General features: G+C 46.0%; 1 protein-coding gene and 2 long non-coding RNA genes across 7 annotated transcripts; 1 reads left to right on the plus strand and 2 right to left on the minus strand.

Moving 5' to 3' along the window:
* Positions 1–11798: 11798 nt before the first annotated feature.
* On the minus strand, positions 11799–29229 carry LOC127317132 (uncharacterized). Of its 5 annotated transcripts, none has more exons than XR_011748616.1 (4): positions 28652–29229; positions 14416–14616; positions 13384–13767; positions 11799–12425 (listed from the first exon to the last, which is right to left on the minus strand). It is a non-coding gene; the product is annotated as an uncharacterized lncRNA (long non-coding RNA). The 5 variants fall into 5 exon arrangements; XR_011748615.1 differs by having other exon boundaries at positions 14416–14620; XR_011748614.1 differs by lacking the exon at positions 28652–29229 and having other exon boundaries at positions 14416–14968.
* Positions 29230–49374: 20145 nt separating this feature from the next.
* On the plus strand, positions 49375–51419 carry LOC127317131 (indole-2-monooxygenase). The gene is made up of 2 exons (XM_051347654.2): positions 49375–50361; positions 50479–51419. Exons 1-2 carry the CDS (start codon positions 49456–49458, stop codon positions 51091–51093), a joined length of 1521 nt encoding a protein of 506 aa, XP_051203614.1. The 5' UTR covers positions 49375–49455; the 3' UTR covers positions 51094–51419.
* A 977-nt stretch (positions 51420–52396) lies between these two features.
* Positions 52397–53034, minus strand: LOC127313011 (uncharacterized). Its single transcript, XR_011749482.1, has 4 exons — positions 52910–53034; positions 52712–52822; positions 52554–52623; positions 52397–52473 (listed from the first exon to the last, which is right to left on the minus strand). It is a non-coding gene; the product is annotated as an uncharacterized lncRNA (long non-coding RNA).
* Positions 53035–72089: the final 19055 nt, after the last annotated feature.

Consider the following 72089-nt stretch of genomic DNA (forward strand, 5'->3'; position numbering starts at 1 on the left):
GAGGTGGAGCTGCAGCTGGAGCATGCTAAGGCGGATCTGTAGCTGGAGCTTGGCTTCTGGCGGTTGCTCTAAACAATATAAATGAATTTAGTTAATATCATGGAGGAGATTGATATAGAATGACATGGGCATGAATTGCTATCGGTGAGGAAAAGACATTGACTGCTACTCACACCTTTTTTCATGAAATTGCACAACCCGATTGCAAAATTCACATCATCTAATCTAACACAGCAAATTTAAAAAGAACCTAGGTATCGAATTGTTCCACCGCCAAGCTAGGGTTTTTCCTCCCGGCCAAACCCCTCACCAAAAGGATTGATTTTGGCGAAAAGAAGGCTTTGTTGAAGGAGCTTACCCATTGAATTGGCCGCGGTCGTCAGAATCCATGGCCTGCGTCCTCTTGGCAGGTGTGCCGCTGCCACCGGTGATGCCAGGTTGCGTGGAGGCCACCTCAGGCACTCACCGATTCATGTGGAAACCAATCTGGCTCGTAGTATTCTGTCTCCCCCATCCTGCCGCCGGCGCACCGTAGCCCTCACCGCCATCGGTGCTCTCCAGGTGGCCAACTCGTGGGTTCGTTTGGGAGGGAGGTATTGAGAAAATGGGGTTCGAACTAAACTGGCATGTTCGTTTCTAGGTCGAGGATGGGGAGTGTTGGAGTGGGTCGGACCTCCAGCCGGTGGGCCCGGTCATCTAATTGTTGTGTTAAAAAGGGTAATCAAGTTTTCTGTGTTCTTTACAAACAATACGGAAAAACATGGTGTTCTGTGCAAACCAAAGTACAATATGTGGTTCTCTGCAAAAGAGGCACCAACATCTGGTATTATGTGCTATTTCCTCTAGTACTCCCTCCTTCTTAGTTTACTAGTCATTCCTGTATCCCTAGGTCGTCAATTTAATTTATGTAATTTAAATTATATAATACAAAAAATATATTATTAAAAAATAGAACATCTAAACTTTTTAATGATATAATTTTTATAATATATAAGTAATGCTAACTTGATCAAATTTGTGATCTAGAAATACGCGTACGCCTAATAAACTGTGAGGGAGGGGTATTACGAATGACGTTTAAAGGCAGCCAAGGCCTAGGGATTCATTGCATGATTCAGATTATTAGAAACGATGTCTAAAGAAATATAGTAGGTGGAGTCCTCGTCAAGGGATTCACTGCATGATTCAGGATAAAAAGTTGTCTCCCATTGTGCTTTTGGAACAGAGCTTGGGTTCTAGTTTTGTGAGTCAAATTGCAAAAATGTCAATAGATAATCTTAGATGGAAGTAAAACCCACGGTGGCTTGTTGTACTTTGAGCACGTTTGTACAGTACTATTTCTTAGAAACTTCGAGCTCATTTGTAGTAGTGATAAAAAGTGTTAATCACTCACAAATACAAAGAAAGAATATCAATTAGACATGTAAATAATGAGCCCGAGCTGGCTGCCGAATGCAGGAGAGCACTAAGACGATGTTGAATTTGACGTGAACTATTCTGCGGACAAAACAATCTGTACGATCAATGTTAAACGGTCGCTTCGCACTTGACGCTTGTGGTTTACTATCACGATGAAAAGAAACCTGTGACGGAGTTCTTTCATACGTACGTAGAAGTACGATAGAATATAAAACTAAATGCAATAACAAAATACAATACTCAATGCGTACAATACAATGGTTATATCGAGCCACCTGTAGCTCGCTCAGAAAAAGAAAGGTTGGGACTTTGTCATTACAGCGTCGTTGTGGAGCATTTGGCTATCAAGAAAAAGAAAAGTATTTGATGATTTAGAAGTTCCAGTACACTTGGTTGCCAAATAATGCATTGAGACATGCAAGCTTTGGTCGCATAGGGCCAGTAAAGAGGAGAGAGCTGCACTTTTTCTCTGGTTTTCAGAGTGGCATTTTTTTTTTGTTGAGAACACAGTACAACAGACGCTCACAAACACGCGCGTACAAACATCCATATGAACGCACGCACACCCTACATCTATGAGCATCTCCGAGGGACTGAGCCGGTATATCTTGAGGTTGACGAAGTCACCATTGGCGTCTCGTTGTTGACGGGCACGTCACCTACTACTGAAAACATAGATCTCATCACCACTCGTTGTGTTTGTTTTTGTACATTCCCCTAGTTTATTCCTGTGTTCCCCCCATATGTTCTAAAACTTTGAGCTACCTTAGCTCCCTTTAATAAATTTTAGGTAGGGGTTTTCCCCTTCCGAGGTCATCAAAAAAAAAAAGCCACCTGTAGCTCGAGCTCCATATGAAGTTTTCGATTCCGTAACTACTAACTAGATTTACAAGTTTAAAACGTAATAGTAATAAAATGCTGCATGAGCTCAACAATGTAAATTAGCAGCATACGTGTATGACGCTACAGCCCCAGTTTTAACAACTACTTCACCTCCATATTGTGCCATGTTTTAGTTTGATCGAAGTAAGATCCACCCGTGGCATCTTGTACTTTGAGCATCTTAGGGCATCTCCAACGGGGCGATCTCGTGCTCGCGCGTCTGGATGGGTCGAACCGGACAAAAAGTGACCTAACGCGGCGACGCACCGCAAATGCGGATGGCCGCGGCGTCCGGGACGACGCAAACCCGACTCAAATCTGGGCTAGGTTTGCGTGGCCGCGGATGGCACGCGGCATCCGGTCGCGTCCGGGCGCTTGGCGCCTCGTCTCCCTTGGGCCCACCTGTCGGTGACGGGGGAGGCTATTAAATGTGGACTGGAGGGGATCTGTCCCTCCAGTCCAGTCCCCACTCCACTCCCCGAGCGCAACCGCCGCCATGGCCCCGAAGCAACGGTTCGCTCCCGGAGCCAACGGCGAGGAGGCAAGCAGCAGCCGCCGTCCTCCGCCGGCGCTGCGGGCCGGAGGAAACCGAGGCGGCCTCCACATCGGAGAGGCCGCCCGCGGCGGCGCGGCATTGGTGCAACCGCCCGCTGCTGCTCGAGCCGAAGGCCGAGTCCTCGGAGGAGGACCCCGACCTCCGCACCGCTCTGATCATCTCGGCGGCGGAGGAGGACACGAAATGGCCGCACCTTCATGCGGCCATTCGCACCTCCGAGATGGAGGAAGCGGCCCGGCAGGCGGTAGAGGAAGCCGAGGCCTGGGAGTTGTACGCCCAGGCCCGCCAGGCGCGACGGGAGGAGGAGGAAGCGGCGCGGCGGGAGGAGGCCAGGCGCCGCGCGGAGGAGGAGCGGCGCGAGGAGCAGCGGCGGCAGGAGGCCAGGCGCCGCGCGGAGGAGGAGCGGCGCCGAAGGCCGGCGCCGCGCACGGCAGAGAGGGAGCAGCGTCTCAGGGAGGAGGCGCTGCTCCGTGCGCCGCCGCTTCCTCGGGTGGCTCTGGACCCCCACTCCACCTGGGAGGAGGCCATGTGGTCTCTGTGGCCGGAGTCCCCGGCGTGGTCGAGCCACAACAGTGCCTCGCCGCCCGGGGACGTCGTCGACGACGACGCCGACGACGCCCACAGGGGCTAGGCGGCGCACCGGCGGCCACCGCGCCGTCGACCAAACCCTAGTTTAGGGTTTTTTTATTTGTTTTAAATTTTAAAGCCCATATATATGGCTTCTTTTGTTAGTTTTTTTTCCCAAAATAGGGCTATGTACAAATGTGCCCAAAAATAGGGCATATTCTTAATGAAATTTAGTTTGAATTAGCGTTTTAAATTTAGTTTTTGTTTTTTTTGAATTTGCGTTGCGTCCGCGCGTTGAGCGCAGCGTGCGACCCAAACGAACACGCAGACGCGAGGCGTTGTTCGAGTGTCCACGCGACCACCCAAATGACCCAAAACAGACGGCCCAGCACGTCCGTTTGGGTCGCCGGGTTGGAGATGCCCTTACTCCACAGCGAGTGGTCTCACCCGAGGGCGATTTACACAAAAATAACCCTTTGTTGCAACTATAGCACAGACTGACCCTCCGGGCAAATTATTTCACCCATCTAACCCTTTTGTGTGGCGCCCCTCATATCGGCGCCACACATGGCAGTGTGGCGCCCGTCCCTGCGGCGCCACTCTCCTAGCCGACGTGGCGCCCTCGACGCTGAGCTGGTGCGATGATCCGACGTGGCAGGATGTGTGGTGCCGCTCCCATCGGCGCCACACATGCACTTGTAATTGCCCAAAACATACTGTAAGACAAAGCGTCTGGGACTTAGCCGTTTGGCAAGCCTCTATGTGTGGCGCCGATGCCACGGGCGCCACACATAGAGCCTCGCCAAAACGGCTAAGTCCCAGATGTTCGGAGCCCCTGGATGTTTTCGATATATAAACAACTTATGTGGCGCCGATGCCGTGGGCGCCACATAGTGAGGTGCTGCGCCAGCGCGAGGGGCGTCACTTGTTGACTTGTGTTAAAACCATGTAAATTCTTGCCTTAGTTAACCAGTTTTTAACACAACATTTCAACACAACAGTACCAATTTCATACACATAGAACATACACATATTACACATCATAGCTCACATCGTAGCACATAGATTGAAACAACACGTAGCAACAATAGACATGGTTTGAAATGACATATAGTTCACAACACGATACTTATGAAGATAGAGTTCACAACAACACGTAGCAAATCCTAGTTTCGTCCTCGACGTGCCGTCCTCACGGGCTGCTTCCGGACGGCCATCCTTTTCGTCTGCTGCCATGGCTCTTGTTGCTGCTGCTCCTCCTCCTCCTCCTGCTCCTCTTGCTCCCCATGCTCCTCCTCCTCTGAAGATAACGGCTCATCGTTCCTCATCCTCCTCAAAGATGATCTCCGCGGCGGCGCCTCATCCTCCTCAATGACAACCTTCTTTCCTCGGTTGACATAATCTTCCGGAGTGTACCGGTTTGGAGCCTTGCCCCTTGGCTTCAACTGGTAAGCTGACCGTGTGGCTTGCTTCTTGCCGCGACTAATGCTTTGACTCAAAATTTCCTCGTCGTCAGGAATCTTCACAAACATGAACACATGAGATTACAAAAGTTGAAACTAGTAAGCACCTGTTTTGACAGCAACAAAATAGTCCATACCTGCGCTTCTTCAGAAGAGGATGTAGCCGCAATTTCGGTGTCGCAGCAACCTAGCAAGTTGGCTAACCGCCACATCTTTCGTGCAGTGTTCTGCGTCGTGAAAGTCATGGTTACAAAGCCACCCCAGGAACACACTAGATTACATTGAATGTTGGCGACCATACCTTAATGAAATGCCGCATCGGTCCGATAGGCTTCTCATCTGTATGGCTCTGATCCCAAACAACCTTGCACTCCTCAGTTGTTTTCAATCAAGAAACTTCCATCGCATGATTCCGGAAGTTTACCTATGAAGCGCCTGGTCCGTGTCTTGCCACTGAGGTGGGCACTCCTGATACAGCCCAAACTGTCTCATCACTCTGTGCGGCTGGTGGTATTCAACAAGCCACATGCATATGAGTGGGCAGCGCATACGCCAGAACCGCGCCTCCTCCGTGCACTTGTGGTTGAGGTCAGTCATCGCCGCGCCAATACGGTAGTAGGTACCATATGGCTCCCAATCCACCCGCACCATACAAATATTTCAGAATTTAGAACATGCCAATAGAATTTATGAACTCGGATTGCAAAAGAGTGAACGGTTACCTGCTCAGCGGTAAGAGTGTCCAACTCCTCAGTGTAGTGCATGTACATGATCTTTGGATCACTCATCATCTCAGAGACATTGTCCCAAAGGTATGCCCAAGTCGGCTCCCGATCAGGGTTGTTCGGGTGATGAGGCCATGGCCTCTCTGTGAGTACCCTGGGCCGCCCAACTGATAGGCGGTCCCAGCTCCATACGGAAAGTAGGAGCAAGCATCCACCAATACCGCCGCTCCCAGTCCTGCGACAAGCTTCATCCAACTGCGTACATAAGAAATTTGGTTAGAGGTAGATGTAGGCAACCTACTATAGAAGAATAGTACATGCAACAAATCTTCACCTGCCGGTAGAGGTAGGCAAGTGCCGCTGTTCCCCAACTCCACCGGTGCTCCAACATCGTAAGCGCCTTCAGCCAACACCAATGGGCCAACTTCCCACCACTGTCAGGAAAGAGAGTCCTCGAAATCATGTACCACAAGTACACTCGGGTATCCTCGTTGGCCCCTTCCGGGCATTCTCCAAAGTTAACCCTAATCCAAGAGAAAGCTGCGCCGGCGGGAGCTCTCTCCTTTGGATTTGCTGGCGCCGGAGGAGTCATGCCAATAAGCGCCTCCATCTGCTGGCGCCACCCATCAGAAGCTGTGTTCATACACAGTGGCTCGCCCTGAATAGGAAGTCCAAGGATCATGGAAACATCCTGAGGAGTAGGGGTCATCTCGCCGGCCCTCAAGTGGAAGGTGTGCGTCTCCGGCCTCCACCGGTCGACAAGGGCGGTGAGTGCCGCGGCGTTCATGTTCGGCCCCCCACGGCTTACAAGCGATATGAACGGGAGAAGACCGGTAGGCTCGATGAACTCCGTGTACCTCTCGTCATACGCTATATCCACTGTGCCATGGTAACGAATCTTCAAAGGGTGAAGATCCGTTCTCCTCTCCGTCATATGAAAAGCCCGGTGATCCCTGTCATACTCTTGATCTAGGAGCCACACCATCCTACATGTTTACACAAATACACCATATTATGAGCCATTCCTAACAAATATGAGCAACACATACATGAGAATATATCCAAATAAGCCATCATACATACATCACATACATACATATACATACATATCTAGGGATAAAAAAAGCATATTATGAGCCATTCCTAACAAATATGGGTCATTCCATCACAAATATGAGTTATTCCATCACAAATAATGGTCATATGTAACACAAATATGGATACATACATATCTAGGTATCCTACACATACACATTCATGAAATTTGATGTCTAGGGTTCCTCCACAAATCTAGGATACATACATATCTAGGGTTTCTACACATACACATTCAACACATACATAGCCATTTCAACACATACATAGCCATTTCAAATCCAGTTTCCATGTCTAGGGTTCATGTACAAATCTAGCAAGATCTATGAAATTAGTGGATGAATGTGAGGGATTCGAAGGGGATTACCTTGAGGAATGGATGGGGAAGAGATTGTCCGGTCAGATCTGACGAATTTGTGGCCGATTTGTTAGGGGGGGAGGGGGGAGGAGGAGGAACCGCCGGCCGCCTTGGAGTCTTCAAGAAACAGAGAAGAGAGAAGAAGAAGAAGAGGGTCGGACTGGGGGCGGGCGCGGGCGCCACACTTAAGTGGATGTGTGGCGCCCGTGGCATCGGCGCCACACTGTGAAGTGTGGCGCCCGTGGCATCGGCGCCACAGATAGAAGCTCGCCAAACGGCTAAGTCCCAGACGCTTTGTCTTACAGTATATTTTGGGCAATTACAAGTGCATGTGTGGCGCCGATGGGAGCGGCGCCACACATCCTGCCACGTCGGATCGTCGCACCAGCTCAGCGTCGAGGGCGCCACGTCGGCTAGGAGAGTGGTGCCGCATGGACGGGCGCCACACTGCCATGTGTGGCGCCGATGTGAGGGGCTCCACACAAAAGGGTTCACTAGTGGAAAACGGGGCTATAGGCCCGGTCCATTTGGGCCTTCAGTGGAAACCGGGACCAATTAGGCGGGACTAAAGGGTCCCCCCTTTAGTCCCGGTTCAAAGTTGCACCGGGCCTAAAGGCGGCGCCACGTGGTGCGGCCAGGGAGCTCGCGGTGGATGGCCTTTGGTCCCGGTTCGTGGTACGAACCGGGCCTGTGGTTCTCTGCCGCGGCAGAGAATTGCTATTTCTCTACCGCGGCACAGGTTTAGGCTGTAGCAGCGTTTCTCTGCCACGGCAGAGAAACAGGGAGTTTCTCTGCCGCGGCAGAGTTTCAGCAATGCATATATATCATTCAAGAAACCACAAAATATCATCGGAATATATATAGACATCGTCAACAGTACACGTAATGCATGCATATTTACAATATAGAGTCAGATCTCTTTACTAAATCTATTAGCTTCTACGAAGTTGCTCAACATCTAGCTACGACCTTCACATAGTGCTCTCCACCTGGGGTAATGACCTCGGTAAGAAAGAATCCCGCGATTTCCTCTTGAATTGCTCGTATTTGATCATCTGTTATGAGAGTGTCCCGCAGGCGTTTCATCTATATTTAAAAAAGGAGATCAATATATGAATGGAACTCAATACAATAGATGGTACTAATTAAGATAATTGTGAGAATTTGTTATCATACACGAGTGTGGTGTATACGGGCATCCCCACCCTTGGGACAGGCCATGTCACGAATGAAGGTGCAGACGTAGTATCCACATAAGTTATTCCCGGGTTCCTGCCTCATACACTTTACGAAAAAATAGTTCGATCAAACTAATAATCAAGCATCGTATTGAAAGTAAATATCATATATAGAGTTTCACGGACATAGATATATAGTACTACTTACAGGGTAATCTTGAAATGTAAGCTCCGGTTTTCATGTACCCGGAACAGTAGTGATGAACCGTTTCCAAGCCCTGTCCGGCAAAAAATAATGAGTAAATGAGTTATTGATTAGTTGATGATATCGTCGAATTAGAACAGATGAAGATGTCAATACGAAATTGATTGAAATTACCTCTGGAGGATGGCAGCCATGTTCGCCCATTCCGCATATTCTTTACGTTTCGAGTCCATGACATTTACGACTCCTTTGTGAAGATCAATGATTACGAGAATAAAGTGGAATCTGCACAAGCATAGCTCAATGATTACGGGAATAAAGTGGAAGGTGCACAAGCATAATGTATGTTATATATAACACTCACTTGAAGTTGTAGGGAAAGAATATATCCTCTTTGTTTGCTTGCTTCACTAAAAACATTACCATGTTGTCCTCTGTGTCCTTGGTGAAGTCTCGAACCGTAACTTCATGAACTGTGTCTGGGTCTATGAACCCCAGCGGTAGGAGCTTGCCTCTTTTGCATTCGAGCTTCTTCATTCTGCATAATTAAATGTATAGCGTACACAAAGAATATAGTGAGGATAATTGTTAGTGCAAATGAATGAGCGCTGAGCTACAAACTTAATTACATAAATAAATCACTTACAGGCAGTAGCAACTGATGACAGCTTTGTCGAGGGCGTCTTGATTGAATAACTGAAACAGTTCTTCTAACTCAAGGTTTATCTTCTCGACCCCCCGGAAGTAATGCTCATCTCTAAGATACACCGTGAGGTAGCGATCACCTCTTCGACAGGCTTTCAGGTACCAGTCATGCAACCTTCGCATCTGAGTCCCTAGACGCGCGAGCTCGCCAGGTTTGACGAGATTAGATCCGTATCTATATTTGTTTACCACTTGAGCCGTTGGATAGTAATCTTCGTACTCAACTGATGCTCCCTGAGCTCTAGCCTCCCGTTCGATCATCGATGTCGTCTCTGGATCATCATAGGGCTGCACGATGAAGTGGGGTATGGCCTGAATGTCCTGCTGTCCAAGCTGGGCGACTTTTTTTGCTTCTTTGCTCGCTCTAGAGGACTGTCCAAGAGAGCGGTCATAATCAGCTCTCAGCTCAGGTCTCTTCATTCTCGTCTCGGCAAAGTGCTTCACTGTATGCGATGGAATAAACATCTTCTTCGGCGCAAGAAACGCCTTTTGCTCTTCAGTCTGCTGATGTGGTAACAACTCTGGAGTCTGTGCCCTCATCGGAGTTGATGATCTCTTCGGAGCTGTAGGAGGTGTCGCAGTTAGCTTCCTCTTTTGCTTAGGTGGAGGCGGCGGAGTCTCCTGACGAGGAGGAGGAGGCGGCGGAGTATTCTCACGTGGAGGAGACTGCTCATGCACAGGGGAATCATCATCGCACAGAGGAGAATCATCACGCAGAGGAGACTGCGCAGGTGGTGGAGGAGGCGGACGAGGTGGCCTGCTTGGTGGCTTCTCACCTGGAAACACAATGTTCTCCTTCCGCCATTGCACGGTGGTTCTACGGGCTTCTCCCAGTTCTTTGATTTCCCCATCTTCACCTGCAGGGTGCTCAAGCACCAACCCCTCATAATCTGTCAACACTTCATCCACCATCACAACAGCAAAGTCGTCTTGGACCGGACGGCAATGGTAAGACCTTGTAGGTAAGAGGATGCCGACCGCCGCCTTGAAGGATAGGTTGAAAACTTTAACATACAGCTCACAAGGACGGCTCTCAGTGAGATCATCCACGGGGGGGTAGCGAGGAGGTTCGACCACCTGGTCATCATCATCATTATCCACCTGCTGACTGAAAGCCACGCTGCTTTTCCGGTGTTGTTGAGATTGCAGCGGGACGAGGGCATTGAGCAATGCAGGATCTACAGCCTGCCCCTGAGCCATCTGGGATGTAAGTACTTGGGTTACCATGGTTAATTGGGCTTTCATGGTGCTCATGCCCTCCTCTAAGGACGCTATGCGGTCTGTTTCCCTTGCCTTTCTCCTCTCATGGCTTTTATCAGGAAATCTCTTCCTTTCCACAGGAAAGCCATACTTCCACGGAACGGAGCCTTCTATGCCTCGTGTTCGTCCGCCGTGTTCTTTGTTCCCAAGGGCGCGTGTCAGCTCATCATTCTCTCTTTCGGTCTGGAACCTCCCCTCCTCCACGTCCTTATGTGCTTGTTCCAGGGCTTCAATGGGAAACTTCAGATGAGCTTTCTTATAGAAGCACTTCCCTGTTTCTGGATGCAACGTTCCCCCAATCCCGTAGAACCACTCCTTACACCATTCGATCCAACCGTGTGTCCCTAATCTGATCCCTTTCCTAGTTAGTTCCGCCTCAGCTGCCTGCCACTTAGGACGGTTAGCCCTGTATCCACCTGGACCCAGAATTTGGTGATATAGCTTCAACGCAGCATTTGCCTTATTTGTTTCCGACCTTTTCAGAAATTCTTCTGACTCCGTGCTGTACTTCACGAATTCGTCCCAGTGATTTTTTACCTTCTCACTGTCCGGAGTCTTCTTTTTCTTGATAAGGACGCGCAATCTTTTCTTGTGGCTCTTGAATAGTTCGGCCATCTTCTTCTTGGCAAAGTCGCGGAGGGCCTGCTCCATCTTGGCCTTTTCAGCGGCATCCCCCTCTGGAGGTACTAGGTTGAAATGTGACATGAGCTTGGTCAGAATGCTGTCTTTGGCTACATCATCGATATAAAGACCTTGAGCTTCTTCCTCTGCATACAACACTAGTCTCTTCGGCTTGTTCCATTCTCGAACGGTGATCGGGACGTGGTCCCTAACAAGCACTCCGCATTGAGCTATAAATGACTTTGCACTTTTCTCTGGAGCAATCGGTTTACCATCCTTAGCGATATGGGTGATGTCGTGCCTAACACCGTCGTCCAACTTTTTGGCCGGGCCTCGCTTCTTCGACTTTACAGAAAAAGTGCTCGATCCGGAGGGCTAAAAAAGAAATAATTCATAGTCAGTACAATTTAATTAGTTACTAGTAAAAATGCCCGTGCGTTGCTACGGGATTAAAAAAACAATGAAACATATAAAAAAAATTCTTGTATAACATCATGCGCCACATCCAAAATATTTACAGGACGTCTCATTCATATACCCTTTCCTTGAGCAAAACATTGAAGTGTCGACATTGGTTTTTAGTCTTTATCGGTATAATCTTTCATGTGCTGTTGTGCAAATGTCTTCTCAGCAAGATCCCTCCAACATCTCATATATAAGTAAAACAACATCCATCAATAGAAAGTTGCAACGCCAGCATTCTATATTAGGATCAGATTCAAAATCCTAGAGAAGAAACAAAATCAATATCAACAGGTGCAAAGTTCATGACACATGAATTCATAAATTTGAACATATCTCAATCAATTTCGCGAAAGATATTCCAATGTCCTGCTATACATATATATAGTAGGCGCGGTGGCTCAACATTACCTAACTCCAGTCACTCTAGCGTTATCCCAAATTTAAAAAGAAATATATATACCAGCTTTGCCTCCATTTCTATTCGCTCCTCCTTTGTGTGCCACTCACCTCAACCTTCAACTCCAGCACTGCACCTTCATTGCTAATCTGTGTGCAGAACTCGACTGACGACCATAAAACTATAGAAGATGGTACCATTGTCGATGGAGGTAATGGTAGTGCACATAACAAACCTAATGATCCATTTACATTGGGATGTCACCATAAGTAAAAGAGCAGAATTTTAATGTATCAACCACAAACCTTGATCCTTAAGTATTGCATGATAGTGAAATCAATCTCCAGAGGTTTGCACTTGACAACACACACACATCTTGTGTTTATAATTGAGATTGAAGTAGATACTGAGTATTGTCTCCTTAACTTTTTTCTTCAGAGAATCTCACTCGAGTTCATAAAGTTCTGAAGAACTGAAGAGTATAGTACACCAACACTTGGTAATCAATCAAAATATGTACTACTGCACCCTGTAAATAAATAAATAGCTGAGCAAGCATACTGACCAAAATATTTTTAAATTATCTAACAGCCAAGAGTAGGCAACGGCCAAAAGGACGGAGACAACAATGTATTTTAGCATAAGTGCAACAATTGAATGTTAGGTCATCTAGCACCGATGTTTATACAAAGTATGAACACTAAACTGAGATAAATAGAATTCATCCAGAAATGATATGATGTAATCACACTATGAATGGAAACCTAAGCAAATACAGTGATGTTTATGACCCACCCAATGAAAAACATTCTTAACTAATGTGATGCAAACAAATATTGGTAAATGCTTACGAGCATACACACTAAAAGCAGATGTACATGTAATTATAGCTTTTATTATTCCTGAGATAAATGGCAATGTTGTCGTAATAGTTGGTACAAAAATCCGCAAGAGCATGGCATAGCGCGGGGCGCACAATCTCCACGCGGCGTAGTCTCTCGACCAACCAAGCTTAGACCATTAGCCTTACTGGAGTAGAGCATTAATACTTATGTTTAATTAGTAGACGATTGCTGTACCTCCGGATGTTGTTGGAAGTAATCCATGAGGCTGGCCCTCTTAACCCTGAATACCAGTTTCTCCTTTGTTCTTGGATTTCTCACAAATGCATTAACCAGAAGAATCATCTGGTCTCATGCAGCAAATCATATAGTCATGTAGAAGCCTTTTTCTATCACACACATTTTAATTTCAGATGTCCTGTCAAAAGACGCTTCCTGTCAAGTGCTGCATGGTGGTGTAAACATTCATGTAGAGCTTTTCATGTAGTTAATGAACTCATAGAGGATCAGATACCTAATAAAAAACAAAACCATGTTGTCATTCAGAGAGCACGAATCATATAATCCAAGCTTACATGTCTTACAAAGATAATCTAACATAAATTATACTCGACACCACGTATACAATGAGATAAAACATCTTACATGTATGCATCCGTTCATGCAACGCTGCCACCATATTCCGATTTGTGCAGGTTAGATTGATTGAGTGGCAGCCACTACAGATAAGGAGGCGAATCGGAAAGGTAGGGCTGCGAGCCCGCACCGTCACGCTCCTTCTATGCCTCCATCCTCGCCGCCGCGTGGGACGAAAAATATTGCATGCACTCGGTGAATGGTTAACCAAATAAACATGTACATATAACATGCAATGCCAATATTATATGTAGTACTGAAAAATTCCAAGAAAATCAACCCTATTTCTAAACATAAAGGGAGCTCATACCTTGTTGGGCGGAGCACATGGGGCGAGGACGGATGGCTACTGTGTGTCTGTAGAAACTGGAATTCAATCCTTGATCTTCGCAACTGAAAAACCGAATTAAGAAAATAGAGTTAAATCTTCACGACTGAAATACAACAAATCAAAACAATTACTCTTCAAGTAATTTTTAATAAAAGCTATCCCAAGAGTATAAACAATGACAAGAGATATAAAGCAAGAACATAAGTAATTGTGTCTTACTCAAGATAATGAACAATCATATTTCTAGAAAGACAATGACGCTAGCTTTGCTTCTGAATAATAATTATTCGACAGCATGATTCGCTCTACTCGTAATCCAAGGCAAATGTAGCTCATGTACTTGTATGTCAGCTTACTGTCCAACAACACAAGGCGCCATGAAGAAAATGCTAACCCATGTATTGCTAACCTCTAGCTTCTGCCTTGGAAGGACCTCCTTCAATAACACTTGAGAATGGTGACGACATATGATCCACAACAACACAACTAACAGTGCTGCAAGCATGGTCTGGTTGTCTTCTTATTCACTTAGTCTTTTAAATAGCCAAGCAAATTATAATCACATCCGATGCAAACTAAATGCCCGGACTCTTCACGTTTTTTCAGTTGACCATAGATCTTAAAATCAATAGTGTATAAGATGAGTACATAGAAAAGCTATTTTACAAACATTCTATGAGATTCCTAAGGACGTGGACTGTGTTACACACCTATGTGGAAACTGTAGCATCGTTTCCAATGAACAAATCTGTGCTGATAGCTTACACCTGACAGTCATCGCTTCATCATGCATCGTCAAAGCCAAAGGGCACTCTGCCATCGTACGTGCACAAAGCTCAAACTCACGCTCGCATATGAAGTGCACAAAGCTCTTCGATGTTCACATATGCCTCCCCAAAGTGCATGCCAGCCTTGCTAACAAGATAAATCAGAGAACATCAGTAACTTGAAAAATCTGCAACAATTCGTAACAGTAAACCTGGCTGATCTCCAGGTAAATACACTAACTAATGAAAACCCTAAATCTCAAATAAATCTACACTATTAAATTCATTTAGCAGTTCTGTTTTCCGCATAAGTTAGGCTTTTACCATATTACCAGAAGCTAGCAGAACCAAAGCATTTATATAATGTGACCAAACAGATTTATTTTGACAATGAAAGTGGACTCCAAAACCAAGAAGCATCTGCACAATTAAGCACTCGCCCAATAGCAGATATAAGACGGACTGGATCCAGCTAGTAACTTCCAGTCCAATCATCCATGATTCTATTTCCTTTGAAGGGAAATTTAAGAACCTATCAGCCAACATATGATGCATTTCTGAATTAATCTAGTCAGCGACATAAAACGTAAGTTCAAAATGCAAAAAATGCATGTTCTAGTGAGACTAAGCATCACAAACAACTAAATTAATTATCAGTACATAGTCTGGAGGTACAGGCGGCGACGAGGAGACTGACGGCAGCCAGGTACTCATAAAATTATAAATATATATATCAGTTTCTGAACTTCATTAATCAACAGCAAAGCAGAGCAGATACTCATCAAAGACTGAATTGGAGCATAAAATAAATTTCAGCATGTCATGCTAGTAGTTAATCAAGAACATCTAATATTCATTTGGATTGCATTCCTGTGAGATAGATATAAGTAAGCTACTTGCACAACTATGTACACGATACATGTAGCTTATTTTTCGCATGGGCAATGGGCAACAAAATGAAATCTTGCAATAGCTAGACTTTTTTTTTCGAAATGGGGAGTGAAACCCCGGCTTCTGCATCATGATGATGCACACGGCCTTTTATTAAATAAAATCTGTGAGTACAAAATTTAATACATCTCAGGCATCGCCAAGCGTTGATACAAAAATCAACCAGCGAAAGAAAACAAATAAAAACGGACTACACCTCATTGTATTCGTCTATTGTGACGCCAGCCAGCTTGGCACAAGATATCCTGAGCGACCATCTGGAGCCGTGTGCATCCAGTATCCATAGCATCCCGCTGTTCCTCTGGTGACAGAAGAGCCCACAACTGGACCCAATGTGACACCATATGGATAACCTGCAAAAAATGAAAAGAAGGTTTTTTGTTAAAAATAATATCATTCCTCACCCTCCATATAGACCTACATAAGGCAGAAACCCCAATACGGATAAAAGCCTTAGATAGTCTATCTACTCCATTTAACCAATTACCAAACATATTCGTAATATTGGTTGGAGGAGGAAGATCGAAGGTAAAATTAATCGTACGCCATAGTATTTTAGCTAAAGGGCAAGTGATAAACAAGTGTTCAATAGTTTCCTGCTCTCCACAAAAAACACATTTTGTACACCCGTTCCAACGTCTTTTAGCTAAATTATCTTTAGTAAGCAGCACCTTATTACTCAAGAACCACATAAATTTTTTTATCTTAAGGGGGATTTTAACTTTCCATAGGTATTTTCTCAAATAAGGTGTATGGTCATTCATAAGATCCTCATACATAGATTTCACTGTAAATAGACCATTTGTTGTCAAATTCCACACAAATTTATCATTCACGTCAGATAAAGTAATCCTCATAAGCTTTCGGCATAACTGTAACCATAGAGTCCATTTGTTTCCCACCAACAACCTTCTAAAACTGATATTTAGAGGAGTTTGGGCTAACACATGAGCTACCGTTACATTTTTGTGATGCACAATATTATATAAGGAAGGGTATTGTTGGGCTAGTGAAGTTTTCCCCAACCAAACATCTTCCCAAAAACGAGTATTAACTCCATTTCCTATTTTGAAGGAGCCTCTTGTAAAAAAATCATCCTTAACCCCCATCAACCCCTTCCAAAAAGGGGAGTCTGTGGGTTTAGCTTTTACCTCAGATAGGGTTTTTTGTCTTAGGTATTTATTATGTAGCAATTCTTGCCACACCCTGATGACCCACAAGTATAGGGGGTGTATCGTAGTATCTTCGATAAGTAAGAATGTCGATCCCAACGAGGAGCAGAAGGTGTTGACAAGCTGTTTCGATGAAGAATTCACTGTAAATGCTCACAGACAAGTATTCAGGGGGTTTTGATGTAACAGATGAATAAAGCACGAGTAAGTAAAGTGCGAGAATAATAATTGCAGCGAGTGGCCCAATCCTTTTTAGCACAAAGGACAAGCCGGTTTGTTTACTTATATTAACCAAACGTTCTCGAGGACACACGGGATTTTAGTCTAGTGCTTTCGCTACATACGGCTAATTAATCTTCATTGTTTTGATAAGTGTTGTGTGGGTGAACCTATGCTAATGTACCGCCCTTCCTAGGACTAATACATACTTGTGATTATACCCCTTGCAAGCATCCGCAACTACAAGAAAGTAATTAAGATAAATCTAACCACAGCCTTAAACTCTGAGATCCTGCTATCCCTCCTGCATCGATATACCAACGGGGGCTCAGGTTTCTGTCACTCCGGCAACCCCGCAATTGGCAAACGAGTACAAGATGCATTCCCCTAGGCCCATAAAGATGAAGTGTCGTGTAGTCGACGTTCACACGACACCACTAGAACAATAACACCACAACTTAAATATCATAACATTGAATATTACTCAACCATACTTGACTACTAACATTTAGACTTCACCCATGTCCTCAAGAACTAAACGAACTACTCACGAGACATCATATGGAACATGATCAGAGGTGATATGATGATGAATAACAATCTGAACATAAACCTTGGTTCAACGATTTCAGTCAATAGCATCAATAACAAGTAGAAATCAACACCGGGAGAGTTTCCCCTATCAAACAAACAAGATCAAACCCAAATTGTTACAGCGGTGACGAGGTGCAGCGGTGGAGATGGCGGTGATGATGATGATGATGATGATGATGGTGATGATGATGGAGATGACGTCCAGCTCGATGACGGTGACGATGGCGTCGATTTCCCCCTCCGGGAGGGAATTTTCCCGGCGGATCTCAGCCTGCCGGAGAGCTCTTTTTCTCTCTGGTGTTCTCCGCCCCGCAGAGGCGGCTGTGGCTCTTCGCGATGTACCCCTGGAGCTTAGGTTTTCGGGACGAAGGCGTACACGAAGAAAAGGAGGCGAGAGGGGGCTGTGGGCCCCCTCCTCACAGGGCGGCGCGGCCAGGGCAGGGCCCGCGTCGGCCTATGAGGGGGGGCCCATGGTGGCCCTCCTCGGCTCCCCCTTTTGGCTCACTTCGTCATCTGGAAAAATAGGATTTTTCATATAATTTCCGTCAACTGTTGATCTTCCGAAATACTGCATTCTGACAGTGCTTTTTCCAGCAGAATCCTGGCTCCGGTGCGCGATCCTCCAATAATCATGAAACATGCAAAATAGATGAAATAACATAAGTATCATCTCCAAATATGAAATATATCAATGAATAACAGCAAATTATGATATAAAATAGTGATGCAAATTGGACTTATCAACTCCCCCCAAGCTTAGACTTCGCTTGTCCCCAAGCGAAACTGAACTCGATAAACAGGACCACATGTTTATGTAGTGAAGAGTCGATAAATCAAATACGGACAAGAAGCATCATATTCATTCACACAAGACATTCCTCATATAATTCAACTTGAAGCAAGTATAAGGTAATCACAAATAAAGGTGCATAAGGAATCATAATTGGTGATGGCAAACTTTGTTCTTGGTCAGGGAACAGTTAACAGATTATACTTATCTATTGAGCAGCGCTTTCATATTAAAGCTTATGTGGCCCATCCTGCATACTCAATCATAATGATCATTGATAACTTTCAAAGCTATATTCATTCAGATAAAACTTGTACTAAACAAGGAAGAGTAAAAGACATGATGAAGCAAATCACAATATAATGGTTTGATCACAACAACTCAAATGCTTGCTTGAGATGGAGGGAAATAGGTTTACTGACTCAACATAAAGTAAAAGACAGGCCCTTCGCAGAGGGAAGCAGGGATTAAATCATGTGCTAGAGCTTTTTCAGTTTTGAAATCATATAAAGAGAATAAAAGTAATATTTTAAGAGGTGTTTGTTGTTGTCAACGAATGGTAGCGGGTACTCTAACCCCCTTGCCAAACAGACCTCCAAAGAGCGGCTCCCATGAAGGACGTTATCTCTACCAGCAAGGTAGATCATCCCTCTTCTCTTTTGTTTACACATGTACTTTAGTTTATTTAAGGATGACACTACCCCCAACCTTTTCTTACACAAGCCATGGCTAACCGAATCCTCGGGTGCCTTCCAACAATCTCATACCATGGAGGAGTGTCTATTGCAAAATTAAGTTGCTTACTGATGAATCAGAGCAAAAACATGTGAAGAGAATTATTAATGAGAGTTGATTAATTGGGGCTGGGAACCCCGTTGCCAGCTCTTTTTGCAAAATTAAAGGATAACTGGATGAAGCCACTAGTCCATTAGTGGAAGCTGCCTAACAAGACTGAAAGATAAAACACCACATACTTCCTCATGAGCTATAAAACATTGACACAAATAAGAAGTAATAAATTTTGAATTGTTTAAAGGTAGCACATGAAGTATTTACTTGGAATGGCAGGGAAATACCATGTAGTAGGTAGATATGGTGGACACAAATGGCATAGGTTTGGGTTGAGGTTTGGATGCACGAGAAGCATTCCCTCTCAGTACAGGTCTTTGGCTAGCAAGGTTAATTAGCAAGCATAAGAGTTGAGGGAAACAAGCAAATATACATGTGATAGACATAATCATGTATCTTTCTTGTAAGCACAAACAATTTTAACTTCAGAATAATAAGCTATGAGCTAACAAGAAAGGAAGACAATGAAACAACTATATATATATTTCTCTTTTCTACTTAAACCCTCAAGGTGTTGTTGCCATTGACCAATGCTAAGTTTGCCAAAACCAAATAGATTTACTCAATGCTCCCAAAGTGGTACCAATACTAAAATCAAGATCAATCATATAATAGAAATTGCAAACTAAAATAAGGTGTGCAATATGTAAATGATAAGACTTCTCATTAATATTTCATAACGATAACTCACACCAAGGGATACATAGACAACCAACTAAAGGAGAGATACTTCCATACTGCAACCCATCTTATATGATAACTTCCCTACTCATGATATGACACTACTTGATAGTAAAAAGTAAAAGGTAGTGATGATGTGATACCGCGGCACTCCCCCAAGCTTGGAACAAACCAAGGGGATGCCAATATCGATGATGAGTTACTCCTTTGGCGATGGTGGTGATGAATTCCCAACAAGCTTCTCCACAAGCTCCTGAAGCTCATCAATCTCGTACATGAGGTTGCGGATCATCTCGGAATTGTGCTCGACGCGATTAAGAAGTATGTCCGACGGCGAGTCCCAATTCTTGGAGTTATTCCCCCACCCTTCAGCTTCAGGCTTCGTCCTTCGTGCAGTGTTAGAACGATCTATATCCCAATTGCTAGGCAATGCTGCCTTGGGAGTCCTTTCAATTTGATTATTGTAGATCAGATTGCGGAAGGGATGGTAAGTGCTTGAAAAAGATGTCTTTGGAGCTAGGTAATGACGTGGAACTCTTCCTCCAGTGCTAATCTGTGCGCTCTTCTTGGCGTTGAACGGGTTTGACACCACTCCGATGCTTGCAATGGTGGTGCGCGGGCGTACTCGCGGAACTTCTTCGACTTCCTCTTCATCCTCCTTGACTTCTTCCTTCAACTCGGGGTCTTGAATACCTTCCTCCGAAGGCTCCTTGTCCTTGTTGTTGGAGACCATGGTGCTTCTAGATCAAAGACAGATCCTGGCAGAAACAACTCGAAACAAAACACGTCGAGAAAACGATATACGGACCTCCAGGGGTCCGGGGGATTATATAGCAAAAAATTTCACAACAAACGGAAAGTACCAGGTCGAACCAGAGTCGGAGAGGGGCGACGAGGCGGCCAGCTCATAGGGCGGCGCGGGCCAAGGCCTGGCCGCGCCGGCCTATGGGGGCACGCCCTCGTGCGTCTCCTCCACTCCGTTTCGATCTCGTAATTTTTCATATTTTCCAAAAACAGCAAAAACATTGTTCGGAAAGTAAATCACGAACTTTTTATTACCTGTACTGTTACCTATTCAAAGTCGAGTTCTGGCGGACTGTCAATTTGACCTTTGATGAAAGCCTCCGGTGTTTCCACTCGAATAACATCAACATCTACATTATAAGAATCACCTGAGATATAGTGCTTGAGTCTTTGTCCATTCACCACTTGCGTGGCATTGCCTTGGAGAGAACTAATTTTAATTGCTCCTGAACGATACACCTCCTCAACAACATATGGTCCTTCCCATTTCGAGAGTAATTTCCCTGCAAAGAATCTGAGACGAGACCGATACAATAGGACTTTATCCCCAATATTAAACTCTCTTTTGATAATCCTTCTATCATGCCATTTCTTAACTTTCTCTTTAAAGAGTTTAGCATTTTCATAAGCTTCACTTCTCCATTCATCTAGAGAACTTAATTGCAGCAACCTCTTATTACCGGCTAGTTTAGGATCTTTATTTAGTTCTCTAACAGCCCAATAAGCTTTGTGCTCTAGTTCTAAAGGTAAATGACAAGCTTTTCCATAAACCATTTTATAAGGTGACATTCCCATGGGGTTTTTATAAGCAGTTCTATAAGCCCATAGTGCTTCCTTCAATTTACTAGCCCAATTCTTTCTAGTTTTAGTAACAGTCTTTTGCAAGATAGATTTAATTTCTTTATTTGATAGTTCTACTTGCCCACTAGTTTGAGGATGATAAGCGGAAGCAATTCTATGATTAATACCATATTTAGCAAGAATTTTTCTAAAACCACCATGAATAAAATGAGAACCTCCATCTGTCATAATATATCTAGGAACTCCAAATCTAGGAAAAATAATGTCTAAAAGCATTCTTAAAGAGGTCTCACCATCAGCACTTTTTGTAGGTATGGCTTCCACCCATTTAGTAACATAATCAACAGCAACAAGTATATGAGTGTTACCTTCTGAAGAGGGAAAAGGTCCCATGAAGTCAAATCCCCAACAATCAAACGGTTCAATAACAAGAGTATAATTCATAGGCATTTCATTGCGTCTGGAGATATTACCAACCCTTTGACATTCATCACAAGATAAAACAAACTTCCTTGCATCTTTGAAGAGAGTTGGCCAATAAAAACTTGATTGTAGAACCTTTTGCGCGGTTCTATCTCCGGCGTGATGTCCTCCATAAGCACTACCATGACATTTACTCAATATCTCTTGTTGTTCATATTCGGGAACACACCTTCACAGAATACCATCCACTCCTTCTTTATATAAGTGTGGGTCATCCCAAAAATAATGCCTCAAGTCATAAAAGAATTTCCTCCTTTGCTGAGCTGAAAAGGTTGGAGGCAAGTACTTGGAAACAATAAAGTTAGCATAATCAGCATACCAAGGACTGTCTCGCGAGCTCACCTTTATTACAGCCAATTGTTCATTTGCAAAACTATCATTAACAGGAACAGGATCATAAGCAATATTTTCCAATCTAGACAAATTATCAGCAACAGGATTATCAGCACCTTTCCTATCTACAATATGTAAATCAAATTCTTGCAAAAGAAGTACCCATCTAATAAGCCTCGGCTTAGCATCTTTCTTTGTCATAAGGTATCTAATTGCAGCATGATCAGTATGAATCGTAACTTTTGAATCAACAATATAAGATCTAAATTTATCACAAGCAAAGACTACAACTAATAATTCTTTTTCAGTAGTAGCATAATTTCTTTGAGCAGCATCAAGAGTTTTACTAGCATAATGAATAACATTCAGTTTTTTATCTACTCGCTGTCCAAGAACAGCGCCTACAGCAAAATCACTTGCATCACACATAATTTCAAATGGTAAGTTCCAATCAGGAGGTTCAACTATAGGAGCAGTTGTTAAGGCTTTCTTTAGAGTTTCAAAAGCTTCCTTACAATCATCATCAAAAACAAAAGGTACATCTTTTTGAAGAAGATTAGTAAGAGGCTTTGAAATCTTAGAAAAATCTTTAATAAATCTCCTATAAAACCCAGCATGACCAAGAACACTACGAATACCTTTAACATCCCTAGGATAGGGCATCTTCTCAATTGCTTCAACTTTAGCTCTATCAACTTCAATACCTCTCTCGGAAATTTTATGTCCCAATACAATTCCTTCATTAACCATAAAGTGGCATTTCTCCCAATTAAGAACAAGGTTAGTTTCTTCACATCTCTGCAAAACTTTATCAAGGTTTCGCAAGCAATTATCAAAAGAATTCCCATAGACAGAAAAATCATCCATGAATACCTCTACAATACTCTCACAAAAGCCATGAAAAATAGCAGACATGCATCTTTGAAAAGTAGCAGGAGCATTACATAAACCAAAAGGCATACGCCTATAAGCATAAGTTCCATAAGGACAAGTGAAAGTGGTTTTCTCTTGATCTTTAGTTTTAACAGCAATTTGTGAAAATCCAGAATAACCATCAAGAAAGCAAAAATGAGTATTTTTAGACAACCTTTCTAACATTTGATCAATAAATGGTAAAGGGTAATGATCTTTCTTAGTAACCTTATTAACTTTTCGATAATCAATGCACATTCTATACCCTACAACTACTCTTTGAGGGATGAGCTCATCATTATCATTAGGCACAACAGTCATTCCTCCTTTCTTAGGAACACAATGCACAGGACTAACCCATCTACTATCAGCAATAGGATATATAATACCAGCTTCAAGGAGTCTTAATACCTCATTTCTTACCACATCCTTCATCTTAGGAATTAGACGACGCTGAGGTTCAACAACAGGCTTCGCATCATCTTCCATATTAATGGCGTGTTGGCAAATAGAGGGAGAAATCCCCTTCAAGTCATCAAGAGTGTAGCCAATAGCACCTCGGTGTTTCTTCAGTATTTCCAATAACCTTTCTTCTTCAAACTCTGAAAGCTTAGAACTAATAATAACAGGATATATTTTCTTATCATCAATATGAGCATATTTAAGATTATCAGGCAATGGTTTTAAATCAAAGACAGGATCTTCCTTTGGTGGTGGTGTTGTACCCAAATCTTCCACCGGTAAATCATGCTTAAGAATAGGTTGAGGAAGGAAAATTTCATCAAGCTCATTTCTTTCTTCCCTAAAAACTTCACTCTCACTATTCTCCAAATGTTGCTGCAAAGGATTACTAGGAGCAAGAGCAATAGATGCACACTGTTCAACTTTAAAATCACTATTAGGCGAATCAATTTTATAAGGAGTTTTGGTAAATTTAGAGAAGTTAAACTCATAAGATTCACCAGCAAATTTAGTCAAAATTTTCTCTTTCTTGCAATCTATAATAGCTCCACAAGTATTTAGAAAAGGTCTACCAAAAATGATAGGACAATATTTACTAGCAGCAGAACCAAGTACCAAAAAGTCAGCAGGATATTTAATCTTACCACATAGAACTTCCACATCTCGAACAATACCAATTGGAGAGATAGTTTCTCTATTAGCCAGCCGAATAACCACATCAATATCTTCAAGTTCACAAGAACCAATTTCGTGCATAATCTCCGTGTAAAGCTCATAAGGAATAGCACTAATACTTGCACCAATATCACATAAACCATAATAACAATGATCACCAATTCTAACAGATAGCATAGGAACACTAGCTTTCCTAGACTTATTAGGATGCGAAACAATATTAGAGGCATCTTCACAGAAAATAATATGACCATCATCCACATTTTCAGTCACAAGATCTTTAATAATTGCAACAGCAGGTTCAACTTTTATTTGTTCTTCAGGTTCTATAGGTTTCTTTTCACTTTTATGAACCGCACTATTTATAACAGAGTACTCCTTCATTTTAGCAGGGAAAGGAGTTTTTTCAATATAAGCTTCAGGAATAACATGATCAACAGTTTCAACTACAACACATTTATTTATAGATGAATCAATTTTATCTTTATACGGTTCATGATACTTATCAAAGTTCTTCTTAGGCAATTCATAATGAGAAGCAAAAGCTTTATAAAGATTTGCAGCAACTTGAGAATCAAGACCATAAGTAGCACTCATATTACGAAATTTATCAATATCCATAAAAGCTTCAATGCATTTATAATCATAATTTATACCTGATTCTCTATCCTTGTCGTTCTCCCATCCTTCAGTATTTTCTTGGATCCGATTAAGAAGGTCCCTTTTAAACTCTTCATTGTTGCGTGTAAATGATCCAGAACAAGAAGTATCCAGCAAGGTCTTGTCTTGAAAAGAAAGTCTTGCATAGAAATTATCAATAATAATATTACCAGGAAGCTCATGAATGGGGCATTTGAGCATTAAAGACTTCAATCTCCCCCACGCTTGGGCAATACTCTCTCCTTCATGAGGCCAAAAATTATATATGCGATTCCGGTCTTTGTGAATCTCACTTGGAGGATAGAACTTAGAATAAAACCGGGGCACAATATCATTCCATTCAAGAGAATCCCCATTATCCAGTAATTTATACCAATGCGCCGCTTTACCAGACAGCGATACAGAGAATAGTTTCTTCCTCACTTCATCCATAGCAATACCTGCACACTTGAATAAACCGCATAATTCGTGTAAGAACAGTAAATGATCTCCAGGGTGGACGGTTCCATCCCCTGTATAACGGTTATCCACTACATGTTCAATAATCTTCATAGGTATTTTGTATGGTATTCCTTCCTTACCTGGCGCCTCATCCACTACATTTGCAGTAGTAGTAGATTTCCCAAATAAACACTCAAGAGAAGATCTCTCCATAATAAATTATAGCAGCAGGCAGAAATAAAATCAGCACAAACAGTAGAAATTTCCCTTACCAATTCCACTTACCAATAGCGCTTCACTCCCCGGCAACGGCGCCACAAAATAGTCTTGACGACCCACAAGTATAGGGGGTGTATCGTAGTATCTTCGATAAGTAAGAATGTCGATCCCAACGAGGAGCAGAAGGTGTTGACAAGCAGTTTCGATGAAGGATTCACTATAAATGCTCACAGACAAGTATTCAGGGGGTTTTGATGTAACAGATGAATAAAGCACGAGTAAGTAAAGTGCGAGAATAATAATTGCAGCGAGTGGCCCAATCCTTTTTAGCCCAAAGGACAAGCCGGTTTGTTTACTTATATTAACCAAACGTTCTCGAGGACACACGGGATTTTAGTCTAGTGCTTTCGCTACATACGGCTAATTAATCTTCATTGTTTTGATAAGTGTTGTGTGGGTGAACCTATGCTAATGTACCGCCCTTCCTAGGACTAATACATACTTGTGATTATACCCCTTGCAAGCATCCGCAACTACAAGAAAGTAATTAAGATAAATCTAACCACAGCCTTAAACTCTGAGATCCTGCTATCCCTCCTGCATCGATATACCAACGGGGGCTCAGGTTTCTGTCACTCCGGCAACCCCGCAATTGGCAAACGAGTACAAGATGCATTCCCCTAGGCCCATAAAGGTGAAGTGTCGTGTAGTCGACGTTCACACGACACCACTAGAACAATAACACCACAACTTAAATATCATAACATTGAATATTACTCAACCATACTTCACTACTAACATTTAGACTTCACCCATGTCCTCAAGAACTAAACGAACTACTCACGAGACATCATATGGAACATGATCAGAGGTGATATGATGATGAATAACAATCTGAACATAAACCTTGGTTCAACGATTTCAGTCAATAGCATCAATAACAAGTAGAAATCAACACCGGGAGAGTTTCCCCTATCAAACAAACAAGATCAAACCCAAATTGTTACAGCGGTGACGAGGTGCAGCGGTGGAGATGGCGGTGATGATGATGATGATGATGATGGTGATGATGATGGAGATGATGTCCAGCTCAATGACGGTGACGATGGCGTCGATTTCCCCCTCCGGGAGGGAATTTCCCCGGCGGATCTCAGCCTGCCGAAGAGCTCTTTTTCTCTCTGGTGTTCTCCGCCCCGCAGAGGCGGCTGTGGCTCTTCGCGATGTACCCCTGGAGCTTAGGTTTTCGAGACGAATGCGTACGCGAAGAAAAGGAGGCGAGAGGGGGCTGTGGGCCCCCTCCTCACAGGGCGGCGCGGCCAGGGCAGGGCCCGCGCCGGCCTATGAGGGGGCCCATGGCGGCCCTCCTCGGCTCCCCCTTTTGGCTCCCTTCGTCATCTGGAAAAATAGGATTTTTCATATAATTTCCGTCAACTGTTGATCTTCCGAAATACTGCATTCTGACGGTGCTTTTTCCAGCAGAATCCTGGCTCCGGTGCGCGATCCTCCAATAATCATGAAACATGCAAAATAGATGAAATAACATAAGTATCATCTCCAAATATGAAATATATCAATGAATAACAGCAAATTATGATATAAAATAGTGATGCAAATTGGACGTATCACACCCCTTCCTCATTCATAAGTTTATCAAGCCACTTACTCAATAAACATCTATTTTTGAGTTCAAGGACCTCAATACCTAGACCCCCTTGATCCTTGGGTCGGCAGACAATATTCCACTTTGTAAGTCTATATTTTCTTTTATTCTTCTCAGATTGCCAAAATAATCTTGATCTATAGAAATCCAATCTTTTCCTTACCCCAGTAGGTATCTCTAGGAAAGATAACATGAACATCGGTAAGCTTGTTAAAACTGAGTTGATAAGAACAAGTCTATCACCATAGGATAGTAATTTGCCTTTCTAGCAACCCAGTTTGGTTTCAACCGGGTCTCCACTGGGTACCAATCAGAATTTCAAAGCTTTCTATAGTGGATAGGTATACCTAAATATTTAAAAGGTAATGCACCGGCATCACATCCAAATATCTGTTTATACCGCTCAACCTCATCCTTAGCCTTTCCAAAACAAAATATTCCCCTCTTATGAAAATTAATTTTGAGGCCAGATAGTTCTTCAAAGAGACATAAAATTATTTTCATATTCACAGCTTTCTGGAGGTCATGTTCCAAGAAAAGGATAGTTTCATCGGCATATTGTAAAATAGAGATTCCCCCCTCAACAAGATGAGGAATAAGACCCCTACTTGATTATCATTTTTTGCTCTCAGTTATGATAGCCAACATATCCACCACAATATTAAAAAGGATAGGAGATAAGGGATCACCCTGTCGCAAACCCTTTCTTGTCTGGAAATAATGACCAATATCATCATTTACCTTTACCCCGACACTTCCCCCTTGGACATATTGTTGGATCATCCTACACCATTCTGGGTCGAAATCTTTCATTCTCAAAGTCTGTTGTAAAAAGGACCATTTCACTTTATCATACGTTTTTTCAAAGTCAATTTTAAATAGAACCCCATCCAGCTTCTTGTTGTGTAACTCATGAATAGTCTCATGAAGAATGACCACCCCCTCTAAGATATTCCTCCCCGGCATAAAGGCTGATTGTGTTGGTTTGATAATTCTTGGGGCAATCCCAGTTATACGATTAGTACCTGCTTTAGTAAATATTTTGAAACACACATTCAATAAACATATTGGTCTATATTGTTGTATTTGCACCGCATCCTCTTTCTTTGGTAATAAAGTAATGACACCAAAATTCAGTTTGTAAAGAGGCAAGACTTATGAATGAAAACTAATACACTCCAATTACAGATGATTTTGATAAAATCTGGATACTTGGTATTAAAAGTTCAAGCATCGTATATGGAGATAATCTGAAATTTAGTGTCATAGATATTCCAAAGAAACAACGTGCATCATCAAATTCCTCTCAATAGGAATCACCAAATAAAAATAATACGTTGGCTAAGATCTCCAACAGTTGATCCGTTGGCTAACATCTGCAATTTGCTTGCTGTTGTATTACGTGAGAAGCTGCCTGCTAGTTTAGGCCTGTATGCAAAAATAAGAGGTGGGGATTGTGTAAGTCGTGCGTACCTGAAAAAGGCGACCGCTTCGAGCGGCCTGAGATCCAGATTGTACAGCTGCACCCGCCGCCAGACATGGCTCACCGGAGATGTGGCCGGGGACTCGAAGGAACTCCTTCCGACCGTCCCGCTGCTCATCACGTCTGCTATGGAGGATGGTGATGCTCCATGTAGCCATCCGCTGCTGAACCTTCGCTCATGTAGATTCCGACGTACGATGGCTGCGATCGAAGGCATCTCCTCATCTTGGGTAGAGGCGGCTAGGGTTAGCAGCAGAATAGCGAGGCGGCAGTACTGGGCGGCGGCGACAGCGAGAACGAGAGAGGGAGTAGATGGGGAATAAGCGTAGTCCGGCTGCTCCATGGCGGCGCCAATCGGCGGCGAAGACGACCGGGTACTGGCGGTGGCGGTGATGCTGAAAGAGAGGAGACGAGGAGCGAACAGATGGCTTCTAATCAGCGGCGGAGATGGCCCAAGACGATGGAGAATATACTACCATGACATGCCGCGCTCGCACGGTAGCACCATCCATGGCGCTCTCGCCCGGCGCGGCGGCGGCGGACGCTGGGGGAGGCGGCGTTGCGGATGAGCGAGGTCATGCGTATGGTGCGCGGTGTACATGGACTGCGAGCCGATTCCTCAAATCTGTTGGGCTTGGCCCATTTGCGCGCGTGGGGGACGAAGGGAGGGGAGGTGGACGACCAAAGGACGACCAAACTGGGGAACGTATTGTGGATGGCAGAATAAGGAACCACTTTAGTCTTTTTAAGTAGTAGAGAATGCATCTAGTCGATCAACAGCGGCTTAATTAATTTATATACCTGGGTGATAACTACGGTTCCAGAGCCATTATGATGATCTTCTTCCTCACCGGCGCCATTAGGATCTTCTTCCTCAATATTCTCCGCTCCCTCACCGGAGTCATTCAAAAAAGTTGCGGTGACATCGTCACCGCCATCATCTGGAATAACATCGTCGTCGCGATCATCCAGAGTACTGTGGGCTATGAGGTCAGCCATGAAATTTTCCTGAGTTTCATCTCTCTCCATGCTTTCTACAACGACCTGCAAGCTATATATAGGAACCATCATATGATCAAATTAAGGATAATGCAGAAAACTGAAAATGGAGTTACATATGTAGTTCTTAACTAAGGATCGATAATATAGTGCTGAAAGCAGATAGTGCAGTTACATGCATACATAGATCGGGTTCATGTTTATTTAACCCTAATACATCAATCAATACTACAACCTCTCAACCGCGCCGACCGGGTCCTATAACGCGCCGACCGGGACCTGAGCCGCGCCGGTTGAACCCCCAAAGCCACGGAACAGTCACGGGAGCATAGCTAACATGAGATCCCTGCATAACGCTCCATCCGGTCCTATACATGTTGTCTAACGCATACGTGTAACGGCGAACGTGCTCGTCCTCCGCCGCAATGCACTGAGCTACCTCCTCCGGCGGGGCCGGCTCCCTCTGAAACGACCGTGGCCCATAAGACCTCCACCAAAGAATATCCGGGTCGACGACGGACCCGGATTCCGCACCAAGGTGCGCGACCCGGAAGCTAAGACCTCACAGTGCCACCCCGGCGGAGCCCAGTCCCGGACCTCCCCCAGCTGCTGCATCTCCTCTAGAAGAGTCAGACCACGGCGCGGCGGCTGTCGCGGCATCGTAGCTACGAAAACAAATCATATATATATATATATACCAACGTTAACATAAATTAAAAAATAACTTCACTACTTTTATGTTAGTCGGCGCCGGCACTACCGTTTTGGGGGCACCGGCACTACATACTCTATTTTGGGGCGCCGGCAGGGGCGTCGGCACTACCCGTATTTTGGGGGCGTCGGCAGGGCGCCGGCAGGGGCGCCGACAGTACCGTATTTTGGGGGCGCCGGCACTACCGGAGATGGTGGCGGTCGGCCGGTGGCGGCCGGCCGATGGCAGCGACACTAACTTTTTTCTAACTATTTGCACTACTACTAAATTCACTACACTAATCTAACAAAAAAATTCTAACTTTTTTCTAACTATTTGCACTACTACTAAATTCACTACACTAACAATATACTAACTATATACTAACATATATACTAACTATATACTAACATATACTAACATTTTAACCACACTAATCTAACATTTTAACTACACTAATCTAACTACTAAATTCACTACACTAACAAAAAAAAAGGGTGGCCGCCGGCCGGAGGAGGGAGAGGGAGGGCGCCATACCTGCGGGCGTCGGCGGCGGGCGTCGGCGGCGGCGGAGGGCGTCGGCGGCGGGCGTCGGGCGGCGGGCGTCGGGCGGCGGCGGAGGACGGCGTCGCCGCGGCGGGACGCGCGGCCGTGTGACGCGCGCGCGGCGGTGGCGGTGACGCGAGCGGCGGGCGGTGGCGCGCGGCGGCGGCGCGAGCGCGGGCGGCGGCGCGGCAGACGGCGACGGCGACGGCTACGACGCGCGCGGCGATTGGGCGGCCTGGCGGCGTTCTGTGCGTCGTCTCCGCGGGATTGATCTCCGCGGAGACGAGGCGGCAGCAGTTATAGGGGAGAACCCTTTGGGCCCGGTTCGTATTACAAACCGGGTCCAAAGGCCCCCCTTTGGTCCCGGTTTGTAATACAAATCGGGCCTAAAGGCCTATTTTTGCTGCGATTTTCGCTGCGCGCGCAAAATAGGCCTTTAGGCCCGGTTTGTATTACAAACCGGGACCAAAGGCCAATTTTTTTTTAAAATTTCATTCCCGCCTTATTTCAAATCAAAAAAAACATGTACTGGCCACCGCCATGCCATACGTGTCCACCGCCGCCGCCATGTACTGGCCACCGCCGCCACCGCCGTGTACTGGCCACCACCTTCACCGCCATGTACTGGCCACCGCCGCCACCGCCGTGTACTGGCCACCGCCGCCACCGCCACCGCCGTGTACTGGCCACCGCCACCACCGTCACCGCCGTGTACTGGCCACCACCTTCACCGCCATGTACTGGCCACCGCCGCCACCGCCACCGCCGTGTACTGGCCACCGCCACCACCGTCACCGCAGTGTACTGGCCACCACCGTCACCGCCATGTACTGGCCACCGCCGCCGTGCCACACGTGTCCCTTTCCCGTGCCACGTGTCGCCGCCGCTTCCCCGCGCCACCTGTCGCCGCAGCTTCCACGTGCCTCGCCCCACCGTCGTCGGCGTGCGACGTGTAGATGCCGCTTCCACGTTCCACGCCCCACCGCTTCCCCGCGCTACCTGTCGCCAAACTTGCCGCGTCGCTGTGCTATAAAGCGCGGCGTGCGCGCGGAACCACACGTCACCGTCGCCGCCGTTCATTCGTCGCCGGGATGCCGTCGCGGCTCGTCCGGCTTCCGTGGCGTCCGAGCACGTCCAAACGGTAGGTTCTACACCGAGATGCGCGCCGGTGGCTTCCGGCTCACCCTCGGCACGTACAACACCCCGGAGCTGGCGGCGCGCACTTACGACGCGGCCGCATGGCGATTTCGGCGGCCACGGCGCGACATGAACTTCCCAGACGTCGAATCGCTAGAGGAGGCGGAGTTCCTCGTGCCGACGCCGTGTCTCGTCGACGACGAGGACCGTCACCGCCACCGCCAGGTGCAGCGCCGGATCGCCATCGCCGAGCACGACGAGGAGTTGATGCGCCAGTGGAGGGCGCAGTTCCCCAACGACGTCGACAACACCGACGCGTTCTTCGCTGACCTCAGGGCACATCGCAAGTCCAACAGGCGCCACCGTCGGGCCGACGCCGTGTTCGAGCTCGACAACCCGAATACAACTTGGGCCGACAACGACCCTCGGTGGGACGACATTTGGACCGAGACAACCTCCGACAACGAGTAGATCGACTAGACTAGTTGTTTATCTATTTTAATTATATTTTCAATAAAGTCGTTGTGGCAGACGCTGATGATGAGAAAAGTTTCCCGCCACATACATGGAATTAAAGTACAGAGCTCAACTGAAAATTAATTAAGATACATCGCCAGATTCGACTGTTCGAGTCATTCAGTCATACTCGTGCCTAGCCCTATAGTACTCGCCACTGTAGTCGTCGTAGTCGCCGTCATCATCGTCGCTGGCATCGGGGTCGCGGTAGTCGAACCTCGACGGGAGAGCACGCGTGGGCTGGGACTGAGGGTAGTGATACGTCTCAAACGTATCTATAATTTCTTATGTTCCATGCTACTTTCATGATGATACTCACATGTTTTATACACACTTTACATCATTTATATGCGTTTTCCGAAACTAACCTATTGACGAGATGCCGAAGTGCCAGTTCCTGTCTTCTCCTGTTTTTGGTTTCAGAAATCCTAGTAAGGAAATATTCTCGGAATTGGACAAAATCAACGCCCAGCACCTTATAATTCCACGTAGCTTCCAGTACACCGGAGAGGGGCCAGAGGAGAGCCACAGGGCCACCAGACAGTAGGGCGGCGCGGCCCAAGGGGGCGCCCCCCTATTGTGTGGCGCCCCTGTAACCCTTCCGACTCCGCCTCTTCGCCTATTTAAAGGTCCCTGACCTAAATCTTCGATACGGAAAAGCCACAGTACGAGAAACCTTCCAGAGCCGCCGCCATCGCGAAGCCAAGATCTGGGGGACATGAGTCTCTGTTCCGGCACGCCGCCGGGACGGGGAAGTGCCCCCGGAAGGCATCTCCATCGACACCACCGCCATCTTCATCACCGCTGCTGTCTCCCATGAGGAGGGAGTAGTTCTCCATCGAGGCTAAGGTCTGTACCGGTAGCTATGTGGTTAATCTCTCTCCTATGTACTTCAATACAATGATCTCATGAGCTGCCTTACATGATTGAGATCCATATGATGAGTTTGTAATCTAGATGTCGTTATGCTATTCAAGTGGATTTTACTTATGTGATCTCCGGAGACTCCTTGTCCCACGTGTGTAAAGGTGACAGTGTGTGCACCGTGTGGGTCTCTTAGGCTATATTTCACAGAATACTTATTCACTGAGTAATGATTTGAGTTGGATGTCTCTATGAAATTGTGGTGTGTTAGTACATCCTATGAATGCTCAAAGTGACAGCGTGGGGTGTTCATTAGTACTTGGGATTACATCTTTAAGGTTTGCCTACATGATGAATTAGAGTTCGTTATCTTGCCAGAGAGTAATTCGGGATAGCATAGTGAAGTGCTTATATTTATATTCCTTTATGATTGCAATGTTGAGAGTGTCCACTAGTGAAAGTATGATCCCTAGGCTTTGTTTCCAAACACTGAAACTCCGTTTATTTACTGTTCTGTTGCATGCTTACTCGCTGCCATATTTTATTCAGATTGCTATTACCACTCATATACATCCATACTACTTGTATTTCACTATCTCTTCGCCGAACTAGTGCACCTATACATCTGACAAGTGTATAAGGTGTGTTGGGGACACAAGAGACTTCTTGTATCGTGATTGCAGGGTTGCTTGAGAGGGATATCATCTTTGTCCTCTTCCTCCCTGAGTTCGATAAACCTTGGGTGATCCACTTAAGGGAAACTTGCTGCTGTTCTACAAACCTCTGCTCTTGGAGGCCCAACACTGTCTACAAGAATAGAAGCACCCGTAGACATCAAGCACTTTTCTGGCGCCGTTGCCGGGCAGGAAAGGTAAAAGGCACTCATACTCCGGTCCCAGGTAACTAAGTACTTTTCTGTTGCCGTTGTGTGTGTGTTCGAAGCTATTTCCTTTAGATCCTGCAATTGCATCTTTTTGTTTCTTGTTTACACTAGTAAGGCATAATGGAAAACAACAAAAATATGAGAGATCTTTATGAACTTTATCTTGAATTAGGACATGATGTGTTTGAAGAGAGAATTAAAAAACCCATGGAACTTTATATGCATGCTAATGGGAATGTTATTACTATGAATGCTTTGAACACCATTGTTGCTAATGCTATGGAAAATTCTAAGTTTGGGGAAGCTGGTTTTGATGAGCATGATATTTTTAGTCCCCCAAGTTTTGAGGAGAAAATTTACTTTGATGATACTTTGCCTCCCATTTATGATGATTATAATGATAGTGGTCTTTTGGTGCCGCCTACTATGGAGGATAAAGCTTATTATGATTATACTATGCCTCCTATATTTGATGATGAGAATAATAATGATAGCTACTTTGTTGAATTTGCTCCCACTACAATTAATAAGAATGACTATGCTTATGTTGGGAGTAGTAATTATTTTATGCATGTGAATAAGAATGCTTTATGTGATAGTTACATTGTTAAATTTGTTCATGATGCCACTAAAAGTTATTATGAGAGACGGAAACATGGTTATATGCATCTTAATAATATTAAGTTTCCCCTCTTTATGTTGAAAATTTTGAAGTTACCCTTGTTTTATCTTCTTATGCTTGTCACTTTGTTCTTCATGAATTTATTTGTGTACAAGATTCCTATGCATAGGAAGTGGGTTAGACTTAAATGTGTTTTTAATTTGCTTCTTGATGCTCCTTTTTGCTTCATTCTCTATTTTTCATGTGAGCATCATTAAAACTGCTGAGCCCATCTTAATGGCTATAAAGAAAGCACTTCTTGGGAGATAACCCATGTTTTTATTTTACTACAGTACTTTTGTTTTATATTTGTGTCTTGGAAGTTGTTAATACTGTAGCAACCTCTCCTTATCTTTATTTTATTGCATTGTTGTGCCAAGTAAAGTCTTTGATAGTAATGTTGATACTAGATTTGGATTACTGCGCAGAAACAGATTTCTTGCTGTCACGAATTTGAGTATGATTCTCTGTAGGTAACTCAGAAAAATCTGCCAATTTACGTGCGTGATCCTCAGATACGTACGCAACTTTCATTCAATTTGGGCATTTTCATCTGAGCAAGTCTGGTGCCTCAAAAAAATTCGTCTTTACGGACTGTTCTGTTTTTACAGATTCTGCCTTTTATTTCGCATTGCCTCTTTTGCTGTGTTGGATGGATTTCTTTGTTCCATTAACTTCCAGTAGCTTTGAGCAATGTCCAGAAGTGTTAAGAATGATTGTGTCACCTCTGAACATGTGAATTTTTGATTATGCACTAACCCTCTAATGAGTTTGTTTTGAGTTCGGTGTGGAGGAAGTTTTCAAGGGTCAAGAGAGGAGGATGATATACTATGATCAAGAAGAGTGAAAAGTCTAAGCTTGGGGATGCCCCGGTGGTTCATCCCTGCATATTTCAAGAAGACTCAAGCATCTAAGCTTGGGGATGCCCAAGACATCCCCTTCTTCATCGACAACTTATCAGGTCACCTCTAGTGAAACTATATTTTTATTCGGTCACATCTTATGTACTTTACTTGGAGCGTCTGTGTGCTTTTATTTTTGTTTTGTTATTTTCATTCTCTGAATAAATACATGCTTGTGTGGGAGAGAGACACGCTCCGCTGTTGCATATGAACACATGTGTTCTTAGTTCTATCTTTAATGTTCATGGCGAAGGGTGAAACTGCTTCGTTCATTGTTATATGGTTAGAAACAGAAAATGCTTCATGTGGTAATTGGTATAATGTCTTGAATAATTTGATACTTGGCAATTGTTGTGCTCATATAGATCATGTTTAAGCTCTTGCATCATGTACTTTGCACCTATTAATGAAGAACTACATAGAGCTTGTTAAAATTTTGTTTGCATGATTGGTCTCTAGAGTCTAGATATTTTCTGGTTAAGGTGTTTGAACAACAAGGAGACGATGTAAAGTCTTATAATACTTACAATATGTTCATATGTGAGCTTTGCTGCAGCATTTTATACTTGAGTTTGCTTCAAACAACCTTGCTAGCCTAGCCTTGTATTGAGAGGAATTCTTCTCGTGCATCCAAATCCTTGAGCCAAAAACTATGCCATTTGTGTCCACCATACCTACCTACTACATGGTATTTCTCTTCCATTCCAAAGTACATTACTTGAGTGCTACCTTTAAAATTCTATTCTTTGTCTTTGCAATATATAGCTCATGGGAAAATAGCCTTAAAAACTATTGTGGTGAAGAATATGTACTTATGTGTATTATTTCTTAATAAGTTGCTTGTTGAGCGGTAACCATGCTTCTGGGGACGCCATCAACTTTTACCTTTGTTGAATATCATGTGAGTTGCTATGCATGTTCATCTTGTCTAAAGTAAGGGCGATTTTCATGATCAAATGGTTTGAGTATGCATATTGTTAGAGAAGAACATTGGGCCGCTAACTAAAGCCTTGATTCATGGTGGAAGTTTCAGTTTGGACAACTAATCCTCAATCTCTTATGAGAATATTATCTGTTGTTAAATGCTTATGCATTAAAGAGGAGTCCATTATGTGTTGTCTATGTTGTCCCGGTGTGGATGTCTAAGTTGAGAATAATCGAAAGCGAGAAATCCAATGCGAGCTTTCTCCTTAGACCTTTGTACAGGCGGCATAGAGGTACCCCTTTGTGACACTTGGTTGAAACATATGCTATGCAATGATAATCCATGTTAATCCAAGCTAATTAGGACAAGGTGCGAGCACTATTGGTATACTATGCATGAGGCTTGCAACTTATAAGATGTCTTATACATAACACATATGCTTTATTACTACCGTTGACAAAATTGTTTCTTGTTTTCAAAATGAAAAGCTCTAGCACAAATATAGTAATCCATGCTTCCCTCTGCGAAGGGCCTATCTTCTACTTTATTGTTGAGTCAGTTTACCTACTTCTTTCTATCTTAGAAGCAAACACTTGTGTGAACTGTGTGCATTGATTCTTACATGTTTACCTATTGCACTTGTTATATTGCTTTATGTTGACAACTATCCATGAGATATACATGTTACAAGTTGAAAGCAATTGCTGAAACTTAATCATCCTTTGTGTTGCTTCAATGCCTTCTACTTTGAATCTATTGCTTTATGAGTAACTCTTATGCAAGTCTTATTGATGCTTGTCTTGAAAGTACTATTCATGAAAAGTCTTTGCTATATGATTCAGTTGTTTACTCATTGTCTTTACCATTGCTTTGAATCACTTCATTCATCCCATATGTTTTACAATAGTATTGATCAAGATTATGATAGCATGTCACTTCAGAAATTATCCTTGTTATCGTTTACCTACTCGAGGGCGAGTAGGAACTAAGCTTGGGGATGCTTGATACGTCTCAAATGAATCTATAATTTCTTATGTTCCATGCTACTTTCATGATGATACTCACATGTTTTATACACACTTTACATCATTTATATGCGTTTTCCGGAACTAACCTATTGACGAGATGCCGAAGTGCCAGTTCCTGTTTTCTGCTGTTTTTGGTTTCAGAAATCCTAGTAAGGAAATATTCTCGGAATTGGACGAAATCAACGCCCAGCACCTTATAATTCCACCAAGCTTCCAGAACACCGGAGAGGGGCCAGAGGAGAGCCACAGGGCCACCAGACAGTAGGGCAGCGCGGCCCAAGGGGGGGCGCGCCCCCCTATTGTGTGGCGCCCCCGTAACCCTTCCGACTCCGCCTCTTCGCCTATTTAAAGGTCCCTGACCTAAATCTTCGATACGGAAAAGCCACGGTACGAGAAGCCTTCCAGATCCGCCGCCATCGCGAAGCCAAGATCTGGGGGACAGGAGTCTCTGTTCCGGCACGCCGCCGGGACGGTGAAGTGCCCCCGGAAGGCATCTCCATCGACACCACCGCCATCTTCATCACCGCTGATGTCTCCCATGAGGAGGGAGTAGTTCTCCATCGAGGCTAAGGGCTATACCGGTAGCTATGTGGTTAATCTCTCTCCTATGTACTTCAATACAATGATCTCATGAGCTGCCTTACATGATTGAGATCCATATGATGAGTTTGTAATCTAGATGTCGTTATGCTATTCAAGTGGATTTTACTTATGTGATCTCCGGAGACTCCTTGTACCACGTGTGTAAAGGTGACAGTGTGTGCACCGTGTGGGTCTCTTAGGCTATATTTCACAGAATACTTATTCACTGAGTTATGATTTGAGTTGGATGTCTCTATGAAATTGTGGTGTGTTAGTACATCCTATGAATGCTCAAAGTGACAGCGTGGGGTGTTCATTAGTACTTGGGAATACATCTTTAAGGTTTGCCTACATGATGAATTAGAGTTCGTTATCTTGCCAGAGAGTAATTCGGGATAGCATAGTGAAGTGCTTATATTTATATTCCTTTATGATGGCAATGTTGAGAGTGTCCACTAGTGAAAGTATGATCCCTAGGCCTTGTTTCCAAACACTGAAACTCCGTTTATTTACTGTTCTGTTGCATGCTTACTCGCTGCCATATTTTATTCAGATTGCTATTACCACTCATATACATCCATACTACTTGTATTTCACTATCTCTTCGCCGAACTAGTGCACCTATACATCTGACAAGTGTATTAGGTGTGTTGGGGACACAAGAGACTTCTTGTATCGTGATTGCAGGGTTGCTTGAGAGGGATATCTTTGTCCTCTTCCTCCCTGAGTTCGATAAACCTTGGGTGATCCACTTAAGGGAAACTTGCTGCTGTTCTACAAACCTCTGCTCTTGGAGGCCCAACACTGTCTACAAGAATAGAAGCACCCGTAGACATCAGGTAGCGCAGGCGGGGGCCACGGTAGGCCATGACGCCCTGGAGAGTCCGGCCGCGCCACCATAACCGACGGCCGGCCTCGTTGAAGTTCGAAGGAGGCGGGCCGCCCTCCTCGTGCCTGGCAAGCGCCCTCTCACGCCGATTGATGAAGAAGCTTTCCCAAGTCGGGAAGTAGTCGGGATGCCACTGGGGATTCCTCCGCTGCTCTGGCGTGAGCTCGAAGTAGTAGTGGTTCGTGATGGCCATCTCGCGCGCCACACCTAGAGGGACAGGAGGGACCGGTACGCCTCCGACGCTCAGCAACCAGCCGGTCGGGACGCGGTAGCCCGGCGGGCAGGGGTAGTTCACCGCGCAAAGCGCCTCCGCCTCCCGGAGGGTTAGAGATACGATGGAAGCCATGGGACAGAGTGATGAGGTTTGCAGATATGAGTCTAGATGTGATATGTAAATGGAGGCCAAGCCTACATATATATAGTGAAAAAATGGCGGGAGGACAGAGGCGGGAAGCAGTGGAAAGCGCGGGAAGAAAAATAGGCGGGAACGCAATGGCGCCGAAAACATTAGTCCCGGCTGGTGGGTACAACCGGGACTAAAGATCATTTTTTTTCATCTAACAAAACTGTCGGTGGGATAAAGACGTGTGGGTAACCTTTAGTCCCGGCTGGTGGGTACAACCGGGACGAAAGATCCTTTTTTTTTGTCATCTAACAAAACTGTCGGTGGGATAAGGACGTGTGGGTAACCTTTAGTCCCGGCTGGTGGGTACAACCGGGACTAAAGATGTCGGCAGGATAAGAACGCATGGCTGGACGCACTGCTCGATGAGATAAAGCATGTAGCGCACGACGCCCTGTCGAAGGAACAAGACAAAGTAGAAGAGGTGCCGTGCCTATAAAAGGAGCATCGATATGCCTTGCCAAGCAGATCAACAAGCCAAGCAGAGCTTCATTCCCATGGATAAAGGGAAGGGTTGGGAAATCTCCCGTGGCGCAGCTTCTCGAAGATGTCGTTGGTGCACACGCCCTACGGCATCTTCGGAAGCTGCTCCTCGGAATTTTTCCCTGCAAGCCCCTGAACGACTACATCTCCTCTAATAGTGTTGGGGAAAGGGTTGGGAAATCTCCCGTGACGCAGTTTCTCGAAGATGTCGTTGGTGCACACGCCCTACGGCATCTTCAGAAACTGCGCCTTGGAATTTTTCCCTGCAAGCCCCTGAACGACTACATCTCCTCTAACAGTGTTGGGGAAAGGGTTGGGAAATCTCCCGTGGCGCATCTCCACTTTTCATATCTTACATACATTTAAATGATTACACAAAAATAAATGGGAAATTGATTGCCATGTTGAGATACTCATTTGTGCCATGAACATTCTTCAATTAACTTGATGATGGAGCATCTTCATCATTTAATCTTCTTCGGCCTTAACCATGGAACATCTTCATCATTTAATTTGATGCTTGGATCAATGTTCACTCTGAAGGGTGGGATTTCATCAAACTTATTATAATCTTCTGACATGTCTGTCTTGTCCTCCACTCCCACGATGTTTCTTTTTCCAGAAAGAACTATGTGGCGCTTTGGCTCATCGTTTGATGTATTTGTTTCCTTATGTTTCCTTTTTCTTGGTTTGGTAGACATATCCTTCACATAGAAAACCTGGGCCACATCCTTGGCTAGGACGAATGGTTTGTCTCTATACCCAAGATTGTTGAGATCCACTGTTGTCATTCCATACAACTTGTCTACCTGAACCCCGCCTCCTGTTTTGTTGACCCATTTGCACCTAAACAAAGGGACCTTAAAAGAAGGTCCATAGTCAAGTTCCCATATATCCTCTATGTAACCATAATATGTGTCATTTGGGCCTTCATTCATTATTGCATCAAATCGGACACCACTGTTTTGGTTGGTGCTCTTTTTATCTTGGGCGATCGTGTAAAATGTATTCCCATTTATCTCGTACCCTTGGAAAGTCACTACAGTCGAAGATGGTGTTTGGGCCAGCAAGTACAGCTGGTCTTCAATATCTTTGTTATTCAGGAGATGTTTTTGCAACCAACCGCCGAAAGTCGACATGTGTTCACGTCTAATCCAATCGTTCGACTGCCCCGGGTTCTGGGAGCGTAGAAAGTTCTTGTGGTCACCGATATACGGAGCCACCAAGGTGGAACTTTGTAGAACTGTGTAGTGTGCTTGAGTCAAAGAAATCCCGTCCCTACATATCATTGATTTCCTTCCTAGTGTGCCTTTTCCACTTAGTCTCCCTTCATGCCGCGATTCAGGAACACCAATCGGCTTAAGGTCAGGAATAAAGTCAACACAGAATTCAATGACCTCCTCTGTTCCATAGCCCTTGGAGATGCTTCCTTCTGGCCTAGCACGGTTATGAACATATTTCTTTAAGACTCCCATGAACCTCTCGAAGGGAAACATATTGTGTAGAAACACAGGACCGAGAATGGAAATCTCATCGACCAGGTGAACGAGGAGATGTGTCATAATATTGAAGAAGGATGGTGGGAACACCAGCTCAAAACTAACGAGACATTGGACCACATCATTCTGCAACCTCGGTAGAATTTCTGGATTTATTACCTTCTGAGAAATTGCATTGAGGAATGCACATAGCTTCACAATGGGCAGTCGAACATTTTCCGGTAGAAGCCCCTTCAATGCAATCGGAAGAAACTGTGTCATTATCACGTGACAGTCATGAGACTTCAGGTTCTGGAATATTTTCTTCTCCATATTTATTATTCCCTTTATATTGGAGGAGAAGCCAGACGGGACCTTGATACTGCTCAGACATTCAAAAAATATTTCCTTCTCTGCTTTTGTAAGAGCGTAGCTGGAGTAATGACGTCCTTTAACTCTCTCATGCAGTTTTTTTGGGGTCTTTCCTACGTTGCTGGTCCTCCCGTGCTTCTGGTGTATCTTTTGTCTTCCCTTACACGCCCAGAAAGCCTAGCAGGTTCACGCAAAGATTCTTCATCACGTGCATCACATCGATTGAAGAGCGGACCTCTAAGACTTCCCAATAGGGTAGATCCCAAAATATAGATTTCTTCTTCCACATGGGCGCGTGTCCGGCATCGTCATTCGGAACAGACCGTCCGCCAGGACCCTTTCCAAATATTACATCTAGATCCTTGACCATACCAAATATATCAACACCATCACGATGGGGAGGCTTCCTCCGGTGATCAGCCTCACCGTTGTAATGCTTGCCTTTCTTTCTTACGGGATGGGTAGTCCTAAGAAATCGACGATGCCCCAGGTACATGACCTTCTTACATTTTTCCAAATAATCACCTTCGAGCTCATGTAAACAGTGCTTGCATGCATTGTATCCCTTGTTTGACTGTCCTGAAATGTTACCAAGAGCAGGCCAGTCATTGATGGTTACGAAAAGCAGCGCTCTTAGGTCAAATTCCTCCTGCTTGTGCTCGTCCCACACACGTACACCTGTTGACCACAGCTGTAGAAGTTCTTCGACTAATGGCTTCAGGTACACATCAATGTCGTTTCCGGGTTGCTTCGGGCCTTGTATGAGCACTGGCATCATAATGAACTTCCGCTTCATGCACAACCAAGGAGGAAGGTTATATATACAAAGAGTCACATGCCAGGTCCTATGGCTGCAGCTCTGCTCTCCAAAAGGATTCATGCCATCTGTACTTAGACCAAACCTTAAGTTCCTTGCATCCTGTGCAAAGTTTGGGAAGTCTCTATCGATTTTTCTCCATTGGGATCCATCAGCAGGGTGCCTCAACATCACGTCTTTCTGACGGTCTTCTTTGTGCCATCGCAACAACCTAGCGTGCTCTTTATTTCTGAACAAGCGTTTCAGCCGTGGTATTATAGGAGCATACCACATAACCTTGGCAGGAACCCTCTTCCTGGGGCGCTCGCCCTCAACATCACCAGGGTCATCTCGTCTGATCTTATACCGCAGTGCAGTGCACACCGGACATGCATCCAAATTCTCGTACTCACCGCGGTAGAGGATGCAGTCATTAATGCCATGCATGTATCTTTTGCACATCTAATCCTAGAGGGCAGGCAATCTTCTTCGCTTCGTACGTACTGGCGGGCAATTCGTTACCCCTTGGAAGCTTCCTCTTAATTATTGTCAGCAACTTTCCAAATCCTGAGTCAGTGACACCGTTCTCTGCCTTCCATTGCAACAATTCCAAAGGTGTCGCCTAACTTTTTATGGCCATCTTCGCAAGTTGGGTATAACAATTTGTTGTGATCTTCTATCATCTTGTCGAAGACCAACCTTTCCTTTTCAGTTTCACATTCTCTCCTTGCATCAGCAATGGCCCGACCAAGATCATCATCAGCAGGCTCATCTGGTGCCTCTTGATCTTCTACTTCATTGTCTTCATTGCCTTCTGCAGTATCATCGTATTCAGGGAAATTGGGATAACCGTCATCATCCTCTTCCTCTTCTTCATTGTCTTCCATCATAACCCCTCTTTCTCCGCGCTTGGTCCAACAATAGTAACTGGGCATGAAACCGGATCGCAGAAGGTGGCTGTGAATGAGACTCGAGTGAGCGTAATTTACGGTATTCTTGCAGTTGACACATGGACAATACATGAAGCCACCATGTTTGTTTGCCTCCGCCACGGCCATAAAATTATCCAGGCCCGAAGTGAACTCGTCAAACCGTCGGTCAATGTACATCCATTGCCGATTCATCTGCATGATATAATTTAGCTGATCAAAACCATTACAGAACATCACGATGTATATATACACATGCATTTTATCAATTACAGATGAAAAGAATAAAGTAGTTAACCTCGATGAAGAAGAAAAAAGCAAGTTAAGTGTGGCTTGATTTGTGTAAACTCAAGTGGCAAATCCTCTTAAGCATTTCATCGAACACCTCTTGTGCATGTGAAGAAGAGAGGAGAGCAATACACCCCTCTTGTGAAGAAAGTGAAAAAATGGCCAAGTGTGGCTCACACTTGGGCAGGGCAAGGTAATATAGCCAGATTGGGGACCTTGTCCCGGTTTGTAATACAAACCGGGTCCAGAGGGGGGGCCTTTGGACCCGATTTGTATTACAAACCGGGACTAAAGGTTTCCCACGCCTGACACGGCCTGCCGCGCCCTGCCGTGGACCCTTTAGTCCCGTTTGTAGTGGACCCTTTAGTCCCGGTTTGTAGGCCACTACCGGACAGGCTCTGAGCTAGTGGGGTCGCCCTGGGCAAAACGAACCGGGAACAATGCCCCCATTGGTCCCGGTTTGGTTCTGCACTGGGACATTTGCTTGGGACCAAAGGCCTCTTCTCCACTAGTGATTAGATGGGTGAAAGAGTTTGCCCGAAGGGTCAATCTGTGCTATAGTTGCAACAAAGGGTTATTTTTGTGTAAATCGCCTCACCCGAGTGCATTAGCTTTTGACAGACAGCAGGTAGACATGCACACGTGGCCACTTTACTTGGATCTACCAATAACTTGCATGGCTAGATCTAGACCAAATAATATTGTGTAAGCTCCGCACCTATCACGAGGCCTCGTGCTGATTCAGTCATGATTGCTGAGATAGCCGGTGGGATGCAGCAACTTGTACGAGTAGATGGATATCCATTGACCACTAATTTCGTGGGAGTTGTTGCTAGGGAGACGGTAGGTATGTCAAACGTCAATGCGAAACATTACTTCTCGATGTAAAATCAATGGTCCCAGATGAGCCAACGGATTGATGTTTGGGCCCCTGTGGCAGATTCGTGTATACTCCGTATTTAATATTATTGAGCGATATGCATGCAAAAATTAAGGAAATAATTATAAGGAGAGAACATGCTGATACTCCAATTTATTACTACCTTCGATTTAAGGAATAAGGCGTCCTTATTTTACGTGCTTTTCGTTTGACTAGGTATTAGTTTAAATATATAAAGATTATTTGTATGAAATTAACATCATTGGAAAGTGATTTTCAATACGAATCCAACGATATTAATTACATATAATATAACCAAGTTTTTATTGCTTAATTTTTATGGTCAAAGTTCGTCTTGAAATACGCGTGCGCCTTAAGGTAGTAGCAAAAGCTGGATAGCAACTACCGTCAAAACAAGAAAAAAGTAAGTTACCACATAGCAACCCCAAAGGTTCTCCCATAACCTGTAAATACCAGCACAAGGTACTATTTGATTGGCATCTATTGTTAATATTACGTTGAAGAATACACACTGCAGGTTAAAGAAAATTACGTTGCCTGTCAAAAATATTTATGTTGGTCGAGTAGTGGGATGTCCGCTTTGTTGATATTTTAAAATAAAATACATGTTGCGACCGCCACTTTTGTTAATATTGGAAATGGAGAAAAGGCGAAGTTTTGGAGCTCTCCTTGGCTTGGCGGACTTTGCCCATGTGATTTGGGGCCTTTGATCTTTAAATTGTATAAGAAGAAGAATTGCAATGTCCGAAAGGCTCTCCATGACAACTTTTGGATCAATTAAATCAAGATCCCTCATGAGTTTGGGGTGCCTCACATTGAAGAATTTGTCAAGCTTTGAGGTCTCCTTCAAGACGTGCACCTCCTCCATGATGTTCCGGACACCATTACTTGGAAGTTCACAAATGATGGAAAATATTCCGCCTCCTCGACCTACAAGATGCAATTCGAAGGACTAGTTTCAACATCCCTAAACTCCACGGTTTGAAAAGTTTGGTCACCTCCAAAAATGCAAATTCTTTGCTTGGTTGATTATGTAAAATAGAGTATGGACGGCGGATAGGCTTCAACGTAGAGGTTGGGAAAATTGTGGAAAGTGTCCTCTATGCAACCAAGTCCAAGAGACGGCGGACCACCTCGTGTATAAATGTCGCTTTACCTTGCGAGTTTGGAAAGAGATTCTAGCTTGGTGTGGTATTCATGATAAACCCCCGGAGTCATGGATCAATGAGCCTAACGTCGATATGTGGTGGACAAATATTGCCTTAGGAAGAGGTCAACATAGGAAAGCTTTGGCATCCTTGCTTATGCTCATCTCTTGGGAAGTTTGAAAGGAGCGAAACGCTAGAGTCTTCCGCCACCACCATTCCGCCACAAATGCTATCATCGTCAAGATCAAAGATGAGGCTCGGGCTTGGTGCTTGGCCGGTGCTAAGGAACTGTGCAATGAAATACCGGGAGAGTAGGATTTTGATAAAGTCCTAGGCATTTGTAATAAAAATCTAAACTTCTTCTCTATTAATGAAAATGGCAAATATTTTACCTTCGTTTAAAAAAATGCCAGCGGTCACTCGGTCATCGAAGAGGCAGAATTACCTGATTCAGTATAGACACCTCATCATTCAACTATTGGATATACGCTGGCCAACATATTTTATCAAAAAAGTAAGGGCGACCCTAGGCGTCGGTCGGCCGACAGGACAACCCAAAATCAGTTGTATTCCCTCCGTCGGATCAAGATCCAACGTTTGAAATCAGCCTAAGCATGCTTTTACATTCTCCACCTCCGTTTCTATGAAAATCAACCCGCAGTGCCGAGTTTCTCTACTGAAACGAAAGGGTATATCACTTAGGTTCTCAACTTTCCCATATTTACAATAAATATGCCACAGCGATCATTTACGCGTAAGGTAGAGAGTATTACAATAAAAAAATATTACCATGTGTACAAAAATATATATATACTATTACAACAAAAGTATCGCAAAATTTAACAAAAAAATAAAATTACAATAAATTGGTGAAACCAACATTTTTTTGCTGCAAATTAATTTACAACAAAGTCGCCAATGAATTTACCAAAAACATACACTATTGCAACAAAAAACAATTAATTTTCTATACATTAAATTACAACAAAAATCACTAACTATTTTTACAAAAGTCACAAACGGATTACAACAAAATATTCACTTGAACATTAGCAACAAGAAATCTAATAAAAATGTTGTTTGTTTACAACAATAAAAAACAACAAAATCCAACAAAAATATTATCTATTTATTACAATAGTTCAACAAATTTTTGCTAATCCGTACATGGAAGCTAGCTAGCAGTTGCACTAGCTGCTGATAGAATGTGCATGTACATCCAAACGCGCGACATGCTGCTCCAGAAGACCCTCGTGGATGCTGCCGGGGCTGGCTGCCCCCTCTGTCGATGCCACCCTTGAGACCGCCAGCCACATGGTGCTCCACTGCCCCGTTGCTGCCCGCTTCTGGATGACGATCGGCGTCGCTGTGCCGCGCAATGCTGACGTCAGGGACCTCCATCTCTTGCCCATGCCGCCAACGATCGCCATAGAGACGGCGCCATCCTTTGCCCTGCACTGTTGCTGGCAACTCTGGAAGCAGCGGAACGCCGCCGTGTTTAGGGGGGTGACACCTTCTCTCCCTCTTCTCCTTAAGTTGTGTCGGGATGATGCGGCCGTGTGGCGTGGACGGTTCCCTGCTCCACAACGCCCCAGGGTTGATGCCTGGCATGTGTGCCTAGGCGGTGCCTAAGAACTCCCCCCTCTCCTAATATAACTCTCTCCTTCTGGCTCTCTATCTCTCTGTTGTAAACTACCTGGGGGTGTGCCCCCCCCCCCCCCCCCCCCCCGGTGAACATTCGGAAAAAAATGGAGAAAAATACTAACGAAGTGCATGCATGTGTTAATCCAGCCTCTGGGGTCGGTTGGAGGTTGTGTGCATCACGTGGGTGGCGCCCGCGTGGGAGGAGGCCAGGCCCACGACCAATTTTTCTGCTACAATTGGCCAACTAAAATCAAGCGTTTAAAAGTAAGTCTCAAGGTCATCTTCAGCGGGAAACCCAAATCTATCTCAAATGTCCGTGTGTTCAGTTGGGTAAAAACAGCACTCAACGTACTGACCCAAACTAAAAACAGATGGATTGGATCTCGCCTGGCCAAGTTTGGTTGGGTAAAAAACAACACTCAACTCCTCTGCCCCCTCTGTGGTGCTTTATGCCATGGATACCTCCGCCGCTCCATGTTGGATTGGATCTCGCCTGGCCAAGTTTCGCCATCATCCTCGCCTGGAGGCCCTCGACGTTGCCGCCTCCTTTTTTTTATCCCTACTGGAAGTCGTCGGAGCCAAAATGGCCATGGTGCCGTCCGACTTGACGTTGACGATCCCACCACGGCCGAGCCACGCCCGCGCCGCCCTAGCCGTGCCTCGCGGTGGCCTTACCTCGGCGCACTGCGCCGCCCTAGCTGTGCCTTGCGGCGGCCTCGCCGCGTTCCTGGCCGTGCCTCGTGGGGGAGCTCACCGCGCCGCCGTAGTCGTGCCTCTCGGTGTCCGCACCTCGCCACGCGAGCACGGGCGCGAGCACGGGCGCGAGCACGTCGGCCGCGAGCATGGGCACGTGCGCGTCGGCCGCAAGTCACCACCCTCGACGTCGGCCACCTCCATCTGGCCGCGCCTCGCCACACCGTCGGCCACGCACGCGCCTCGCCATGACGCCGACGAAGCAGCTCACCAATTTGGATCATGGCTGCGCGTTGGGAATAAAAATAGGGGCGGGACATCCGTGCGACATTTGTGTGTCTGTTGGACGCTTAAACGAATAAAATACCACATTCATTTGGGTCTTAGGGCATATACAATGGTAGAGAATGCATGCTTTCCCTTCTCCCTCCATATCATCTAGAGAAGACAATTGGTATAAGTCCTACAATGTGTTATTTCTTATAGCCATCCCAAGCAATTAATGATAATCAATTAAATTTGGTAGGAAACTATGGTTCTAAGGGAAGACATGTCGTACAATGAAGAAAATAGTCTTCCCTTATTTTCTAAAAAGTGATATCTTAGCCAAGGGAAGACAATCTTCTCTTCCTTCGTTCCTCTTCTCCAACTACGCAAAAATCCGACGTAACACCTCTAACAAAAGGCTAATACCACCTCATTATACGTCTCCTTAGGTTTTAGCGTTGGAGATGCCCTAATATCTCGTCGTGACTAAAGCAAACAACGAGAGCTTATCGTCTAGTAAATGATGATAACTTTCTCAGAACTACATAAATGCTTTGAATCTTTTGGTTGAGAAAGGAAAAATGACGCACGGTAGTGGATGGACCCACGCCGGAAGAAACAAGACAACAATTCACACATGGCTGGCCACACAAGTAGCACTCTGATGATATATATATATGTGCATTGCGTTTTTCCCCAGTGAATCGATTGTGAGCAGCACGTACATACAATTGCAACCAATAGTGGTAGGTTGAGCATCTGAATAGCCATGAATCTAGAGCTAGCGCTCCTCCATGAATATGCATCTCCACAGGCTCTAGTGGTCGCCGTTGTCCTCGTCCTCGTCGCCACCGTGCACCTGGTGAGGTCAACGTCGCGAGCGGAAAGGCTGCGCAGGAAGCTCCCTTGCCCGCGGTTCATGCTGCCGGTCATCGGGCACCTCCACCTGATCGGCTCGCTCCCCCACGTCGGCCTCCGCGACCTCGCGAGGAAGCACGGCCCCGACGTGATGCTCCTCCGCCTCGGCGCCGTACCCACACTGATCGTGTCGTCCCCTAGCGCCGCCAAGGCCGTCCTGCGCACCCACGACCACGTATTCGCGTCCCGGCCCGACACGGTGGTGGGCGACATCCTGTTCGTCGGCTCCACCAACGTCGGCCACTCCCCGTACGGCGAGTACTGGCGGCAGGTGAGGAAGATCATCACCACCCACGTCCTCACCGCCAAGAAGATCCGCGCCAACCTCCCCTACCGCGAGCAGGAGGCGCGGCTTGCCCTGGCCAGTGTCAGGGAGGCGGCCGCCGCGGGCACGGCGGTGGATCTCACCCACCTCTTCAGCCACTTCGCGCACGATATGGTGTCGCAGGCGGTGGCGGGCAGGATCCACAGGGAGGATCGTTGGGGCAAGCTCTTCCACGACCTGTTCGTGGGGAACGGGCAGCTCCTTGGGGGATTTAACCTGGATGACTGTTTCCCGATCTTGGCAAGGCTGGGCATCGGGTCCGCCAACATCGCCAAGCAGAGGAAAAGATGGGACGATCTGCTGGACGAGGTCATCGACAGGCACACAAGCACACCCATGGAGAAAGGTGACGAGCCGGACTTCATCGACGTCATGCTATCCGTCCAAGATGAGTACAAGCTAACCAGAAACAACATCAAGTCAATACTCATGGTATGTATATACATAGAGTTTCATTTCTACCAACATATATATATATATATATATCTTTGGCATGTTTTTATTCGACTTTTACCAACACTCACATATATATATGTGTATACTTCCTAGGACATGTTTCAAGCCGGGACGGACACAACATTCATTTGGCTAGACTATGCCATGGCCGAGCTGGCCCGGGCACCTCAAGTAATGGCCAAGCTGCAAGCCGAGGTGAGAAGGGGCGGCACAACCAACCAATTGCTCACACAGGAAGACCTGAGCGGCATGAGCTACCTCAAGGCCGTGATGAAGGAGACGATGCGGTTGCACCCACCAGGGCCTCTCCTGCTGCCCCACGCATCCATCGCCGACTGCGAAGTAGAGGGCTATGTCGTCCCCGCCGGGACGCGGGTAATCATCAACGTGTGGGCTATAGGCAGGCACGCCAGCAGCTGGGAGAGAGCGGAGGAGTTCGTGCCTGAGCGTTTCTTGGAAGGATCCGTGGATGCCAATTCAGACTTCTACGGCAACGACTTCCGTTTGCTGCCGTTCGGGTCTGGACGAAGGATGTGCCCAGGTATAAACTTCGCCACGCTCACTTTCGAGATCATCCTGGCCAACCTCATATACCACTTCGACTGGGAACTGCCGGAAGGGTCGCAAGGCGTAGATATGACGGAGGCGTTCGGGATGGACGTGCACCGGAAGGAGAACCTCCTCCTTGTCCCACGCGTCGCTAATTAAAATCGTCTAGATATATTCTAGTGATCGTCTAAGTGCTACTCCGTATTTTGAAACTTTGTATTGCTGCAACCATTTTCCAATTCTTTTGCTATGAAATTATTAAATCCAGCGCTAAGTGTGATCGATGGAAATAACCAAACTATGTCCGTTTCCTATTTGAGAACGGTTGGTTCTTTCCTCTTCAAAGTCCAGTCGTGCGTGTCTAGGCTAAGTAATTTTTGAGTCGGTTTGTTACCTATCCAGCAGCTGCTCTGCTGCTATAAATAAGAGTCTTCTCTATAAATAAAGGGCGTGGCTAGCTCTAAATCTCAGCCCATTGTGTTGTATCGTACTACTACCTTTTATTGTACTACGTACTGACATTGAACTCTTTGGACACGACTAGGGAGCACTCAGGTGCTAGTTAATCCAACCCTGCCACATCGTCAAAGCCTCCGTGCCCCTAGGCCAGATCCCCATCACATGCTTACATGCCATATGCCACTACCGTACAAAGCACTCACTAGTAGAAAAACGGTCATCTATACCGGTTCCAGAGGGCCATTCGTACCGGTTTTGCAACCGGTACAAATTATTCGGCACTAAAGCCCCCCCCCCTTTCGTACCGGTTGCTTACGAACCGGTATAAAACGGGCCTCCACGTGGGCCACCAGGAGAGCTCAGGGCTGAGGATCTTTCGTACCGGTTGGTAATACGAACCGGTACCAAAGGTTCCCCCCGCGGCAGGGAATTTTCCCAAATCTCTGCCGCGGCAGAGAATTGGCTTTTTAGGGTTTTGGAGAGGTTTAGGGATATCGGTTTGATTCATATCGCGTCGATGCACCAGAAACGCGTTTGGGTTTAGGTAGTACATGAAGATCAAGATGATGCATAGCAAGTTGGTGCATATAATATAACACACATGTTATTGCATGAGATCGCAAATTAAGTAGCACTATGCATGAAGATCGATCTTCATGCATAGTGGTGCTCTCCGAGGCGTACTCTATATATGTCTATTACATGTAGCATAGTGGTACTCTTCGAGTCAACGATATATGTAACATGTACATCTTCATTCATTGTGGTGCTCTGCGAGTGGTGGTATGACGTCCCGAAGGAAAAATCCCGCCAATTCCTCGCCTATTGCTATGAAGCGGTCATCGATTGAGAGCTTGTTCCGCTTTCTTGCCAACTATAAAAGAATAAGATACAAATGAATACATGAAACAACTATTACTGAAACTCGGCACAACTTATGATAACAAAACAAATTTGTGAAGATTGTTTTTGTACCTCTTTATTTCTCTCATTATTCGTTCTCTCGTTGACAATTCTGCGGATGAACTAGCAAACGAAGAATCCACAGAGATCGGTCCCCGGAGGTTGTTGCGGGCATTTCTTTACAAGAATATAATTCAATCAAACAATAGTCAAGTATGATAATTGAAAGGTGTGTGGACCTAGGTAGTACTACTTACTTTCGCACGCCATCGCAGCTTCGGTGGCCATTCACGGGACGTATCTTCCTTGATGAAAGTTTGCCATACGCTGCTCGACAAAAGAAAATGCATAAAAGAGTCATCAATTAGTTCAAAGCAGGAAATTAACGAAACAAACCGATAAGAATTCAAATTACCTTCTGAGCATTAAAAAACAAGACACGTATAGATCCTTTTCTTTGGTTAGTGAGTCCAAGACTTCAACTTCTCCAATTTCCAAATTGATGACGAGAAGAATAAAGTGAAACCTACGCACGTTTCAATATGTAGTCATTAGTTAAAATTTTGACATACGGTGAGCAAAATATAATGTGTTATAAGACAGTAAGACTCACTCGAAGTTGTAAGGCCAAAGTATTAGCTTTTTGTCACGTTGTCGCTTCAAAAACCTTAGCAAAGTCTGCGGTGTATCCTTGTTATAGAGGGGATCATCTATGGTTTTGACATGCATTGTGTTCGGGTCAATGAACCCAATGTACTGTGATATCGTCCCTTTTGCATTCGAGCATCTTCGATCTGCATAATATAGCGCACAAAAGATTATAATCTGCAGACAATGAACGACTTCTCAAATTAAATAAATAAATCACTTACAGACAATAGCAACTGATGATTGATTTGTCGAGGGCCCGGAGATTGTATAAGCTGAAAGAGTTCGGCGAAGTCAACGTTCACACGGTACTCCTGGAAGTAGTGCTCTTCCCTAACTCGCACCATGATAGTCTCGATCCCTTCCTTTGAGGCCTTAAGGTACCACGAATGCAAGTTACGCATACATGTTGGTACCTTCCTGAGATTCTCGACCAAATCTTTCCCTTGAACAAACAGATATGCTCGTTCAGCTAAGGCGTAATCAGTTGCGTCTTGTCGAGAACTTTGAACGGTCTTCCCGTCAAACACCTTGAGAGGGGCGACCGATTGAACGGGTTGTTGTCCGAGCTGGTAGACACTGTGTATCCCTTTTATCTCCCTGATACCCGATTTAACGGGTTTTGTCGCCTCGATCATCTTGTCATACGACCTTTCAATAGAACGCGCATAGTCAGATGGCGGCGATGGTACAGGGTCATATAGATTGTCAACGGTACGCACAACTTTCTCCCGATCTAGTGTCTTCTCGAAAGGTATCTCTGGCACTTTCGGTGCAAAAAATTTCTTCACCTCGGCCTTAACGGCCTCCGCGTTTTCCTCTCGGAGTTTTTTCCCAAGGTAACTTCTCGGGAGGCGGCAGTTGTTTCTCCTTTCTAGCTTTCTTCCTAGGCGGCGTGCCGTTCCGCTTAACGGACGCTGTCTTACGCGGAGGATCTCGAGATGGTGGACTCACGCTGGGGTCCCTCTCAGGTAGGTGTGGACTTGGCTGCTCACCAGGACTGCCACCGGGAGGAGTCGATGGCATTTGCTGCTCATGTGTAGGAGTCGGTGGCCTTTGCAAAAGGACGACGTACTTCTTCGGCCATAGGGCGAAACCGTGCTTGACATCGCCCAGTGTCCTCTCATCTTCACCTCTAGGAATATCAAGCTCCACTTTTTCAAACCCCGAAACAACTTCATCCACCCCGACACGAACACAACCAGGTGGAATGGGCATATGATGGTGCATTGCTCCATCTTCACTTGGGTACACATAGCCGACCGCCACCTTAACGAGACGCGGTCCTGATTAACATATGTAGCTCGCAATCTGTCTTCTCCGTGACATAATCCACGGGGTAGCTTCCTCCACATCCGTCAAGATGCGAGGAACCGACACTGCTTCTTCGCTGAGATGGGGCAGCATCGGCTTGTGGATCCTGTAGAAACAGCGGCTGATCAGGTGCCCTCTGATTTCTCTCAAGAGCCTCCACCCTAGATAACAACTCCGTTACAATGTCGGCGTCCTTCTTCTTCTTTCGCGAACGGCTTCTATAAGTGTCAGCGCTGTCCGGCCACGCTTCCTTCATGGTGAGACCTGGGCGAGCTCGTACCCGTCCAACATGTTCAGGGTTCCCCAGAGCGAGTGTCAGCTCGTCATTCTCTCGATCGGGAATGTACTCTCCCTTTCTGACCTTTTCAATTGCATCTACAAGCTTCGGTACAATTGCCTCAATTTTTTCCTTCCATTTTCCCTTCGCAACGATCAACCCTGTCTTTGGGTCCAACCCTGCCCCATGAGCGAACAACCAGAACTTGGACCGTTCGGGCCAGTCCCATGTCGTGGAGTGATTCCATGATCCATCGCTTTATTCTCAAACGCTGTCCACTTCGGAATGGCACTCTTGTAGCCACGACCCCAAATGATGCGGAAGTTTCTTCTTTGCAGCATTTTCGGTATTTTTCTTCGATCGGGACACAAACTTAGACGATTTCTTATACTCCTTAAATGCGGCCCAGTGATCTTTTATCTTCACTAGATTATCATCGAATACTGGATCTTCATTCTTATATTTGTCCCATAAATTTTTCTTGAAGCTCTGGAATTGTATGGCCATCTTCTTCCATGTCCATTCCTTGACTTTATCCTTCTGGCCTTCCGTCATGTCTTCCGGTAGGCTGAACTTTGTCAGTAGCGTTTCCCAAAGAAATTTTTTCATGCTGTCGTTGACATAAGTAGCACCACTCTCCGGGTTCTTCGGCTTATGCCACTCTTGAATGCTGATCGGTACATGGTCCCTAACAATAACTCCGGATTGACTTGTAAATTTGCGGCAAAACTCCTTGGGCTCCACTGGTTCACCATTAGCCTTGAATGCCGTGAGGGCTAACCTGCCCTCGCCCTTTAGCACCCGCGTCGGGCCTCGTTTTGTTCTAACAGACTTGCTCGATGATCCAGAAGGCTAAAAGAAAAAATTATTCGTTAATAAGTGCAATACAAATAAATGAATGCATCTAGGGATGAACACAGACTAATTGATACATAGATATACACCTCGCCGGAGTTTGTGATGGACACTTCATTGTCTTTTCTAACTTGTTCAGACTCAAGTCCCTCGCCAAAATCATTCAGAAAGTCGGCGTACTCGTTGTCATCTCCATCGTCGGGTTCCGGACCACGGGCACTCTCATAGATCAATCGCTGCACCGCTTCTTCCCCCTCCTCATCTCGGACGAAGGTGCCGTCCTCCATACCTCAATGTCACTGCAAAATTAAGAAAGCAATTGTATTTCATTCATCATGTAATGATCATATAACAGATTGCTAGATGGATAACAATTGAAATGAAGAAAGCAAAAAAACCCTAACGGACCGCCACGGCCACGGACACGGTGTTCCCCCTCCTCCTCTCGCTCTTCTCTCTATGTCGCGGCGGCACCGCCACGGACTCGGCACCGCTACAGACCCTAACCCTAACACTCGGCGCTCGTCCTCTCGCTCTTCTCTCTATGTCGCGGCGGCACCACCACAGACTCGGCACCGCTACGGACCCTAACCCTAACACTCGGCGCTCGTCCTCTCGCTCTTCTCTCTATGTAAACCGATTAATAGCGAAACCATAGAGTGCCGGAACACCTAGTGATAATGCAATGGCATCATATTGCTAATCGTTTGCGATTTGCCCATTTTCCATTCTAGTTATTTGAATAGCCATCTAGCATAAGAACAAGAAATCTTGAACAATGACTTGAAATTAATTAAGGGGCTTAAGATAATGTCAGATTCCTGCTAAAAATGTAGCAAACTAAGAACGAGAACACCGCCTACCGCGACGCCATCACGCGCCGTGACGCCATCATCACCGCCTACCGCGACACTCGTATGAGATCCCCACCAACATCCCGGCAAGAACCCTGCAACAAACACGCGAGCGCGCGCATGTGCGCTTCGTTCTCGTCAGTCATGCAGCGCCTCCGCAACCAACTCTGCCGCCCCGCCAACACCGTCGTCATCGTCCTGCTCATGCTCGTCATCAGAAGCAACCCAGCAAGAAACGCGGCCGTCGGGGAAGCCCCGGAAGACGACGACGACGTGGTTGAGGACCTCGTCCGGATTCCGCAGTGCGCCGGCCTCCCTACGGCGGGGCTGCCTCCACGGCGGGCGTCACCGCGGGCCAGACGGACGGTTCACGGCGCCCGGCGTCCGGCGAGGCGGCCGCGTTCCAGGACGGCGTGTCCAACGGCTCGCAGCACCCGATGCACGGGAGGCACGCCTCGGAGCTGGCCGGCGGCAACGCGCACCACGAGGAGGTCCGGCCCGGACCAGCGCGGCGTGTACGGGGCTCCTCCTCCGCCTCCGTACGGGAGGAACCCTATGCGGCCAACGGCAACGGCGAGAACGGCGCAACGCGGCGCGCGGGCGTCGGCCATGGCGCCTCGATGGCCTCCTGGACGCCGGACTTGGCCGCCCAGCGGGCGATGCGCGGCGTGCTCGTGGCCACCTCCTGCACCCCGCCGGCCGGGCGGTGGCCGCTGGGCGAGCGGCAGAGTCCCTTGAGGAAGGAAAAGGCGGCGCCAAACCAAGCGCCGTTGATGGCTCCACGGCACATGTCGACGAGGATGTGCTCCGGGTCGGGGAATGGCGGCTGCGCGGATGTCGTGTTCATCCACGGGACCGTGCGGGGGTGTCGCGCGCGTGCGGGACCGTGCGGTGCCTCGGCGACCTCGCCGCCACCGACTGCGCGGTGTGCCTGGCCGCCTCTCGCACGCGCACCTCGCCGTCGAACACCTTGCGGGCGGCGATGAGGGTGGCGGAAAAAAGGAGGAGAGGGCCGGGGAGGTACTGCGGGCGGCGGCGGCTGCGTCGGCGGTGGCGGCTGCGTCTGCGGCGGCGGCTTCGTCGGCGGCGGCGTGGGTGCGTCGGCGGCGTGGGTGCGTCGGCGTCGTCGGCGCGTCGGGGCTCTGCTGTCGCGCGGGGAGAAAGAAGAGGATTTGGGGATTTTCGGTCGCCGGCTAAGTCTAAAACAGGGGATGGGCCTTTAGTACCGGTTGGTACCACCAACCGTCTGAAAGACCTTTCGTACCGGTTGGTGGTACCAACCGGTACTAAAGGGTTTTTTTTTGTTTTCTTTTTTCTTTTACTGTTTTCTTTTCTTTTGCTGTTTCTTTTTTCTTTTACTATTTTCTTCTTTCTTTTCTGTTTCTTTTTCCTTTTATTTTGTGTTTCTTTTCTTTTCTTCTCATTTTCTATTTCTTTTCATTTTCATTTTCTATTTCTTTTCTTTTCATTTTCTATTTCTTTTCATTTTCTATTTCTTTTCTTTTCATTTTCGTTCCCCTTTCTTTTGTGTTTCTTTTCTTTTATATTTCTTTTCTATTTATTTTGTTTTCTGTTTCTTCTTTCTTTTCTTTTATGTTTTTTTTCTTTTCTTTTGTGTTTCTTTTCTTTTCTTTTTATTTTCTGTTTCTTTTCTTCTCTATTTCTTTTCTATTTCTTTTTCTATTTCCGTTTGTTTTCTTTTCTATTTGTTTTCTATATCCTTTTTTATATTTCTTTTCTATATATTTTCTAATTCTTTTCTATATATTATCTATTTCTATTCTTTACTCTTGCCACGACGCCGTCCGCGCGGGAAACTTTCCCGCCACGTACGACGGAAAAAGGCGGGAAAGAAAGGGCGGGAATGAAATTTTATTACGATTGAACTCGAATTAAAAGTACATAGCTTAACTGAAAATTAAAGATACATGACCAAATTCTCTTGGGAGTCATTCAGTCATACTCCTGCCTAGCCCTGTAGTACTCGCCACTGTAGTCGTCGTAGTCGCCGTCATCATCGTCGCTGGCATCGGGGTCGCGGTACTCGAACGTCGGCGGGTGAGCACGCGTGGGCTGGGAGTGAGGGTAGCGCAGGCGGGGGCCACGGTAGGCCATGACGCCCTGGAGAGTCCGGCCGCGCCACCACAGCCGACGGCCGGCCTCGTTGAAGTTCGGAGGAGGCGGGCCGCCCTCCTCGTGCCTGGCAAGCGCCCTCTCACGCCGATTGATGAAGAAGCTTTCCCAAGTCGGGCTGTAGTCGGGATGCCACTGGGGATTCCTCCGCTGCTCTGGCGTGAGCTCGAAGTAGTAGTGGTTCGTGATGGCCATCTCGCGCGCCACACCTAGAGGGACTGGAGGGACCGGTACGCCTCCGACGCTTAGCAACCAGCCGGTCGGGACGCGGTAGCCCGGCGGGCAGGGGTAGTTCGAGGCGCAAAGCGCCTCCGCCTCCCGGGGGGTTAGAGATGCGATGGAAGCCATGGGAGAGAATGATGAGGTTTGCAGATATGAGTCTAGATGTGATATGTAAATGGTGGCCAAGCCTACATATATATAGTGAAAAAATGGCGGGAAGACAGAGGCGGGAACCGGTGGAAAGCGCGGGAAGAAAATAGGCGGGAAGACAGATCGAGGCAAACCTTTAGTACCGGTTGGTGGGTGCAACCGGTACTAAAGCTGTCGGCGGGATAAGGACGCCCTGCTCGATGAGATAAAGTATGTAGCGCACGACGCCCTGTCGGTGGGATAAGGACGCGTGGGTAACCTTTAGTACCGGTTGGTGGGTGCAACCGGTACTAAAGCTGTCGGCGGGATAAGGACGCGTGGGTAACCTTTAGTACCGGTTGGTGGGTGCAACCGGTACTAAAGCTGTCGGCGGGATAAGGACGCCCTGCTCGATGAGATAAAGTATGTAGCGCACGACGCTCTGTCGGTGGGATAAGGACGCGTGGGTAACCTTTAGTACCGGTTCGTGTCTACAACCGGTACTAAAGCTGTCGGCAGGATAAGGACGCTCTGCCTATAAAAGGAGCATCGATACACCATGGGAAGCAGCTCAACAAGCCAACATGGATGGAGAGTTTCATCACCATGGATGGAGGAAAGGGTTGGGAAATCTCCCGTGGCGGAACTTGTCGAAGATGCCCTTGGTGCACACGCCCTATGGCATCTTCGGAAGTTCCGCCTCGGAAAAATTTCCCTGCAAGCCCGTGGAAGACTCCATCTCCTCTAACAAATGTTGGGGAAAGGGTTGGGAAATCTCCCGTGGCGGAACTTTTCGAAGATGACCTTGGTGCACACGCCCTATGGCATCTTCGGACGTTCCGCCTCGGAATTTTTTTCCTGCAAGCCCGTGGAAGACTCCATCTCCTCTAACAATGTTGCGGAAAGGGTTGGGAAATCTCCCGTGGCGGAACTTCTCGAATATTCCCTTGGTGCACATGCCCTATATATTGCATAATCGGAAGTTACGCCGCGGAAATTTTTTACTGCAAGCCCGGGGAAGACTCCATCTACACTAAAAATGGTGCGGGAAGGGTTGGGAAATCTCCGTGGCGGAACTTCTCGAATATGCCCTTGGTGCACATGCCCTATATATGGCATATTCGGAAGTTCCGCCTCGGAAAAATTTCCCCGCAAGCCCGCGTGACTAAACTAGTAAAACAAGCCAACCATCTCCATTGTTAATATCTTACATACAGTAACATCATTACACAAAAGTGATTTCCATATTGAGATACACAAGTTATGATCCCTATATGTAGCTAGCTAGTCTTCTGAGTTTTCTTCGCTCGTTTCCCTTTCTTCTTACTGCGACGCAACCATGGACAATCTTCATTGTTTAAGATGATGCTTGGGTCAATTTTTACCTTGAAGGGTGGAATATCGTCAAACTTATTATAATCTTCTGACATGTCTGTCTTGTCCTCTACTCCCACGATGTTTCTTTTTCCTGAAAGAACTATGTGCCGCTTTGGCTCATCGTATGATGTGTCCTCTTGCCTTTCTTTCCTTTTTTTCGGTTTGCTAGACATATCCTTCACATAAAAAACCTGAGCCACTTCACTGGCTAGGACGAATGGTTCGGTGTCGTACCCAAGATTCTTGAAATCCACTGTAGTCATTCCGTCTGCTGCGGGTCTACATGTACCCCGTCTTTCAGGTTGAACCATTTACACCGGAACAAAGGGACCTTGAAATTAGGTCCATAGTCAAGTTCCCATATCTCCTCTATGTACCCATAATATGTGACCTTGTTCCCATTGCCATCTTACGCATCAAAGCGGACACCACTGTTTTGGTTGGTGCTCTTTTTGTCTTGGGCGAAAGTGTAAAATGTGTTCCCATTAATCTCGTACCCTTGAAAAGTCGATATAGTAGAAGATGGTTGCTTGGCCAACAAGTACAGCTGCTCGTCATCGGTGACATTCATGAGACGTGTTTGCAACCAACCGCCGAAAGTCTTCATGTGTTCTCCATCAATCCAATCTTCACGTTCCTCCGGGTATTTAGAGCGTAAGATCTCCTTGTGTTCCTCTTTGTACGGAGCCACCAAGATGGAATTAAGTAGAACTGTGTAGTGTGCTTGAGTGAAAGAATGTCCGTCCATACACGTTGCTGATTTCTTTCCTAGCGTGCCTTTTCCACGCAGTCTCCCCTCATAGCGCGATTCGGGAACACCGATCGGCTTAAGGTCAGGAATAAAGTCAACACAAAACTCAATGACCTCATCTGTTCCATAGCCCTTGGAGATGCTTCCTTACGGCCTAGCACGGTTATGAACGTACTTCTTTAAGACTCCCATGAATCTCTCAAAGGGGAACATGTTGTGTAGAAATACAGGACCGAGAACGCCAATCTCTTCGACCGGAGTGAACTAGGAGATGTGTCATAATATTGAAGAAGGATGGTGGGAACACCAACTCGAAGCTGACTAGACATTGGACCACATCCTTACGTAAATTTTGTAGAGTAAGTGGATTGATCACCTTCGAGAAATTGCATTGAGGAACGCACATAGCTTCACAATGGGTACTCGAACATTTTCCGTCAGAAGCCCCCTCAATGCAACCGGAAGTAATTGTGTCTTAATCATGTGGCAGTCATGAGACTTTAGGTTTTGAAACTTTTTCTCCGACATGTTTATTATTCCCTTTATATTCGACGAGAAGCGGACGGGACCTTGATGCTACTCGGGACTTCAAAAAAGATCTCCTTCTCCTCTTTGGTAAGAGCATAGGCTGGCGGGACCTTGATACTTCTCTGGATTCAGGTTGTTTCCTTCGTGGATACTTTGCTGGTCCTGCCGTGCATCCGGTGTATCTTTTGTCTTCCCATACACGCCCAAGAAGTTTAGCAGGTTCACGCAAAGATTTTTCGTCACGTGCATCACGTCGATTGCGAGTGAACCTCTAAGAATTTCCAGTAGGGTAGCTCCCAAAATATCGACTTCTTCTTCCACATGGGTACGTGTCCGTCAACATCATGCGGAACAGATTGTCCGCCGGGACCCTTTCCAAAGATCACTTCTAAATCCTTGACCATATCATATATAACTTCCCCATTAGGGCGGGTAGGCTTGGTTCGGTTATCTGCCTCACCTCCGAAATGCTTTCCTCTCTTTCTTACGTGATGTTGTTTTGGAAGAAATCGACGATGCCCCAGGTACACATTCTTGTTTCCCAAATAAATACTATCAGTCTCACCTAAACAGTGTGTGCATGCATTGTATCCCTTGTTTGACTGCCCTGAAATGTTACCAAGAGCAGGCCAATCATTGATGGTTACAAATAACAACGCTCGTAGGTTAAATTCCTTTTGTTCGTGCTCATCCCACACGGGTACACCTTCGTCACGCCACAACTCTAAAAGTTCTTCAACCAATGGCCTCAGGTACACATCAATGTCGTTGCCGGGTTGCTTCGGGCCCTGGATGAGCACTGGCATCATAATGAACTTCCGCTTCATGCACAACCAAGGAGGAAGGTTATAGATACATAGAGTCACTGGCCAGGTGCTATGACTGGAGCTCTGCTCCCCGAAAGGATTAAAGCCATCTGTACTTAGACCAAATCTTAAGTTCCTTGCGTCATCTGAAAATGACTTGAACTCTCTGTCGATTTTTCTCCACTGCGACCCGTCAGCGGGGTGTCTCAGCATCACATCTTTCTTACGGTCCTCTTTGTGCCATCGCAACAACTTGGCATGCTCTTTGTTACGGAACAAACGTTTCAACCGTGGTATTATAGGAGCATACCACATCACCTTCGCAGAACCCTCTTCACGGGGGTGGACTCACCCTCAACATCGCCGGGGTCATCTCGCCTGATCTTATACCTCAATGCACTACATACCGGGCATGCATTCAAATTCTCGTACTCCCGCGGTAGAGGATGCGGTCATTTATGCATGCTTGTATCTTATGCTACTCTAATACTAGAGGTCAGACAACCTTCTTTGCTTCGTACGTGCTAGAGGGCAACACGTTCTCCCCTGGAAGCATCTTCTTTATTATTTTCAGCAACTTTTCAAATCCCTTGTCAGAAGTACCATTCTCTGCCTTCCACTGCAGCAATTCCAGCGTGGTACCCAGCTTTTTCTGACCATTTTCGCAATTTGGGTACAACAGTTTGTTGTGATCCTCTAACATTTTCTCCAACTTCAACCTCTCCTTTTCATTTCCGCAGTTCATCTTCGCATCAAGAATGGCCCGACCCAAATCGTCATCCGGGTCATCAAAAATCGGCTCATCGAAAATGAGCTCTTCTTCAACTTCATCTTCCCCCATTCTACTACCACCGTCTTCAGTGAATAAGCTGGGATAGTTGTCACTATCCTCTTCTTCTTCGTTGTCTTCCAATATAACTCCTCTTTCTCCGTGCTTGGTCCAACAATTATAGCTGGGCATGAAACCATTCTCCAGCAGGTGGACGTGAAGGGTCTTCGAGGTAGAGTAATCCTTCATATTCTTACAGGAACTACATGGACAATACATGAAACCATTCGACCGCCTGTTTGCCTCAGCCACGTTGAGAAAATAATGCATGCCAGTAATGAACTCGGGATGGCACCGGTCACCGTACATCCATTGTCGACTCATCTGCATTTTATATGTATATCAAAAATCATTAAGTACACAACATCATGGATATATGAGTGACCAACTTAATTAATATTCAAGTTCATCACATAAAACTAAGTTATTTTTATAAAAAAGAAGAGGGGCTCACCGAGGTGGTACCGTGCCGGCTAGGGGACGACGCTAGCGATCGACGGCGGTGAGGACGGGGATGATACTAATTAAAACCTACAAAACATACCATAATTTCAGCTCAAATTGCATATAAAAAAATAAAATCACTAACTTAGGCATTTCACCGAACACCTTGCTTGCACTAGAAAAATAGTACGAGTTAAAACTACCAAAGAAATGTGCGAAATTAGGAACGCCGGAAGAAAGGATGATATTGCTAACCCTTGGATAGATGTATGCCCTTAATCTTGTTAAAATGGTGGAGACAAAATAGAGATTTGTTGGAGTGTGAGAGGTGCAAAGAAATTTTGTGTGAGAGGAAGAAGAGAAAAATGAGATGAAGCAGCAGCCAGGGACGGGCTGGCGACCAGTGATATAGGGGGCACCCTTTGGTACCGGTTCGTGTTACGAACCGGTACCAAAGGTCCTGCCCGGGCCCCACGACGCGTCCGAATTTTGGCCGAAGACCTTTCGTACCGGTTCCTAACACGAACCGGTACGAAAGCCCCTCACGAACCGGTACCAGAGCCCCTCGCCCGCCTGAACCTCCAAACCGGTGCAGATGACCCCATTGGTACCGGTTCGTAAGGGAACCGGTACCAATGGCTTAGATGGATGTGAGGTTTTCTACTAGTGACTAGTCCCAAAGCTGAAACAAGCCCGTGTGCCATATTGTAGCATCCAAAAAAAGCATAAAAACGGGATGAACCCCAAAAGCAACAAACTGCTATATCTTGATAAGTGCTACTACCTAGATCAGGATAAGACTTCAATACCAGTTTCCCGATTTTTCCTTAAACAGAACATAGAAGCAATAATCTATATATTTATCATACTAAAAGCAATATAAGAATGAAAAATAAGCTGGACAAGGTGCGGGTTCTGCACCCATGCATAAGCACTCTTTATTTGAAATGCACTGTGAACATATTTTAATATGTTAAAGAATACAAGAAAAATCTCGTACATATCTTGACATATTACATGCTCACAAAGTTCTTTCAGCAAAAACCAACATGTTTTGTGCCCTGTGTAATAAAAGAAGAAAAAAAAATTGGTGCTAAAATAGTCTATTTCTCGAAACATGTTTTTTTCTTTTTTACATAGAGCACAAAGTTTTCCGGTTTTGCAAATTTACGTGCACATCTATAATACATAAATAGGAGCAACCCACTAAATAAGTTCTCTTAACATGCAAGGCATCCAACTCAGCAAGATGCCACATCATCAATTACTATTTCATTTTCTATTATTTTCTAATTCCCTTGACATTCCTCCGTTATTTTTTTCATGTGGTTCATGCAATTAATAATGACCAACACAAACAATAATTGACCTGCCAGTTCCCACCGATCCGTTCAGTTTTTTGTTGTTGTCCACCGTTTCGTCTAATTAAACGCTCACCAAATCTCACCTCACCTAGCGATGCCAAGTTCAAGCGTCAGGCTTTTGTCTCCTCAGCTGATCTCCTTGTCCCCACCATGTCTCTGTTAGTGTTATATACTCCCTTCCCAATCTATCTACATGGCTATCAGTGTTGGAGATATGGCCAAGAGGCAATAATAAAATGATTATTATTATATCTTTGTGTTTATGATAAATGTACGCATCCCATGCTATAATTGTATTAACCGAAACCATTGATACATGTGTGTCATGTAAACAACAAGGAGTCCCTAGTAAGCCTCTTGTATAACTAGCTTGTTGATTAATAGATGATCGTGGTTTCGTGATCATGAAGGTTATGTCATTGGGTGAATGATATAATGAAGACACACCCATATAAGCGCATCATAAGATCAAGTCATTAAGTTCATCTTGCTATAAACTTTCGATACATAGTTACCTAGTCCTTCGACCATGAGATCATGTAAATCATTTACACCGGAAGGGTACTTTGATTACATCAAACGCCACCGCGTAAATGGGTGGTTATAAAGATGGGATTATGTAGAAAGTATGAGTTGAGGCATATGGATCAAGAGTAGGATTTCTCCATCCCGATGACGGATAGATATACTCTGGGCCCTCTCGGTGGAATGTCGTCTAATTAGCTTGCAAGCATGTGACAAGGTCACAAGATATGACATACCACCGTACGAGTAAAGAGTATTTGTCGGTAACAAGGTTGAACTAGGTATGGAGATACCGATGATCAAACCTCGGACAAGTAAAGTATCGCATGACAAAGGGAATCAGTATCATATGTTAATGGTTCAACCGATCACTAAGTTATCGCTGAATGTGTGGGAGCCATTATGGATCCCCAGGTCCCGCTATTGGTTATTGGTCGGAGAGGAGTCTCGATCATGTCTGCATAGTTCACGAACCGTAGCTTAAGGTTCGATGTTGTATAGTAGCTTCGGAATATGAGATGGAGACCGAATGTTGTTCAGAGTCTCGGATGGGATCAAGGACATCACGTGGAGGTCTGGAATGGTCCGGAGAATAAGATTCATATAATGGAAGTCATCTTCCGGGGTTCGGGAAAAGTTTCGGTGTTTTGACCGGAGCTTCTACAAGGTTCTAGAGGGCCACCGGTGGGCCCACCACCCCGAGAGGGTCCACATGAGTGCTACATGGCCTAGTGGGCCAGGCACACTATGACATGTGGGCCTAAGTCGTCCAGCCCCTTAGAGATAAGATTTAAATGATTTAAATTAGAGATAAGATCTGTCTCTAGATTTGAATGGTTTAAATAAGAGATAAAGGTTTGGGAAGAGGTGTATCTCCTCCCCCCTTCTTGGTGCGGCTTGGAGAGAGGTGGGGCCAGCCCTAGCCACCCCTCCCTCTATATATATAGAGGTGAGGAGGCTGGCCGACCACCCCAAGGCTCCCTCTCCCAAAAACCCTAGCCACCGATCTCTCTCCATCCTTCTCTTCATGTGCAGGCTTGGCGAAGCCCTGCAGGAATTCCTCCACCACCACCACCACCACGCCGTCGTGCTGCTGGGATTCCGAGGAGAGCTACCTGTTACCACCAGATTTTGACCGGATCAAGAGGTGGGCCGCGATTGAAGATGGGCTTAGAGGACATACGTATAAAGTGTCTATGAGTCGGCTTTGTACGAGAGTTTGGGCTAGATTGCCCGTGTATCTTTATTTTATGGTAGACTTTGTTAGAATTAAAAGATAGAGTTTAGCTCGTATACGGTTGGGTTTATTCCCAAATTAGAGAGTCTACGGACTATAAATATGTATCTAGGGTTATTGAGAAAGGAGGACGATCACGTTCACAACAAACCAATCTAGGCGCATCGCCACCCCTTGTTTCGAGGGTTTCTCCCGGGTAAGCAACATGCTTCCTAGATCGCATCTTGCGATCTAGGCAGTATCAGTTTATTCGTTATTGGTGTTGTTCGTGCTGAAGCCTTTTTGATGGCGAGCAACACCCTTATCGTAGATGTTTTGGGGCTTACGTCGATGTGTTTATGATATAATTGCTTAGCTACGCTGCCCCTCAATATCTAGCTGCCCTTACACCTATCTTGGATGTAAGGGCAGCATCTTGCTTAATCTTTGTTTAGTAGATCCGATCTGTTATAGTCGTTCCTTGTTTTACAGGGATTAGTTTGATATCTGCATGGTTAGGCCTTGCAAACGGGTTGAACGATCCGGTATTGCGTAAGGTGTGGTTTATTAAGCCCTAGAGGGATTGTTCCGGGGATCAACTTCATGTTGGTTTTTAGGCTTCTTTAGGGCTGGTTTTCCATCATCTTACGTATCTGCTAGGCTCAATTACGTGTAGGATGTTCCGGTTATGCGGTGAAAACCTTAGACTGTCGTAGATTGGTTTAGCTTGATATTGATAAAGCAGGATCCCCATGTCATCGTAAAACCAACATGGACCATGGGGCAATCGGCTCCTTGAGCCGATCCACAGAACAACTTAAGAGCCGATCGGGGCTCGTATTTAATGTTTACGTGTTTGCCATGCAGGAAACTAGACGAAGCAATCCATCACCTTCCTAACCAGGTATAGGTCAGGTGGCACGCCCTCGCAACCGCCAGGACGTGCGCCAGAGGCATTGCGGGCCGTCGCCCGAGGGACCAGGATCCACCAGCAGTCCTGGGAGCCTCCCGGCTCTACGTGTTGCCCGTCGCTGCTCGTCGGTGGGTTTTGGTAGGCAACACATTCTGGCACGCCCGGTGGGACACTCTACAGCAACTACGTCGACATCTGCAGCAACCATGTCTAAATCTGCGGATGAGGTGGTGGGCGAACCAGTCACGTACGCAGATCTGCCTGAGGAGCACAAGAAGAAATATGATGAGATTAAAGCCATCTTGGAAGCCGATCTCATCGGCTCCTTCATGAAGACCCGTTCACACGGCATCAGGTGGAAAGGGTTCTCCCCCGAAGGCGTTCTTGATGAAGTGGATCTGTCTACCCCTTCAGAGGAACGCACCAGAGCTCTGCGCCAGGAAATTAATTACATGGTGGCTCATTCTCTACACCGTCATTCTGAGAGCTTGGTGAACGCTTTCGAGCGCGTTGCGGTTCGTGTGGTGCAGGAAATCATGAAGCATCAGTACTCTCCGTCAGGACCTACCCTAGGGACACACCAGGGAGAACTACCGTTCCAGACCAGACCGCCGCTGCCATTCGCGCTTGCAGCGCCAGAACTACAGGGTTCACCGGCGTACGTCGTCTACAAGGTTGGAGGTGATCCTGGCGATTGCCAATTCTTGTATGAGCCACCCAAAGAGATCCCACATGGATACGTGTGCACATACGTGCCGGACTGCAATACCTTGGCGCGCACGAACCAGAGTGCACCATCAGGGATTGTTGGAGCAGACGCCGATAAACAGGCATGACTAGCAAAATATGCCACCGGAACGAGTCATGAGAGCTCGGTCCCTACAGCTCATACCATGGAACAAATCAGTACAATCTTGAGAGATCAGTTCGGCATCCTGCCGAAGAGGAAAACAATCGGCTATTCCAAGCCGTACCCCGACGAGTATGATTTGATCCCGCTGCCACCAAAGTATCGGCTCCCTGAATTCTCAAAGTTCAATGGATCAGAAGGGTCTAGCTCAATAGAACACGTGAGCCGATATTTGGCACAGTTGGGCATGATTTCAGCATCGGACCCGTTACGGGTGAGGTTTTTTGCACAATCTCTCACTGGATCAGCCTTTTGGTGGTACACCTCATTGCCACCAAACTCAGTCCGGACATGGAAGCAACTGGAAGAACAGTTTCATGTTCAATATCACTCAGAAGCTACCGAGGCTGGTATTGCCGATCTAACGCAGGTGCGGCAGAAGCAGGGAGAAACGGTGTCAGAATACGTTCAGTGTTTCAGGGCTGTCTGAAACCGATGTTATTCGGTTCGTTTAACTGAGAAAGAAGCAGTCGATCTGGCAGCCTTGGGCCTCGCAACGCCGATCAAAGATCTGGCTTTCCAAGTAGAGTACAGTTCATTGGCGCACATGGTCCAGAAACTAACATCATATGAGCGGCGTCACCCTGAATTATACCAGGACAAGTTCAAGCGTCTGGTAGGCCTGGTCGAGATAGAAGAAGCTGAAGATTCTGCAGAAGACCTGGAGGTGGCCGTAGCTGAATGGGCTCGGGGGGAAACTCCCGTGTCCTGCAAATGGGTGAAACCACAAGGGCCTGCAAGAGGGTTTGACTTCGACGTGAGCAAAGCTGAGCAGATATTTGATTTATTGCTGAAGGAAAAACAGCTGAAGTTACCCGAAGGCCATAAAATCCCTACGGCGCAAGAAATGAACGGGAAACCGTACTGCAAGTGGCATCACTCGTCCACCCATACCACCAATGACTGCAAAGAGTTTCGTCGGCAGATCCAAACGGCAATAGAACAAGGCCGATTGATCTTTGGGCAGTTTACCATGAAAGTGGACACACATCCGTTCCCCAGCGTCAACATGGTGGAACTCAATCACCCCACGAGGCATCCGCAACGTTTCTCATTTGATGTTAACATGGTAGGGCCTGTACACCACCATGGCAAGGATAAAGAAGAAAGCAGTCATGCCCGTGGCAAGGAAAAGGAGGAGGCCGGCCCACGCAACCGGCCCCGATGTGATGACAAACGGTACCTCACAGAGAAACAAGTGAGAAGCGTGCGATATCAACGACCACTTTCCACGCATCTCCTTAACAAATATGAACGTCAGTATGACCGACGTCGGCAGTACGACAGAGATGACGAAAGATATCATCGGTCTGACATAGACAATGGAAGATATCGTCGGTATGATAGAGACGACGAAGGGTATGAGCGCCGCGCTAAGGGGAGGTCAAGGGAGCAGGAAGACATGGATAGACACTGGGACTGTCCTTTCTTCAAGCATTGCTAGGATGCAGGAATGAGCCGATTGCCTACAATCGACAATTGCCCAGAGTGTAGACGGCCGAAGAAGGACGCAGGAGAAGTTTCAGTTTTCGAGCGTCTAGGGCCTCTCCCACCACAGAACAAACGGGCTGAGTCATCTCAAGATGAAGACTTTGAGGAGTCAGAAGATGAAGAAGAGGATAGATACCACCGGCCAAGGTGGTGTCCTGATGGACTCAGCCACTCCCAGAAGCGTAGGGTTCAGCGGCTACGTAGCTTGGAGCAAGCCGAGGCGCAATACCAGCACACGTTGAGGAAAGCGCGGCCCGATCTGGCCGTGAAAATTCAGCAAACTTTGGACGAGGAGAATCGTCCACAGAAGAAAGAATGGCGCCCCAACAGGTAAAAGCCGATGTGAGTGCATCGGCTGGCACAAACATGGTGTTCATACTTCCCTCGGAGTTTCGAGCTCCAGAAACTGAAGAAGTACCGATAGCACAGTTTGACTGCGGTCCACGGCCAGTTATCTTTGAAAAGCCCCGAGAGAAGGGCTACAAACATTTGAAGGCCCTGTACCTGAAAGGTTATATCAATGGGCAGCCCGTCGGCAGGATGCTGGTTGACACGGGAGCGGCAGTCAACATAATGCCATACTCCATGTTACGGCGTTTGGGACGCTCTAACGCAGATCTGATCAAAACCAACGTCACACTAAGCGACTTCAACGGCCAAGCATCAGACACGCAAGGCGTTTTGAACGTGGATTTAACCGTAGGCCGAAAGACCATCCCTACATCGTTCTTCATCGTCGACAGCAAAAGCACCTACGCTGTCCTGCTAGGGAGGGATTGGATTCACGCCAACTGCTGCATCCCATCTACAATGCACCAGTGCCTGATACAATGGGATGGAGATGAAGTGGAGGTCGTCCATGCAGACGACTCGATCGAGGTCTCAATAGCTGGCATGAACATCTGGGACTCGGAAGACCAAGAGCCGCTCTCTGGAATCAGTTTGGACGGCTGTGATCGCATCGAGGTTACAAAAAACGGGGTGAGGCTGGTTTTATCCACCGGCCTGACCGAGTAACAAGAGCAACGTCAACCGACGTACGTGGCAAGGCCGATCCCTGCGATCGGCCCCAAAAAATAAGAAGCGAGGATCTCACCTCAAGCATGTCACGTAGTCGTAGTAGGGAGACTCCCTCCCATAGGGGAGCACAGATAAGTTGTAAACCTTCGTTGAGCAATACAATCAACGCGGAGGCCGATTCCAGCAATCGGCCAAAATTATCCTCGCCATACGTTTTGCCTGTGTTCAGCATCAATCTAGCAGGTGACGGAAAGCTAGGGTATGGGTTTACATCAGCTGATGAGCTAGAAGAGATCGACATTGGTCCTGGGGATAAGCCACGACCAACATTTATCAGCAAAAAGTTGGATCCGCATCTAAGGGGCCTGATGATAGCTCTGTTGAAAGAATACCCAGATTGTTTTGCCTGGGACTACACAGAAATGCCCGGGTTAGACAGGAGCATCATTGAGCATCGGCTCCCTCTTAAGAAAGGATTTCGGCCGTTCCAGCAGCGAGCACGACAGATGAAGGTCGAAATTTTAGAAGAAGTCAAGAAAGAGATCGAGAAGATGTTGAGCGCCGGGTTCATCAGGCCAAGCAGGTATGCTGAGTGGATATCTAATATCGTACATGTAGAGAAAAAGGACGGCCGATGGCGCGTCGCCATAGACTTCCGGGATCTCAACAGAGCCACTCCAAAGGATGAGTACCCAATGCCGGTAGCTGAGGCATTGATCAATGCAGCCGCTGGGCATAAGGTTTTAAGCTTCATGGATGGCAATGGCGGTTACAACCAAATTTTTATGGCTCCAGAAGATATACACAAGACTGCATTCAGAGTACCAGGTGTGGTGGGCTTGTTCGAATATGTAGTCATGACATTTGGACTGAAAAATGCCGGTGCAACATACCAAAGAGCCATGAATTACAACTTTCATGATCTGATCGGCAAGTTGGTGGAAATTTACATTGATGACGTGGTGGTCAAGTCTGTCTCAGTCGAAGGGCACTTGGGAGATTTGCGACGCATCCTGGACCGAACTAGAAAGTTCGGCCTGAGAATGAATCCAAAGAAGTGTGCTTTTGGTGTGATGGCCGGTCAATTCTTGGGCTTCTTGGTTCATGAACGTGGAATTGAGATCGGCCTGAAAAGTCAGGAGGCAGTACGAACAATGAAGCCACCTACCACGAAGAAGGAGCTCCAG

The sequence above is a fragment of the Lolium perenne genome, chromosome 7 (genome assembly GCF_019359855.2).
Source record: "Lolium perenne isolate Kyuss_39 chromosome 7, Kyuss_2.0, whole genome shotgun sequence".
Lineage (NCBI taxonomy): Eukaryota > Viridiplantae > Streptophyta > Magnoliopsida > Poales > Poaceae > Lolium > Lolium perenne.

What these genes read in the sequence shown, in the direction of transcription:
- LOC127317131 (XM_051347654.2), top strand. Translation starts at nt 49,456, where the DNA reads ATGAATCTAGAGCTAGCGCTCCTCCATGAATATGCATCTCCACAGGCT. An exon ending in ACATCAAGTCAATACTCATG is followed by an intron (nt 50,362 to 50,478) that starts GTATGTATATAC and finishes TATACTTCCTAG; the next exon opens with GACATGTTTCAAGCCGGGAC.